This window comes from Vipera berus (assembly GCF_964194415.1).
Source record: "Vipera berus genome assembly, chromosome: 3".
In the NCBI taxonomy this organism is placed as follows: domain Eukaryota; kingdom Metazoa; phylum Chordata; class Lepidosauria; order Squamata; family Viperidae; genus Vipera; species Vipera berus.
In genome coordinates, this window is record NC_138204.1 from 41,193,187 (window position 1) to 41,251,903 (window position 58,717).

At 37.9% G+C, this 58,717-nt stretch overlaps 1 protein-coding gene across 1 annotated transcript; it reads left to right on the plus strand.

Annotated features, from left to right (window-relative positions):
• Positions 1 to 1,100: 1,100 nt before the first annotated feature.
• Positions 1,101 to 56,942, plus strand: LAMB3 (laminin subunit beta 3; the record flags this gene model as incomplete). The annotated part of the gene is made up of 23 exons (XM_081325446.1): positions 1,101 to 1,190; positions 2,712 to 2,764; positions 4,455 to 4,609; positions 24,238 to 24,352; positions 24,598 to 24,671; positions 24,886 to 25,077; positions 27,619 to 27,682; positions 28,886 to 29,073; positions 31,001 to 31,121; positions 33,141 to 33,329; positions 34,747 to 34,902; positions 37,900 to 38,096; positions 39,831 to 39,942; positions 41,467 to 41,839; positions 42,883 to 43,043; positions 45,060 to 45,268; positions 46,741 to 46,944; positions 48,013 to 48,157; positions 50,443 to 50,650; positions 51,993 to 52,134; positions 52,354 to 52,530; positions 54,060 to 54,213; positions 56,803 to 56,942. Exons 2-23 carry the CDS (start codon positions 2,743 to 2,745, stop codon positions 56,940 to 56,942), a joined length of 3,498 nt encoding a protein of 1,165 aa, XP_081181572.1. The 5' UTR covers positions 1,101 to 1,190; positions 2,712 to 2,742.
• Positions 56,943 to 58,717: the final 1,775 nt, after the last annotated feature.

A 58,717-nucleotide genomic window follows, 5' to 3' on the forward strand; every position in this document is an offset into this window, starting at 1 on the left:
AATCCAATTGTTCTAGTTCTATAATCAGCAGCATAGTAGGAGTTTCAAGGCAAGCAAGAAAATGCTCATGGCATTGCCATTGGTGCCTCACTTCTGGGAATCCAAACTACATTCCATCACAAACCACATCCCTTTTGGACTCACCATTTTGAAGCTAATGCTCATTATGATGTTCATAATAGACATTAGCTGATTAGTCCAGTTCTGCAACTTGATGCTCTTAAAAATTGTTGATTTCTACTTCCCTAATTGATTGCTATTTGGACCAATTCCCATAAAACTCCATGCTGGTTAATGAATGTGGAAGTTAGTTCAAGTTCAGCTGGAAGACATCAAGTTGATTAAGGCTTGTTATTTTTATTTTCTGGAAATAGTGTGCTCATCTCTGCAGTAATTTCTCTTATCAATAGTGATATCTGTAAAAGCCATACATATGCAAACCTCAGTGTGGGAGGTATTGTTTATCCTTATACCTATACGTGTATCTATAGGTATATCTAGTTCCTGTCCTAAAGGATGTGTGTTATTAAGCTATATAATATGCATGAAGTAGCAGTGTAATTGTTGTGTGTTACCCTCCACCCATTTTATTTGATCATATCTGTAGTTCTTTTCCTTGAACACTGGTTATACTGTATGAATTGGAATTCTACCAATATATACATTTACTGTGTATATATGTTTTTATTCCTGGGTATCTGAAAGGTGTCCAGCTTATGAATTGCTTTCCTTGAGTATATCCCTGTATGAAAAGATCCCGTTCTGTTTTGCCATTTCTTTCTGCTTCCCTTGCTTACCCATTTCACTCAGTGAAAAGATTTGTTTTGGCCAATGGCTTTCTCTGCTGTATGCAGTGAAACAAAATCCAAACTTCTCTCATGGAGTGTTTGCAAATTGATAGAAATGTGTATTCTTGAATGTATAATGACAAATATCTCTTCTTTTACTTGCAGTGAGCTAACACAAATTCATAGTCTAGGCTCTATAATGAATTTTACAGTAGATGGGTGTGTCTGTCTGAAAAGGTCCTTGAATCACTCATTATATCATTATTACTACACCCACAGGAATTTACATCCACAGGTAAGATGTGTTTAAAACGGAGAGTGAAAGACTACAGTTAAAGAAGCCAGGCAAGGGATTCCAGTTGACCCCTGCACAAAAGAGAAGGAAAAAGACACAAAGTGCAGGTATGTTTTATGTAGTAGTAAATCATTTATCTTAAAAGACATGCAGCTTTTGGGAAAGATAAAGGAGATATTGTTACCCAGAGTGAAACAGATATTTTTTAAAAGCACTAAAAAGTAGGGATTAAAGTACATGCTCCAGGTAAAGTTTTTAAAAGCTCCCTGCTCGCTTTAGAAAATTACATTTCAGTGTGATGTGCATGATCTTGTTCTTATACCTGGTGCTTCAAAGGTAGAAAGAGTAATCAGATTTCTCAAAGTCAGATAGAGGTTTAGTCCACTTTGCTCATTGGAAAGAATAGGTTAAATCTTGGTTAGTGCTTAGTGCTTTGCAGTTGATTAATGCTTTGAAAATGGTGAATACTTTGAAAGAAAGTGCTATGTTTGTAAGATTCCCCCCCCCCACCCGCTCCCTGAGAGATTTGAAATAAATGTGCAAAAGGTTAACGGAGAAAAAAATGGTAAGAGATAGAGGACATAAATGAAAATAATGTTCTGGGATTGTTTTTTTCTCTTTGACCAGGAAGACTGAAAGGTTATTATTTTTTATGCTTTTGTGGTAGTGTTGATTCCTGGCAACTGCCTGGACTAGACTGTGTGTATTTCTGGCATGGTTTTGCATGGGATGCACATAAAAATAACACCCAGTATAGCATGTGATTTTTTTACTGGGCCATGGATCAGTCAAGCACTAGTTTACATCAAAATGCAATGGATTATAAGACATTTATGCCTAGTTGTATACTTATCTTTCTCTTGATATCTGTGCTATTAGCAAAAAATCATTCCAGGGTTGATGAAAGTTTTCAGTGTCACTGTTAAACCAATGATATTTGGGTCTATTATTCTTGATGAGAATTCATGGCTAACCATGATAGAATGCCTCAGGACAGTAGTGTTTCATCTTCTCTTTTTCATCACTTCAAGAAAATGAACAAGACAGAGTATATTGTGTCTCCACCTGCTTATTTTTCCCATTTTTATTTCTTCCCATTTATTTCTAACAGGGCTCCCAGATTGTTCTTCTGCTTACACTCTTGGGAGTCTTCACCAATGATCAGCTGTCTTTGCATTTGTTTATTGATCTTATAATGAATCATATAACTGTTCATAGAACCTGGAAAGCAGGATTGATAGTGGTGACCATGGCTTTATTGTGTATGCTTGTTTTTTTCATGCTTAGATTTTGTAGTAGTCTCTTGGCAGTTCATCTCTATTGCTGTGGTTGCTGAATGCTCAACCTGAAAGTCACCTGATCCCAGATTGTGGGAGGTGGGGAAACCCGACTGTCAGAACTTTGAATCCGGGTTGTAAGTCCCTTTTCTTGGGTTTGTTGTAACTTTGGCCAGTCGTAAGTTGAGGTCTACCAATAATCTCTTTCATCGACACTTCCTCTTACTTCTTAGGACTGTTTTGCAATTATATAACAACAACATTGCAAAGCAATGTTAAAGAAGGGTTAATAATTTGCCATATCCATGTTATCATCTTTGTCATTGAATATATGTTTTATGTTCATTTAAGGTAACTCTTGAATGTTGTGAAGCTCATCATTATGTGGATATTCCTTCTTCTGGGTAAGTGTTTTCCCTGTATGCATGTGAAAAATATTAGATGGACTGGATAAGGTAGATCCAGACAATAGTTAATATCTCCTGTTAATGCTAGTTAACCTCAAGAGACTTGCCTTGGATCTGTTTATGCTGAATAATTATCCTTTATTCAGCTTTCCCTATGTGGAGAACCTAGTGGGGTAATAAAGAGAACACTGGAAGAAGAAGCAGATTATCTCAAGGTGTGATGGAATGTGTATCTGGAGAAGGAGTGTGTGTGTGTGTGTGTGTGTGTGTGTGAGAGAGAGAGAGAGAGAGAGAGAGAGAGAGAGAGAGAGAGAGAGAGAGAGAGAGAGAGAGAGAGAGAGAGAGAGAGAGAGAGAGAGAGAGAGAGAGAGAGAGAGAGAGAGAGAGAGAGAGAGAGAGAGATAGATCCTGGCTGTGAGCACCATGGTTTCCCAGAGAGGAAATAGTGCATTCCAAAGAGAAGCTCAAATTAAGAGACTTCATAGTCCTGGGCTGGTTGGAGGAAAGGAAGGAAGAGATTCAGGATAACCACACCCTAGAATCTCTTAGGGTATATCTAGTAGGTTAGAAGGTTACAGTTTAGTTTGGCAAGATCTGTTCATTAGGTATAAGCAATTTTTTTTTTAAAAATGACTCAGTTGGATTTCACTCTGCTGTTTTGGGGTATGGGCCCGAAACAAGGTTTGTAGATGTGTCCTTATTAAATAACTGTGGGCTAACAACAACTGAACAAATAACAAAAGATCAAAAATGATAATAATAAAAATCTTTCAAACCACCAAGAACAATCCATCACAGGGCTTCCCTTCCCTTCTGGCACAGTACCTGAGGGAAAGCCAGGTTTTCAGGGCCTTCCAGACTGTAAGGAGTGTAACGGTCCTCCTCCTCATATCAGGAAGAAGCTATTGTAGAAGGTAGATGCAGTTACAGAAATGGTTGCCTTTCTAGGTCCCACCAGATGACAACATTTAAAAGCAGGGACCTGGAGTGAGTCCACTCTATCTAATATAGTGGGACCGGTATATGTCTTAAGGGAGCTGGTTGCATGTTATATTTGTTTTTAGCAAATATGTATACTGTCACAGTAAAGAACATTTTATTAAAGAATAGTTCTGGTTCACAGATACAAATGATTTATGTTGTGTTTTCTAGGTCCATGTGTCTTTTGCACTATTTTCTAAGAAGGGCATTTTTGAATTAATGAAATAACATTGCATATTGCTATGTCTGTGATAGGAGAAAATTAAGTCATTTATTGGATGGGTGAATAATATTTAGCACGTCTTTACTGCTTTTACAACTGTTGCATTGTTTAGCATACATGGTCTGTCTAATCTTTATGACAGTGCTATAAGGTAAAGCCATAGAATTATCCACACATTGCAACTTAGCAAGTAAAGGCTAACAATAGGAAGCTCCACAGAGTTCTTACTTCTAGTTTGATATACACAGAGGGTTACAGTTTGAATGACTTTTGTATGGCTATTTAATAGCTAGCTAATTGCAGAAGCAAAATTCAAAGTAGCAGTTCCTTAATTCTGTAGACAGTCACTTAACCTGAGTAGCTATTATGTTATTTTGCATTACTTCTTTGAAGCTGCTCAATATAGAAAAAAGGGGCAACATTTCTATTCTGTTTTCTCTTAATGAATACTGTTGTTAAAGTTGATTCTGGATTTCTTTCTAGCCTCTCCATACCTCCTGGTTGCACAAAGAACCTGTCTGCATGGGGCCTGCTACCCACATGCGCAGGATCTTCTTATAGGAAGAATCCATTATTTGAAGGCCTCTTCCACATGTGGACTTACTCAACCTGAAACTTCCTGTACTCCATATGGAGAAGTATGTATGACCCAAATATTATTATTCATTCAGGAAGGACAAGACTTTCATAACTTAGTGGCATTGGTTTTGTGGTTGTCATTAAACAGAACAGAGATTAGGTGCTTGACTATGTTTGATTCCTGATGATTGCACAAATAGTCATCTTATCTGTCCATCTCTACAGATAACTTGCTGCTCTTCCAAGGACATTCTTGTAATCTTTTTGATCCCATTCATCTATCTTATCTGTGATTTTCCAATTCTTGTACTATTCTTATATTTGGGTTCACAGGTTATGATACAGTTTTCGATTTGTCTTGGTTGTGCAAACTCAGCTGTTGTGGTATATAAACCATGGTTTATGACTTTAATATGTAATGGAGTTTTAAAGAAATAATGCTTAATCAAACCATAGTTAGCACAATATGTGAACTTTCAGTATGATTTTGGGCACTGGATATTTGTAAAGATTTGAGTCTACATGATTGCTATGGTGAGTTAAGAACATAAGGTTTCTTCACCCTTCATGAATAAGATATGCCCAAAGCCAGAATTTTAAAGTAGAGTTATTATGTTCACTATGTTTCAATGCAGGAAATAAATTTGGAGCCCACCTCACTTCCATGGAGTTTAATTCTATGTTTTGGGTGTCCCAACAGAGGTTATTCTCTTTGCCCTCAACACAGCCTGTACAAGAGTGACTTCTTTGGATAAGCAGTGATGTTCTTTTTCTTTTAAGTCAACTCTTACAGGCCTCAGTAACTAGAGAAGAAATGGATTTTATGCCAACTATTTTCATAACTTTTTCATATTGCCCTTATAGAATAAATAATTTCTTGTTTATTAATTTTTATTTTCAAAGTTTCTCCCAAATCAAGAGGTGTCTGGTAGCATGTTTTCAGATTAAGAAATAAATTAAAGCTTATGTTTTTAAAATAAATTTTGCTATTTTGAAAAGATGCCACATGACCCTTCTTGATTTTTGACCACCACAAACTAACATGGCCCTTCCAGAAGGATGATTTCCTTTTCTTACACATGTTTTAAGAAAAAGAAGGAGGTCAAGCTTTTCTTCCTCCACTGCTATCCCATTTTAAAATCTCAGGTTAAGGCATTTCCTGTCTCTGGCAAATTTTAGATTATATCCTCTTCACATACAACACTTTGAATAAATGCTGATCTAGCAGAGACCTGTTGGGACTGTCATTGGCAGGTAGCTCTACCCTGTGTAGGTATAAAACTTTAAGATCCAGAGCAACTTTCATAAGCACATAATGTTTCACATAATGTGAAAGAAAGAAGCAGAAGCAGACACTTCTGAGCACAGAGAACAATAGTTCAGAACCCGGGTAGTAGCTCTTAAAGCACAGAAGCTGTGTGCCAACCTCCAGCTTGAGTATCCAAATAAAGTCCAGGATCCAAATAAAGTCCAAGAGTGAAAACCTGGCAGCTACATGCCTTATTGTTTTCATCTTGTCACTGTGTTTGGGGGGAAAAAGCAAATAAAAATATCCCCTCCTTTCCAATTTTATCAATCTCTGTACAGCAATTCAGAAGTGATTCCCCCCCCCGCCGTAAAATGAATCCAAACTTTTGATGTATTTAAGTTTTAGAGCAACTAGTTCCCATTCATTTTCCAATAAACAGATGTTAAGTGGGTTGCATATATAGGTCTGAATAGGTAGAGGGGAAATGTGACATAGGAATATACTTTGAGTTTGTATAAATTCCTCTACTATGCACAAAACATTAAATGAGTTTTCAGAAGTATTTATGAACCAAGATTACCTGCAGAATCTGTTCTAATATGTACATTTTTATTATCATTGGATCACAGGAAAAGCAGAAATTAACAATGATCTTTCTGTAAACCTCCCCATTTCTCATTAAATAGTAGGGTGAGGAAAGTGAGAAGTCCTGCGTTTGCACAGCATGGAAATCCATGGAATGTATGGTATTGGTAAAGGCCCTTCATATTGTGCTCATATGCTACACTTCTTTTCACCACAAGCAATTTTTTTGGGGGGGAAACTCAGAGCCATAAATTTTGTCCAGCAAAAAATCTACTTATTCAAGGCCATTTCTGTCTTTTGCACTGTTCCCTGTTAACCAAATATTCATAACATTGATTTCATTGAAAGGGAACAGGTTCTGATTCAATCACTATATAAATTAGTTAGCCACTGGACAGACATTGTGGCTGGTAATGCTGTCTGTTTCTAGGTCCTGACTCATGAGAGCTAAACTGAAAGCCAATAAAAAGTGGAAGGTAGGGTCACAGCATGTTTCAAGCAAGATTTAAGTCAAATAAGATTTTGTTGGCCATTTCTAGGTGTCTTTATGTATAGGAAATCTTTTATGAAGCAGAACCCATGTGGCTTTCAAGGAGCATTATTAAAGGAGATGGTATGTTACTTAAAATTGTCTTTGAGAAAGGATTTTGGGAATAGCATACATATCAGTGTTCCACGTTCATTGTATCAACATACAGCTCACTTAAAAATATGTCAAATTGGATTCTCTGAATGTCCATAAAGATATTTCAGAAAGTTGGACAAGTACTCCTTCCCTTCATCTTTAATTGCCCTGACCAGCAATAAGTAGGTTAAAGGGAACTTAATTTCTGCTACTGTTTCTGTAGCTCATCATTATACTGGTATTTACTGCTGAGACTGACTCATATTTCATGGTATGAGTAGTACTGATTAAAGGGTTTATTGATAGACATTGTAAGGTTTTCCTGTCCTCCTTGAAGCATATGAATTTTAAATGGATTAGTACCATTCAACATAATGATTTGCACTTCAGAGAATACTACTCAAAACGTGTTGTTAGACCAGCTAACACAGTTCCATTTTAAGACTGTTTAATGTGCTAAGGTTTCATGACAATCTGTGTGCTGCCACCACGTGGCTGTTCTTCGGAAATTATAATATGCTAATTGGGTCTGCCAGTACCTTCCCCCTTTGTGATGTATTTCCTATCCTGCTCATGATGCTGTACTGGGATCCACCCCTTCTGGGTTGGACTTCCTCCTTCTCCTTGTTCTCTTGTGTTCCATCCTCCATTGTAACATCTGAACACAAGCCATGCGGACAGTAATCCTGTTACTGTCTTTCGACCTTAAAGCTCCGTCCAGATTCACCTGACCACACCTTCTCTGCTGTAACCACCTTCTACATGCAAAATAAAGGTATTTCAGATGAACCAGGTGCTTTATGAGTTCACTGTCTGGAAAGGGCCATTGAATGTGACTAAATTCGCTTAAACAGACCAATAAGTGTCTTAACAAGGAATTATATTCGCAATACAACTGCCTGTATCAGAACAGTCGAAAGACAGTAACAGGATTACTGTCCGCATGGCTTGTGTTCAGATGTTACAATGGAGGATGGAACACAAGGGAACAAGGAGAAGGAGGAAGTCCAACCCAGAAGGGGTGGATCCCAGTACAGCATCATGAGCAGGATAAGAAATACATCACAAAAAAGGTACTGGCAGACCCAATTAGCATATTATAATTTCCCAAGAACAGCCACGTGGTGGCAGCACAATCCGTACTCATAAAAGTAATAGTATAATAATATACTATAAGAGTAGAATAAGATAATTGGTTTCAATCAAATTATAGGAATTTATTTTCATGGAGAACCACAAATATATTCATTGCTCTTTGGCTTTGATTGTTATGATTGTCAAGTGAAAATATCACAGTGGGCCAGAAGCTATAGTTCTTGTGCCCCTCTTTTATATTATCTAGGTCCCCAAAAGTACAAATAAAAAGGTTGTTCTAAAACAGAAGCACATATGTTTCTAGTAGTCTTTGGTTCAATGCAATCCCAGTAGAAGGGACTTTTGCGAGAGCACATGCATATTCAGATAACATTTAAATGTTAAAAACAAAAGCAAACAAAAGTCTCACCACTCAAGAGAAAGAAATCTGAACATACCTACTGTGCTTCCAGTGATCAATTGGCATGAATAAATCTAGTTTATTTATGTATTAATACTGTAAGATACAAAAATACAAAAGAAAATAATAGGAAAAATAGGGGAGGAAAACCAGAAATAGGAATTTATATAGAACTTTACCTTGCCCCCCACCTCTGTGTATGTGTGCTTATGCTTTCAAATCATTCTTACTGCCTAGACAAGTCCTTACAGTTTTCTTAGCAACATTTTTGGAAGTGGCTGCCTTCCTTATAAAGCTGAAAGTCTCACCTAAAGTCATCCCAACTGCCTCATGCCTGAGAACCTACAGTCTCCTAGCTTCTAGCTTGGTGCTTTTCACCACTGTACAAAACTGGCTCTCTTACTACAAATATAACCAGTTATTGTTATATTGAAGTTAAAAGGAATCATTTCTAAAAAGGTGCAGTGAATGGATGAATTTAATATTGGGCATTGTTTTCTAAGTGAAGTTTGTATTCCTTGTTTATTTGCTATGTATACGGATAACATTTCAATATTTAAAATGTGACCTGGACACTGCTTCCCCCTAAAATGTGCATATACTTTAAAGAAGGTGCAGAAATTTCTGACATGTCAGATGCTAATGAAATACAGCTACCCGAAGCCATAACCTGTGCAATAAAAAATGCTGGCAACTGTATGGGCAAAAGACCACCAGTTACAAGCTTTTGCTTTACATCATGGGTAGAAAGGCAATCTACAAGCCATGGGCAGTATGAGCCCAGTAATCTGATTCACCTCTTCCAAATGAGCTTGACTACTTTCAGCAAAGGACAGTAAAAATGTATGAGTTGCATAATTTAGGTATTTTTCCATTGCTCCTCACTGAAATTTTGCAATGGAAAACAGGAGCTGATACAGAGTAATTGCAAATAAATTGCATAATACTTTGAATATAATTCTGGACTCAGCCCCCTGGTGTCCATTTCCACTCTTTATCCTACTTTGCCTGTTCTCTTTTATTGCTGAGTAGCTTATTGAGCCAATACTATAAGTTTAATGTGAGACTTGTTTTATATTCTTTCATTTCTACCCAATTTTCCTCTCTGCTGCAAAGTAAAGTTCTATTTAAATTCCTATTTCTGGTATCAAAAGTAAAAAAAAAAAACTCTTTGTTTGGTTGCTGTTTTTTTTTTTTTGCAACCTCTGCACAGGGTATGAGCGGAGGGGCCATGCTTGCTTGCTTGCTTTCCTTCCATTTTGCCCTGTTGGCCAGCTTGTGCTGTCTAACTCTAGTGCCAATCCAAGAAGTGTCCCAAAGTGTATGTTTGCGTCCTAGAATATTTTGCAATACTGGTAAGTTTCCTGTTGATGGAAACACTCCAGAATTCTGCCTTGGATTTGGCTTCAATTCCTTCTAAACTTTATACTTTGTACCCCCACAGTGGAAGCTTGTTGGACAGGTCTAAAGCATCTTATCTATCCTGTGTAACACAGTATATATTAATTTGATGATTTATTGGGAAATGCTTTATTAAATCCTTGCCTGTTGGAAAATAAAGCCTGGTTTCACTAAAGGATTATTACACCTACCTATGTTGAATAAATTGATATAAAATGGGGAATGTGAGTTTTTAGTTGTTTTTTTAAGGGGCAGATTACCTAAATTTAGGTGCTTTAACATAGCCAGGAATTCAACAAAGGTCTTTAAAAGAACACAATAATCTCCAAGCAGCCAGGAACTGCAGTCTTCCACTGAACAAGTTTATTCATTTTTATTTCATTTATAGAAGTATTTACTCAGCTTTTCACCTGAGTTTTCCAAATTGCTAAAAAAAGTGATTAAATCACTCTATTCTATTAAAACAGAGACCTGAAGATAATACACAATGCAGTAAAAGAGAAGAAACAAATTGATTGTGTTCATAAGGATAAAATCATTTGTGCTGAAGCAAATATTCTTGGAGAGAGCACTATACGATTCTGCATAGATTCTGAGCAAATGAAGGTCCCATCAAGTCCAAATTTCTGTTTCCATGATAGTGCCGAGTGTAATTATACCTTATCACAGTGTTTAGATGCTGTATATTCTACTCCCAGGATTAGTAGTAATATAGAGTTATCAAATTGGGTAGTCACTGGTAATAATATCTCCTGTCAGTTTGTCTGCACCCTTTTTAAAGTTTGTACGTTTGGTCTGATAATGTGCTTAATTGGGCTTATAGTTTGCACAAAATTCTGTGTTCTTTAGTTGGGGACAGTGGACAGGATAGAAACATCCTTACTTTCTCTATGTTCCATATAATTTTATGCACCCTTATTTAATACTTTTTAAACTAAAAGATCCCGTTGGTCAATCCTTCTTCATAGTAGAGTTCTAGCTCTCATGGTTGACCTTTTTGTCTGCTTTCTGTTTTATATGAATTATAATGTAATATGATTTTTTGACCAAAACTATACAGCACATAGAATGTTCTTGTACCATCATTAGTGTCAGACTTCTCACTCCCAATGTAATGTTGCCTTTTTCATGGGTGATGCATTGTGCATATTTTTTTTCCATCAGTGAAAAAAATAAAGAATACAAGTCTTTTCTGATTGATCAGTGCAAACTCTGATACCATCCATCAATATACCTTCCCCATTCTCTAATTTAGGTTCAGCTATGGAATATAACTTTTCTTGGGATTGTTACCTGTCTAATTCCTTGCAGCAGAGTAACCCAAATAAGGTATGCCAAGGCGAGTCTGAATCCATTGGCAAGTGTGTATATTACAAGTACTAGAGGATGCTTCAGAGTAGATAAAATCTGGAGTAAGTATATTACACATGGTCCATATTGTTTATTCAATGATCTCAGTGCAGTCCCCTCAGCACTGTTTTATTTTCAGAATAATCATTTTAGATTAAGATATAGAGATGGCATTAAGACTTATGTTATATAATATTATCATGATTTTTGAGGCACAGACCAGAGGCAAAGAAGATCTACTTGGAAAAAAGTTGCAACTCTAGGAACAAGTATCAGCCTAGCCTGTACCAAATTAACATCTACTTCTAGTGCCTCATATCCCATGCTATAACAATGTCTCTCTGTTTAAATATAATAGGGTGCCATATTTCCTGTGATTAGAAGAGTGGTAAAGGAGTACACTATTAGATATGGTGGCTTTTTTTGGACCTTTTCAGGTTTCTTGAAAAGAAGGTTTAGGTGAACTAAAAATACTCTGTTTTCATCTTGATGTGAAGTATTTCTCAGCGTTCTACTGATGAAGTAGATAATTTTGGAGACTTACTAATAAACTTAGTACCATAACTTTCTCAGTGTTTATGGAGTGAAAGACCTTGAATATTAAGACATTGTTTGCCTTAGGTCAAGGCTATTGGCTCACCTGATTATCTTGCCTAAAGATCATTTAGCACATGATAATTTCAAAAGGTGAGAAGATGTTTTTATCATCTGAGATAAGATACACGGGCACACTAATGAAAAGGTTTCAGATAGTATGTTGATATACCTTAGCTATTACTCAAATGACCTTTCCCCCTACTGAGTTAAATTTCTGACTTCCCATCCTCAGCTGGCAGAAAATTGTTTGTACAAAATTTGTTTTCCCCATTGCTAATCCCTACCCTGCTTCTCTTGCATGTGTCCTGAATGATCTTGCTCTGTGTCCTCCCTATAAGCAATGTGATTGATTTACTCCTTTACTCTCTTGGCATTGCTACTGTCTCCAGCCAGCCAGGGAACACCCACTAATAAGGGCACTATAGCAGGAATGGAGCCTACCTCATTTCATGCTTCTGCCTGTTTTTTGTACCTTGGCTTGTTTTTCCTCTCATTCCATAACCACTCAGTTTAAAATAATGGGATATGAAGAAACATACAGGAAGATCCTCAAGGAGAATAGCCCCAAGAAAAGAGAGAGGAAGGGAAGGAGGAAGGGGACCTGCCATGCCTGGGCAACTATCTGGGTCCTGCATAGTGAGAGAACTCAAACTGAGTAGCTACTTCACAGGGAGACTAGGATAGATAGGAAGTGACTGAAAGCGAGTGGTAATTATGGGGAAAGGTAACAAGCACAACTGTAATTGAGATCAATTGAGGTTACATGACCAGTGTGAAAGAAATTCAGGAAATAAAGTGCTAACGGAGTGGACAAAGGTTAGAACAGAGGTGTCAAACTGCCTGCCCACAGGCCAGATGCATCATAGCGAAACTGCACACATGATGTTGCGAGTTTGACACTCCTGGGTTAGAAGATAAAATGACTGAGGTGGAGGCTGGCTAATTAACAGAGAGGAGAAGTATCTTAAGCCTGTCTTACTCATGGTAGGGGGCCAAGACAAAGACAATATTTTTTGGGGGGCAAGACAGTCATTTGTGCAGTCAGGACTATTCTGAGAATGTAGAGGAACATACATATTTAGAAGTATAAGAGCAAGGTTATAATCAATCATGAAATGTGGAGATTTTCAAGGCAGGTAGGAGTATGTTTTAATTATGAAGCAATTTACCGTGTTTGTACTTTCTTAGAAAGGCAGTGTGATGCACTGGTAATTTATCAGTCAACGTCTAGAAGGATTCAATTTTCACTTGTAGTGATTTCATGAGTTGACCCATGCACTTTTCTTGGCAGTAATTCAGAAGTGGCTTCCCATTGCCTTGAACTGGGATTTTTACTTCCCACTCCAGTGTAAATTCTTGAGATTCCCCGGTGATCTCCTATCAGAATACTGACTAATTCTGGAAGAAGGATAGTTTGCCTACTATAGAAGAATGGGTGTTTAAAGTTTCGAATCTTGCAGAAATGTCTAAGATTGCTGCTTATTTGAAGGATCATTCACAAGAAAGATATATTTCAGTTTGGAGGAGATGGATAGATTATATTCAGATCTATGTTAAAGGGGAGTTAAAGCACATTATGAATTTGGTTAATTTTATATTTGGATAATTTTTAGTTAGAATATGATTATTATAACTATAACCCTGTATTTAGTTCTGGGAAGTGGGGGGAAGGGGGGTGGTTTGGGGTGGGTGGGTTTTGGGGATGTATTGTAAAATCTTTTTTTTGTAAAACTCTTTAATAAAAAAAAAAGAATACTAATTCCAACCCTGCTTAATAGTTTTCAAGCCTGATTAAGGTCAGTGTAAAGCTGCTATCTATTTAAACATAAATTTAAATCCTTGCATAGTTATAAATCTACTGTAACTGATTGGAGAACATCTCCATGATGTTATTGCTGATGTATGAAGAATCATATACAGAAGCAAATCAGCAGGGGAAAGTGGAATCCAGAGTCACTGAATAAAATTAACATTTAAACGTGGCAGAATAAAGTGATTTACCTTGGGTAGTTAATTTGATGTGATAGTTTTTAATCCTAACATGCTTGAATGCTCACATTTAAAAACAACAGCAACAGATGACCATTTTTCAAACAAAAGGTACAGTATGACTGTGTAACTACTGAACCTTCTGTTGGAAAAAAGAACCATATCCATGTATCAGAAATCTCTAATAACTTGTTTATTAATATGTATTTTTCTACTGTAAATGATATAGTTTTGGACTGAGTAAAGAATTCTGAAATATTAACCACTTTATCACAAACCAACGTCACAATGATCCTGATTTGTAAATAATAATAATAATAATAATAATAATAATAATAATAATAATAATTATAATAATAATAATAATAATAATAATAATGAGATCTGTTCAGAGCATTTTTCCTAGTGCCACCAAACATGTCTTCGGAGAAGGGCGGGATATAAATGGGATTAATATAGAAAATGATGCCAATTGCTGTACTTAGAACACAGAATTACATTCCCATATTGCCCTTGCAGCTGGGCATTTCTAGTCTGTATAGCTTTTGAAAAACACATGTTAAAACAGCACAGCTCCAGTTCTTTACTTTCTGGTTACTTCATCTGTTGAGATTATTATCTCCTACAGAAAGAAGTATATAATCTTCAAGTATATGTCATTGGGTTGGAAAAATTTCTTGCTACTCTGTATTATACTATAATGTATAATTTTTGAGTATTGTGGTTTCTATATCCTCTTGATAAACAGTTTTTTTTATCAGATTTTTTTTAGGCAGCAAAAATGTTATGTGAATGCACCTTAAAGACAAGCACTGACATGTTTATAAAGGAGAGGTATGAAAATTGTTGCTTTATCAAATTCAAGTGGCACCACTGATGCTGTACATTCTCAGTTCTTCAAATATTTATTTTTTATGTAAAAGCAAACACATGGACTTCCTTGAAGAAACGATGATTAATAAGTGCTATAGTGTTAATCAAGTTGTAGAAAGAGGGATGGAAACAAATAGATCTTAAGCAATCAGAATAGCTGTACAAAGGAAATGATGTCAGGAACAATGAACATTTTTGTAAAATATTATTCCCCAGCTGGCTTCGTTGGAATATCTTCATGTGATGGAATACTGTTTTCAGAATTCATTTGGACTGGGCTGTTCTTACAACCAGAAAGCAGAAAACATGCATCTTAGCATAGTAATTTTCAAAATTCATCTGGACTGGTCCTATCATTCAGTAGAATGACATATTAGGGGATAGCTGGGAAAGCGTTAGCAATTCAGATTGCTGCTTTCAAGTGTAGCAGAGACTTTCCTTGTTAATATTGTCAGTCAATTTTTTAAATGAAAAGTGAGAGGGCATTTCCTTGTACTCTTCCTCAAACACAAAAATATCTAGAATTGCCCCAGAAGTTCATGTTACTATGCTTGATGTTATTATGTGTAATGTGAATCAAACTGCTTAGAATGGCACACTAATTTGTCTTTTATGTACATTTTGTATTTGCTCTTAATAGTATTCTGCTGTTGTCAACTGTTCCTTTCAAATTAGTGTTTCATTCTAGGCATGTGCTATTAACTTTATTATGAGATCAAAGTGTAAATATGTGTTTTAAGAAAGAAAAACAATACACTGACAGGTATCACACTGAGTTAAATAGCAAAGTCCATTGCTCTTTCCTCTCTTTAAAATGCTGGCCTGTACATCAGATAATTAATATGAACCTTGATGGAATTAATTCTTGCTGCAGGTTCTATCATTGTGACTGTTGCTTATTGGCAGTTATTAATCCACTTATCAACTGCAAAATTAAGTGTTCCTTATTTATTAATATTGTGTTATTTGCTAATTCTGAAAAGTCAGTTAAATGGCTCTACAGAATGTAAACTACTGTTGGTGAATGTTATTTTCAGGTATCGTCCATTTCCCAACTTTCTATAATTTTTTACTTGTGTTTTTTTGCCATATCAGGATTTAATGAGACCTCAAGGGTTTTCTTCCCACTATTATCTGTTTCAGAATATTACAGAAATTCTTTTCAGACAATGATAAACTCATCAACTAAATCTGCTCCTCCTCCTGGGGCTTTTACAAGAATATGATATACAGAAATTTGTTATGCTTTTCATAGCTCTGAACTAAATATCACTTGTTAATTGCTGCTGATCAAAGGGACAATTTGAACATTATTTCAAAATCTGAGAAAACTCACATCCCCCCCCCCACTCCCCAAAACTAATATGAATAAGAATCCCAGATGCTCCAGTGACATTTTCATATTGGTAAAAAGATCAAACTATTTTCTATAAACATCTGTCATGCCAGGTTCCTTGTTGACCAAATTTATAGAAACAACTATCATCTTAACGACATATTCCTGAAATGAAACACTGCATATATGAAAGATTATTTAAAACATTGCTGAGTATAAAGTGGTTTTAGGATTAGAGAACTTATGATGCAATTTGACCTCAGTAGAGAAAAGTAAAGTCTTACACAAAGGCAAGAAAAACCAAAAGTACACATATAGATTGGGTGAAACTGGGCTTAATAGCTGTAACTGTGAGAGAGATCTTGGAGTCTTAGTGGACAATCAATTAAATATGAGGCAACAGTGTGGGGCGGCAGCCAAAAAAAAAAAGCAAATGCAATCTTAAATTGCATTAACAGAGGGATTCAATCAAGATCATGTGGTACTAATGAGGTACTATTACAACTCTATAAAGCCTTAGTAAGACCACATCTAGAATACTGCAACCAATTTTGGTCTCCACACTATAAAAAAAGATGTTGAGACTCTAGAAAATGTGTAGAGAAGAGCACCAAAGATGATTAGGGGACTGGAGGCTAAAACATATGAAGAACGGTTACAGGAACTGGGCATGGCTAGTCTAATGAAGAGAAGGACCAGGGGAGACATGATAGTAGTGTTCCAATATTTGAGGGGCTGTCACAGAGAGGAGGGGGGTGAACCTATTTTCCAAAGCACCTGAAGGCTAGACAAAGAATAACAGATGGAAACTGATCAAGGAGAGATTCAATCTGGAAATAAGGAGAAATTTCCTGACAGTGAGAACAATCAGCCAATGGAACAGATTGCCTTCAGATATTGTTGGTGCTTCATTACTGGAGGCTTTCAGAAAGAGACTGGACTGCCATCTGTCAGAAATGTTGTAGGGACTCCTGCACCTACAAGGTCCCTTCCAACTCTTGTTTTTCTATTCTGTTCTGTTCGCAAAAATGCTAATTCAACAATATTTAAAAGCTTACATTTCAAAATGACATTGTACTCGTAAATCAAGCACAATTTATTTTCATGAAAATACATTACATGAGACTATAAAATGAAATTAGACCCAGATTTTGTACTCGTCCCTTACAGACAGCATTCTTTTAAAGTGGATTCAAAGACCCCATCCATAAAGGCCCCATCCATCCCTGCCCTATAGTGGTCAGTTGTATACTGCCAGAAAAGAAACTCATAACTGAAACAAATAAAAGGAGATGGAGATTTTCATGTATAAACCTAAAATTAGGCAGGCAGACAACAATTTGCTGTGGGGTTTTTTTGTGTAAATTATGATGGTATAAGTTATTTGCAGTTAAAAGCATGCACCGAAAGGATGGTGCTAAAGCATCCTATGATTTTTATCTGCATATTCTAGTTTTTCTTTCTTGTTTCTTTCACCCAGGCATAAGTTCTTCTTTCTATTTCTGATGAAAATATGGGTGTAGGAGGAAAAGTAGTTCACAGGAAGTGCGGGATGATAGGAAATGTTACTCAATTAATGGCACTCTGATATTTTAGAGCATGTCATGAAAATGTTTACAAAACGGTTGCTATAAGGATAAGACACAACATACATATTATTTAGAAGTTTAACTAGCTCCCACCCACAGGATGTTTGTTACTGCATAGAGGGAAATTAATGTGACCCAAAGGCATTTCTGTAACTTTATATGAAATAGAAATTGGTCATTTTCTTCCTAAGGAGATACTGTACCTCTTGCTTACTCTTGTCATAGTTGAGACCCGGATAAAGTTGAACAAATAATTGGAAGGAAAATATGCAATCAATAGAAAGAAAATTTAACTGTGTAAGTTGGTGTATTCCATGAAAACATTCTACTTTTCTTGATTGCTCTCTTATCTTAGTATTGAGGACCAAGTCTTTGCTTACAAGAAGACCAAGTAAGATATATGTATTGCTCCTAATTAGGGACCTCTTTGGACCTCCATTTATACAGGGTCAATTCAACTGCTACAAGGAGACAACTCTTGGCTGATTGCATAATTTGAATGTTGTTTTTTTGTCATTGGCTGAATAACCTCCCTTCCTTTAGTGTAGATTCTGTTTCAGTGATCTGTAGTATCAGTGGGATACATACTTTCATGCATGTACCTGCCTCCTTGATCACAGAAATTGTGTTGTGTCCTTATTCCCAGGAAACAGCAAAGGATACAGAGAAGGATCTGAACATTTCTCCCTAAAGCCAGAGTCTAGATGAGAATGTATCCAACATTCTTGTTAGGAAGAACACTGGAGAGAGTTCTCCAAAGCAGCATGAGCTTGTCGAGAGCCAAAATAAAAGCTGGTCAGAAATATTGTCTGACCCAGGGAACTTTGAGACATGCACCTCCTCTGGCAAACTTTAGTTTGGAGCATGGACAATTTTTTCTCTTAAGCAATAAAATGTTACACAACTTATTCAGTACAGCAGTCAACCCCTTACATTTTCATCCAGTGTTAATTTTAGGTTTCCCAAATATTGAAAGAGCAGCAGGATTTCAACACTGGGTGCACTGTCTTGTGAAATGTTTGTTTCAAATGTCCATGTGGGTCAGGTCCAAACTCTGGGGAGACCAAGCTCAGCAGACAGACCATTTGTGAAGTCATGGCCATATGAGACAATGAGATTTCCTTTTGGAAATATACTGTAGAAAAGCTTTTACACAATGTGTTGTGCTGAAATGGATAGAAAAAGCTTCTTCTCTTCCCTGAGCCATTTTTATTACCATGTGACAAAAATGCAGTCCACTCTATGCTACTGTAATGTATCTGAAGTTATGCTCATTTTACTATCTAATAAGATATTTTATGCTCCAGTGTATGGAGGTGGTAATGACAACCTTTTCAGAATTTAACCTGTGCACCTTATGGATTTTCATCTGAATTTAATAACATATTAAATTAATGTCATGTGTCTGCCAAATCTGTTTGTCTATCCAATGTTTCAGTTTCTCTCTATCCAGACTCAGACTGGCAACATGATTTTTTTCCACCATGCAACTATTTTTAATCATGTGATTGCTAATAATGGTATAATTGTATTTATCAGTGTATACTAATACTCTAAGCCAGGGGTGTCAAACTTGCAATGTCACGTAACGTGTCACGACGTATCATGACTTTTTTTCCATTGCCAGCAATGGGATGGGCACGGTTTCACCATTACGCATCCAGCCAGCGGGCTGGCAGTTTGACACCCCTGTTCTAAGCACTCTTGTTCTGATGGCATTTGGTTCATTTTACACCATTTCTTTCAACGTGCCTTTGTCAGAATCAATGGAATTAACATAAAAGCCAGGATTTAGCTTAATCTGTCATCTTTTAGTATTTGTTTGTCATGTTTGGGCTGAAGTCTCTTTAAGCCTTTTGTGCACAAACCTTTTGAGATAGCCCAGTCTGACTTGCTCCTTGAATTACTCACTCAAGCTAAAGAGGTTTGACTTTTCACCTATTAACCTTTCACTCAGTAAAGCCACTTGTCTTCTGATGCTTTCTGAATTTAGGAAGTTGAGATGGATTTAGGCTCAATCTATTTTGAGATTTAAATAAATGCAATTTTGTTCACCCCTTCATGGATTACTGCCTTGTCATGGCAAAGGGGCTTGCGTAATTCAATGAAGCTATGAGCTATGCTGTGCAGGGCCACCCAAGACGGACAGGTCATAGCCAAGAGTTCTGACAAAACGTGATCCACTGGAGAAGGAAATGGCAACCCACTCCAGTATCTTTGCCATGAAAACCCTATGGACAGTACCAAAAGGCAAAACGATATGATGCTGGAAGATGAGCCCCTCAGGTCGGAAGGCGTCCAATATGCTACTGGGGAAGAGCAGAGGGCTAGTACTAGTAGCGCCAGAAAGAATGAAGCAACTGGGCCAAAGCCGAAAGGACGCTCAGCTGTGGATGTGTCTGGTGGTGAAAAGAAAGTCCGATGCTGTAAAGATTTTTTCTCCATAGGAACCTGGAATGTAAGATCCATGAATCAAGGAAAGCTGGACGTGGTCAAACAGGAGATGACAAGACTGAACATTGACATCTTAGGTATCAGCGAACTAAAATGGACAGGAATGGGTGAATTTAATTCAGATGACCATCAGGTATACTACTGCGGGCAAGAATCCCTCAGAAGAAATGGAGTAGCCTTCATAGTCAATAAAAGAGTAGGAAAAGCAATACTGGGATACAATCCTCAAAATGACAGAATGATCTCAGTTCGAATCCAAGGCAAACCATTCAATATCACAGTAGTCCAAGTCTATGCCCCAACCAGCAGTGCTGAAGAGGATGAAATTGACCAGTTCTATGAAGCCCTACATGACCTTATAGAACTAACACCAAAAAATGATGTCCTTATCATCATGGGGGATTGGAATACTAAAGTAGGAAGCCAAAAGATAACTGGAATAACAAGCAAGTTTGGCCTTGGAGTACAAAATGAAGCAGGGCACAGGTTGATAGAATTTTGTCAAGAGAATACGATGGTCATAGCAAACACTCTTTTCCAACAACCCAAGAGACGGCTCTACACATGGACATCACCAGACGGTCAACACAGAAATCAGATTGACTATATGCTCTGCAGCCAAAGATGGAGAAGCTCTATACAGTCAGTAAAAACAAGACCAGGAGCTGACTGTGGCTCAGACCATGAGCTTCTCCTTGCAAAGTTTAGGCTTAAACTGAAGAAAGTAGGGAAAAGCACTAGGCCACTCAGGTATGAATTAAATCATATCCCTGTTGAATATACAGTAGAGGTGACAAATAGATTTAAGGAATTAGATCTGATAAACAGAGTGCCTGAAGAACTATGGACAGAGGTTCGCGACATTGTACAACAGGTAGCAACCAAAACCATCCCAAAGAAAAAGAAATGCAAGAAAGCAAAATGGCTCCATGAGGAAGCTTTGCAAATAGCTGACGAAAGGAGGGAAGCGAAAGGCAAGGGAGAAAAACATAGATATGCCCAATTGAATGCAGAATTCCAGAGAATAGCTAGAAGAGATAAGAATGCCTTCTTAAATGAACAGTGCAAAGAAATAGAAGAAAACAATAGAATAGGGAGGACCAGAGATCTTTTCAAGAAAATTGGAGAGATGAAGGGAACATTTAATGCAAAAATGGGCATGATAAAGGACCAAAATGGCAGGGACCTAACAGAGGCAGAAGAGATTAAGAAGAGGTGGCAAAATTACACAGAAGAACTATACAAGAATGAGCTTAACGTCCCAGATAATCACAATGAGGTGGTCACTGACCTCGAGCCAGACATCCTAGAATGTGAAGTGAAGTGGGCCTTAGAAAAGCTGAGCAACAACAAAGCTAGTGGAGGTGACAGTATTCCAGCTGAGCTATTCAAAATCTTAAAAGACAATGCAGTAAAAGTGCTACACTCAATTTGCCAGCAAATTTGGAAAACTCAACAGTGGCCACAGGATTGGAAAAGATCAGTTTACATTCCAATTCCAAAGAAAGGCAGTGCCAAAGAATGTTCAAACTATTGCACCATTGCACTCATTTCTCATGCTAGTAAAGTCATGCTTAAAATCCTACAAGCTAGACTTCAGCAGTATGTGGATCGAGAACTACCAGAAGTACAGGCAGGATTTCGAAGAGGCAGAGGATCTAGAGATCAAATTGCCAACACACGCTGGATCATGGAGAAAGCTAGGGAGTTCCAGAAAAACATCTACTTCTGCTTCATTGACTATGCTAAAGCCTTTGATTGTGTGGATCATAACAAACTGTGGCAAGTTCTTAAAGAGATGGCAGTACCAGACCATCTTATTTGTCTCTTGAGAAACCTATATGCGGGTCAAGAAGCAACAGTGAGAACTGGACACGCAACCACTGATTGGTTCAAAATTGGGAATGGCGTCCAGCAAGGCTGTATACTGTCGCCCTGCCTATTTAACTTATATGCAGAGCACATCATGAGAAAGGCAGGGCTAGATGAATCAAAAGTTGGAATTAAGATTGCCGGAAGAAATATCAACAACCTAAAATACGCAGATGATACCACTCTAATGGCAGAAAGTGAAGAAGAACTAAAAAGCCTCTTGTTGCGGGTAAAGAAGGAGAGTGCAAAACTTGGGTTGAAACTTAACATTAAGAAAACCAAGATCATGGCATCTGGCCCTCTCAATTCCTGGCAAATAGATGGGGAAGAAATGGAGGTAGTGACAGATTTTATTTTCCTGGGCTCCAAGATCACTGCAGATGGCGACTGTAGCCAAGAAATTAAAAGACGCTTGCTCCTCGGGAGGAAAGCCATGGCAAATCTAGACAGCACACTAAAAAGCAGAGACATCACCCTGTGAAGAAAAGTGCGTATAGTCAAGGCCATGGTCTTCCCAGTTGCAATGTATGGCAGTGAAAGTTGGACCATAAGAAAGGCTGAGCGCCAAAGAATTGAGGCCTTTGAACTATGGTGCTGGAGAAGACTCCTACGAGTCCCTTGGACTGCAAGGCGATCAAACCAGTCAGTCCTAGAGGAGATCAATCCTGACTGTTCTTTAGAAGGCCAGATCCTGAAGCTAAAACTCAAATACTTTAGCCACCTAATGAGAAGGAAGGACTCACTGGAGAATAGCCTAATGCTGGGAAAGATCGAGGGCAATAGAAGAAGGGGACAACAGAGAATGAGGTGGCTGGATGGAGTCACTGAAGCAGTAGGCGTGAGCTTAAATGGACTCCAGAAGATGGTAGAGGACAGGAAGGCCTGGAGGAATGTTGTCCATAGGGTCGCGATGGGTCGGACATGACTTCGCAGCTAACAACAACAACAACAACAATTTTGTTCAGCTAAAATCTGGCAAAACTCTGTAATTTTTGTTTTCATGCATGGCAAATATTGTCAGGCTCAACATTTGGGTTTACTTGCATGTAATAAGTTGAAGGTACAGTATTTATTTAAAGTTATAATAAAATAGAAGAGACAACATAGTAAGCTTGCCAGAATGTATTAATTCTCCCTGGGTGCTTTAGTCAAGTGTTAGTTGATGTAGATTTGAATAAACAAAAATTGTTCCTCTGTGAAATGGAAGACAAACAATTTCCAGGCTTCTTGTTTTAGGCTTTAAAAAAGGAATTATACCAAGTCTATTCATTTTGCTCTGGCATGAACGTAACACAGAGAAGAAAAAAACACACCACAGCATGTAACCCAAAATATAATGTTTGCCCCTTTGAAGGGGAAATAAAAAGCTGGAGCGAAATTTGGAGAGCTTGGTTTCCAGTAAAAACTGACAAGGTAATTTGTCACCTAAATTAATTTAATTTTTCCAACTTTTAAATTGTGTATAGCTTTCAAAGTGTCCATATCTCCTTGGGGAGATGAGATTTAAAATAGCCATAGCCTCACCAGTTTTAAGGTAGTGAGCAGTTCTTACAAAGTAAACATTTGCCAAAGAAGAATTGGAAGAAGGTGCTTGGAAATAACAGCGATAAGGCTCTTAAATCATTAAACCTGGCCTTGTGTTCCGATAAAAATGATAGCTTTTGTTTGGGCCAAGGGAAGAAAAGGAAAGGAGATTAATATAAGTATTTTGAAATATATTAATATAAGTATTGAGAAAGCCATTTTTTTCCAAAGTATGTCATTGTTGGGGCCAGACTAATCCTGGGTGTGGGGCAAGTGTTTCAAAATGAGGCATGACAAAGAGAAGGTACAACTCCATGGTTCCATGAGTTGACATTGTTTAATCGATGGAAACCAGAGCATGTCCATCCTGTTGATTTTATGGGACAGACAAAGCGGTTGGGAAAAGTCTCCTTGTGAATAACCAGGAAAGAGAGAAGTGGAAAAATACAAGATTCCCTGCACTTACTGTATATCTCCATATAGTTTTACACATATGGAAGGGTATATTAGAAGCCTAGTTTGAACATACACTATGCTTATTTATCCAATTGACTAAAATTCAAGCTTTCAATCAAATAATCCTCTCTCTAAGGAAAAAAAATCATTAAACAGAATGCTGGTTTCTAAAAGATGGAAGTAACATTTAATACTATTTTGCATTATTATATCATTTGTAAAATTTTAATTTTGCAAAACACCGTGCCACTGAGATCATAAATCTAATGGCCATATTTTATTCCTGTTTCAGTGGCAAATGAAATGTTGCCGATGTGATTCCAGAATCCCGCACGCGTTCAACAGTCACCGGGTGGAAAATGTTCTCTCTTCTACAGGACACAAGCGGTGGTGGCAATCTCAGAATGGTAAGTCCCTGATTTAGAGGAGGGGGAAAAAAGGAAAGAGGCTGATGTGGACGTGCTGTAAAGTAGTTTTATGGTCAGAACAATGATTTCAGAGGGACAAGGGTTGTGTGGATTTAGTAAATAGAGCTTGAGTTTTAATAGATTAACCGCAGAGAGGAAATGAATGATCTAGCTTTTAGAAATAGCCTTAGTTTCATAATGTTCATGGCCCACTGTTCTGATAATTGCTTTTTTTGTCTCCTCAGATGTGAAACATGTTTCTCTCCAACTGGATTTAAACAATAAATTTCAGTTTGCTAATCTCCTGCTGGACTTCAGGGTATGTGCATAGCTCTCCTGTTTCTTCTTGGGGAAATAAATTTTGATTCAAATGACCTTTGTAAACCAGTGAGAGTTTTGGTCTCTACTGTTAGCTTATCTGGGTTCTGGATCAATCACACTGATTAACTCCCCTCTTTCTCCTTTTTCTTGCTAAGGGTAGAGAGCAAGACTATTGAATTCTAGTTATCTCTTCTTTCCTCTGTCTCTTTAAGAGTCCTTTGCCAGGTGGCATGGTGATTGAGCGTTCTACTGATTTTGGTACCACATGGAAGATCTATCAGTACTTGTCCACAGACTGTTCTACTACTTTTCCGTGGATCCCCAAGAGCTTGCCTCAGAAATGGGATGATGTCCGTTGCCAGGACGTACAGAGTCAACATAGACAACCTCAGAATGGGGGAAAGGTATTGTAAATGCAGTACTCTTTGGGCTAAGATTACTTGGGATTTATTGAGCTCAAAGTTACAGTATCGTATGTATGCATACACACACACACACAAACACACACACACACACACACACAAACACACACACACACACACACACACACACACAGACACACACACACACATATATATATATATATATATATATATATGGATCTTTGGTCATTCGGGTTTTTCCCGCGTAGAGTTGAAGGTGTAGGAGCAACGTCAGGCTGGTGGCTTCAGTTTCCTTCTTCTGGGAGAAGCATGTGGTAGTGGCTGTTTGTTCCTCTTTTTTAAACTGACAGAGGGGGTGTGTTCTGTGGGTGGAGGTGTGCTCTGATTGAAGCCACCAGCCTGAGGATGACGGAATGGGATTCCGTCGAAACGTTGCTCCTACACCTTCAACTCTACGCAGGAAAAAACCCGAATGACCAAAGATCCACATACAAACACCTGCGAAAACCTCAGAAAACACACACACACACACACACACACACACACACACACACACACACACACACACACACACACACATATATATATATATATATATATATATATATATATATATATATATATATATATATATATATATATATATATATATGTATGTATATATAAAGGTAAAGGTAAAGGTTCCCCCGCACATGTGTGCTAGTCGTTTCCGACTCTAGGGGCCGGTGCTCATCTCCGTTTCAAAGCCGAAGAGCCAGCGCTTGTCCGAGGACATCTCCGTGGTCATGTGGCCGGCATGACTAGACGCCAAAGGCGCACGGAACGCTGTTACCTTCCCACCATAGTGGTCCCTATTTTTCTACTTGCATTTTTACGTGCTTTCGAACTGCTAGGTTGGCAGAAGCTGGGACGAGTAACAGGCGCTCACTCTGTTACGCGGCACTCGGGATTCGACCCGCCAAACTGCCGACCTTCTGATCGACAAGCTCAGCGTCCTAACCCACTGAGCCACCGCGTCCCCTTATGTATATATATATATATATATGTATATATGTATATATATATATATGTATATATATATATATGTACAGTATATATATATATATATGTATATATATGTATATATATATATATATATATATATATATATATATATATATATATATATATATATGTATATATATGTATATGTATATGTATATGTATATGTATATGTATATGTATATGTATATGTATATGTATATGTATATGTATATGTATAAAATTCCAGGTAGTTGACAAGAACCATGCAATATAAACAAAGTAATCATAAAAAACACCACCAAACCACAAGTAATAATTAGTTCACAATCTTGGGGTAACCATCCAGAAGTGTTGCCTCTAGGTTTTCAGTTAATTTATTAATTTTGAAAACAGCCATCAGGCAGATCTTGGCCTATGAAAGAAATTGTAGTTTTGTTATTCTAACCAGAGTGAGAAACAATCTAGAACTAAGGAGACATTTTCTAACAGTGAGAGCAATAAACCTATGGAATAGCTTGCCTCAAGAAGTTGTGGGTGCTCCATCACTGGAGGTTTTTAAAAAGAGGCTGGACAGCTACTTGTCTGGAATGATACAGGGTCTCCTGTTCAGGCAGAGGGTTGGTCTGCAAGACCTCCAAAGCTCCTTCCAACTCTATTATTCTATGTTATGAGTCTTGTGACTGTTTGGAAGCTGCTTTCTGCAAATTGCTTGTGCCATTCATTCTATAAGTCATGCGATTTGCAGAATGAGGGTTCTGAAGATTATGAGCATCAAATGCTGGCCTAGAGAACAATGTGGGATGGCTTGGAGAATGGTGCTTGTTCCTGAGAGGTGGCAGAAAATTGCTGAATGTGAATAGGATGCAGTAACTTTGCACTGTGCTGGTGGGCTGGGTAGGCAGCTAAGGAGTCCCAAGCGATGGCATTTTGTGCCACGCTGGTGGTCTGGATGAGGTTTCCAGGGGTGGCTTTTGCTTTGTAGCAGCACCCCAACTTGCAGATTGTCTGTGCTGGGTTTCCCAGCACTTCACTCACTCCTGTGAAGCACCCTAATATTCTTGACCTAGGATTCCATCCATTTTACGATGTGCAATTCTTGCTCAATGACAACAACTGAGAGCATCAGGATTGTGGCATTCAGCAAAGTGGTTACATAACATCTCACTTAATGACTGCTCATTCAGCAACCAAGATTCCAGCGCCAATTGTGGCCATAAGTCAAGGACTACCTGTGTGTCCAAACTGAGATCAATTGCTTGTTGCTCTCTTAAGAAGCCAGGACCAGAAACAAGGGTTTGTAAAGCTAAAATAATAATTAAGTAAAATCTTCTTAATTTGTTTAATGGTAGGAGAGATCAAATAGGGTTGATTGAATAGCTTACACCGGCATATGTGACCAATTGCAATAAGTTGCCATTGCTTAGAATTAGACTTTAACATAACTTGGAGCCATCTCATTGATGCCTTTTATAAAAGCAGGATAGAGAAACTCCTCCTGTGATTTTAATAATTTCTCTATATTTTTTTTTTGGTTATCAGATTAAGTTCAACCCTATAGACCTTCTATCAGGTCTTATGACATCTCAAAGCCAACGGATTAACAGTGAGTTTGTTTTTTTATGTTAGTTCGGTTTCATTGCAAAAGGTGGATTTGAGAGTTATCGGAATGTTACAAGCAACACTATGTTGCTGTGTTGAAATTGCTTATGCCTTGACTGTAGGGTGGGATCACAGCTAGGTGGTAAGCCATCACTTAATATGCACTGAAATAAAAATTACATATAATGTTATTGTTTAAAATAAGGGAAGTGCTGTCAAAGACATGAGATTAGCAACTAGTATGGAGTCACATTGCTGTTGACTGTGTATCAATCTGCTGTTGGTGTCAGTGGAGGCACAGCAATGATGGATGAAAAAAAAACCCTTCAAATTACTTTTGACTCCTGGTGATTGTTCTTGGCAGCATTTTTCAGAAGTGACTTGCCAGCTCCTTCTTCCTAAAGCTGAGAATAGTGGCTGGCCTAATATCACTCAGTTGACTTTGTGACTAAAGCAGGACTAGAAGTCTTAATCCCTACTCTAAAGTTTTAGCAATGAATGAGGGTGATGTTAAAAATGATCCACAGCTAGATACACCACCGTTGTGATTAATTTCCAAACAGACAGTGGAATAGGAACCTGAGCAATGGAATTCAGTCTTCAAGTTGTAAATTATAGTTGTAAACTAGATTGTGAGAACCATAAAAATGCTGCTTGATGTCTTAATGAAAGAGAAAAATGCATCAATATGTGGTTTGCATTGTGTTTTGCATTACATTCTGTAAACACACAAAAACATCCATGGTATGCACCACCAGCTATTTCCTGAACAGCTGCATGCATGGATTGGGCCTATTTAAGATAAGGAATGTTGGGCACATGCAGTATTAGGTACTATGATAAATATGCCAAATGCTATTTTTAACTCACATTAATACCCTTGAAAAAGCTTTTCTCCAAAGCAATATTGCACTGGAGCTGTGGGCATTGTAGCTATTTGCTTGGACATACATGCATATGTACAGTATTTATTTATGTGTGAGAGATATATATGTATTCCACAATTGCATATACATGCGTACATGGCTTTGGGACTCAATAATGATCCCATTCTTTTTCCCAAGAATTGTTCCACCAATAATATTACATCTGACTGTCCCTGTTCATATGTCATGGACATAGAGACGATAAAGCTAAATAACTTACGTTTTATTTTGCTGCTTCTCCCAGAATTTTATATATTTCTCCCTTTTTTCATCTGAAATAGATCTGGCTGAATTCACGAATCTGAGAATCAACTTCACACAGTTGACTCGCTTTCCACATCAGGGGTACCGCTTACCCAGTGCTTTCTATGCCTTAAATGAGATGCAGGTGCAAGGGAGCTGTTTTTGTCATGGGCATGCAGACCGCTGTGTTGCTCCTGATGCCTCTTCTGGAGAGCCTAGGGCTATGGTGAGAGACAGAGAGAATGTTTTGTTTTTTAAAATAATTTTATTAAACTTAACAAAGTAAAAAATACAAATGAATATGAAAATAGTGGAAAAATGGGGGAAGGAAAAGGGGAAAGAGAGAAGTGTAGGGTGAAAGAGAAAAAAAGAAACGAAAACATTGCCTTCTAACTTTTTTAGTGCAGTACTATAAAATAATATTGACTCAACTTTTTACTTTTACATACTTAGGTATTAGCCATTTCTATAACAACAAATTTAACTAATCAGCAAAACCCAAAGTCAAAATTTCATTCCCCCCCATCTAAAGCACAAAATCCAGAAGTGGTTTCCAAGCAATCATTTTTCCCCCCAACCATTCATCCATTGTGGGAAAGCAATGTTGCTTTGTATAACTTTCTAGGTTCTCATTTCAGTTTAGTGAGACTGCACTGCAATCCGATCTCTCAGTGACAGATATGTTTCTACAGGTGTGCACTAATGTGGTAGAACTACTTTGTGTTTTTGAAAAGTGGAGAGAATTTCCTGCATTATGCAGTGTCTAATTGTCAGAGGCAGGGCTTTTTTTTCCTCATAGAACGCTCAGAACGGAGTTCCGGCACCTTTTTTGGATGGAACCTTATAGGGTAGGCATGGCGGGTTGTATGACATGTGTGAGTTCCAGCACCTTTTTCTTTTACAACAAAAAGCACTGGTCAGAGGGGATGAGTTTCTGTTAAGACCGAGTTTCAAAAACAGTTTGGCCCAATGCAGGAGTTCGTCTGATTCAGAATGCATTTCTGACCATCTTAAAGCTTCGTGGCCACTGACTTTCCTGCTGCCAGGGTTTAAGCAAAAGATCAAGTGCTTGTTTAATATTTAACTTATACAGTTGAACATGGACAACTAGAAAGGACAGGGAATCAGAAATTGGTACCTGCAGGGAAGAGACTTAGCTGCCTTCTTTACCCTTCAGTTTCTTATACTCAGTGATTATGGTTTGATTATGGTTTGGGGCAGAAGAGATGGAAAGAATTCAATTTCCAATCAAGTCAGAAATGCTGCAAAGAACATGCAGGTTAAGGATGGGTAAATTTTAAGCTTACCAATGTTCGTTAATACTGTAAGGAAAAATTAAAGGGTGATTTTGAGACACACACACACCCACACACACACCCACACACCCACACACACACACACACCCCGATCTGCCCCTTGTCTTACTAGTTTGCAGCTGCTGCTGACATTCTGACTTTTACACTGACAAAAATCTGTATTCTTTAGTCTTGCAACGAACTGGTAAAGGTCAGTAGCAGAAAAGAAAGTTGGAAGGGATCTGAGTCAGTTGTAGATATCCGTGCAGGCTCACCCACTAAAAGGTCTCTAAATAATTAGTGGTTATCTTGCCCATATGTTCCTTTTTCTTTCTTTGCACCATTTCACACAATGGTCAGGAGGACAGAAGGAACGTTGGCTAGACAAGATGGTGGGCTTCTTAAGGAAAGAACCTCAAAAATTCCCTTCATTTAGTAGCTCTTTGAATCTGCACTACTGAGGGAGTGCATGTCTATGGAGATTCTCAGTCATCCAGGTATGGTGGTCCCAAAGGTGCTTTTTTCAGGAGGAAAAAGTGCATATTTTTTGTTTTCCTGGTCAGGTATGGACTAGGGCCTAGGCTTTGTAACAATGTCTTCTAGGGCTAAATAGTTTGGCATTCAGAGTTAAATAGGAACTGTGAGAAACAGCATCTGACCTGCACAAAAAGCTTTGTATTAGCATAGACTGAGCTGGAAAGTAATCTTGCAAAAAAGCCAAAATGGAACTTGTTCTCTTCCAAATTAGGCTGAAAGAGACACGATGTAAGGAGCAAATGAGTGTGAGAAGCAGCTACAGGGCAACAGCAGCAGGAGAAGCTACCATGCTATTAAAACTAAGTTTTGTTTATATTCTAGGTTCATGGGCATTGTGTATGCCAACACAATACTGCTGGGCCAAACTGTGATCGCTGTGCGTCTTTTTACAATGACCAGCCATGGAGACCTGCAGAAGATGATAATCCTAATGAATGTCGTAGTATGTATGATTTCCCAAGAAAATGTTTATTTAATAAAGCTTTCGAAAAATATAGGTAGTATTCCTAAATATATTGCTGTATGTTATAATTACAGAAAACTTTGCAAGTAACTGAACATAGACATAACCAACATTTAAACCTTTCAGAATGCTGAGATATGTTAGAAGAGGCAATTTTTTTATATACACATCTTGAACTTTGTTATTTTTCACATTGATGGATGTTTTATTTTCTCCTTTAAATGTTACTGTTGATTTTTATTATTTTACTGCCATGTTTTTTAAACAGGAAAATATGTATGTTTGCATGTCTGTATGTTTTGAACAAATGCTGTATTGTATTTTAAACTTGGCAGCTTTAATTGCTGTGGACTTCAGTACTCAGCATGAACATCACTTTGCTATTCAGTAAGCATTTTCTGCCATCTTTTTCTAGCCATCTAGAAAAATAAAGGTGATGTTACTTTAAAGATCTAGGATTGGTGCTTAAGGTTCCAGACTAGAAGCAGGAGACTGTAAGTTCTATCCCACTTGAAGCATGAAAGCTGGTTGGGTAACTTTGGGCTCAACGTACCTCACAGAGTTGTGGGAAAATAGGAGGATGAAGGCATATTGTCTTATTTATAAAAACAAAGGCAGGGAATAAACTTTTAAGGAGAGAACTCCTCAAAATATGGCACTTGTAGAAGTTCTTGTAGAAGCCTGAAAAAATATCAATCAATGTGAGCGGAGTGATACTGTGTTCATGCTATCATTATGTCTGAAGCACTTCTGAATTACTTTCAAAACATGCACAGCAAACCCTAGTTTTCCTCTGAGAAACCAAGTTGTTGTTGTTGTTAGCTGCGAAGTCGTGTCCGACCCATCGCGACCCCATGGACAATGTTCCTCCAGGCCTTCCTGTCCTCTACCATCTTCTAGAGTCCATTTAGGCTCACGCCTACTGCTTCAGTGACTCCATCCAGCCACCTCATTCTCTGTCGTCCCCTTCTTCTCTTGCCCTCAACCTTTCCCAGCATTAGGCTCTTCTCCAGTGAGTCCTTCCTTCTCATTAGATGGCCAAAGTATTTGAGTTTCAACTTCAGGATCTGGCCTTCTAAAGAGCAGTCAGGGTTGATCTCCTCTAGGACTGACCAGTTTGATCGCCTTGCAGTCCAAGGCAATATGCCAAACTAACTGTAGCTTTCCACAACATTCTATAATGTTTACCAAACTGGCTTATGCTGACATCACCATCAAACATTTTTTGCAGATCTTTGTGGAAGCCAAGGGTTGGTAATATGATATTGCCATGTAATCTTAGTTCTCCACCAAGATGATGTCTAGAATTCAGATTAAATATATTTAATTTACGTTTTTTAAAAAAACAATTGAGGTTAGCTAGTTTGCAAATCTTATGAGAATAACCAAAGATTTGGTGATCTTCTGAGAATGTAATCATTTAAAAATATTTTCTGTTTTTATTTTATCATGTGTATTATAGTTCTCATAGGTCTGGGGAATCATAGGGTAGAACAATATGTTACCGTACATTAATTAAAATATATATTTCCTCGGTGATTATGGAAAACGAAGCCCATTGATTAGTGAAAGATAGAAATCAACAAAATGCACATGTTAATTGTGTATAAACACAAATCCAAGTTGTATGCTTTAAAAATCACCAAAAATTGGTAACATGGATTAAGACTGTATGTATGTGAATGTATGTAAAGGTACAGATATTTCTATTAAATGTATTTATTGTAGGGTTATTATATTTGGGTTGTAACATTCTAGATGAGCATAAAATGGCAACAGAGATTTCTGTGTCTGGGCTTCAATCTTCGGTGATCCAGATATTTGCAGCCCAAATCTAATAACCTGATACATAGATTTTCCACTGATAAGGGGTTTTTTTTTGTACTTCTAAGATTGCTAAGGGATCAAAGTGCCAGTGCCATCTAGTGGTGAAACTGAAAAGTTAAGAACACCATTCTTTTTATTGAGCATCACATGTCACTTTCTTTTCTCTTTTAGGGTGCAATTGTAATGGACATTCTCACAAATGTCATTTTGACCTAACTATATACCAAGCAAATGGGGGAAAGAATGGGGGTGTATGTGAAGATTGCCAGCACAACACAGCAGGGAGGAACTGTGAATTTTGCAAAATAAACTTTTTTCGTAACCGACGGTTTGATCTTGGCCATCCAGAGGTCTGTCTCCGTAAGTGGTGTTTAAGCCTTCTCTCAATTTCATAACATATTTTCCCAGAATCTGTTTTATTAAAACTTCAGAAAAACACGCTTTCTCTTTGTTTTAAAAGTTCTTATTTAATTTATTCAAAGCAAGCAAGCACAGGAAAGGCAAAAGAAGTAGAAATATAAAATTCCAGGAAGCTGTTGGCAAAGGGATTTTCTCTCTCTCTCAAGTAACAAACTCTGAAGGTTCCTGATGATACATTGAATTTCTGATGGGAACCCCAAGTTGCCTCTTTCTGAAGGCGGTTCTCAGATTTTCCTAGGAAATGAAGATGATTTGATCTGACTGAAGTCTGAAAAATAAATACACTCAAGATTCCTTGTACATATTCCTGTTCCTCTTTCACCTCTCTTCTTTAGAACCAATTTTAGGATAGTTTAATTATTGATGTATGTACATTGTATTGCTGTTTTATTTTTCACTTGTAGTATCCCACTTTGGTGGCTGCATTATAGAAAAATATTATTTTCCTTTTGCCCCAATTCAGCTCACTGCTCAAAAAAATAATAATTCTACTGCAAAACAAAACGAAGCATTCAAAAATACCCTGGCCTAATTTGAGAGATGTGGTACACCAATTACAATAAAGGAGAGAGGAAACCAAATTTAGTTACCTGCCACTGATTAACTTATGAATGCCATTTATTTATTCATATGCTTTTTTCACGCCAGCCAGTATGAGCCAGTTTTAAATCACTATCAGATCACTAGTGGCAGCTCTTAACAGTAACCAAGAAGAGATGCAGAATGAAGTGGAAACACAGCAGGCAGGCAGGGTGTGAATCATCAGTATTCCTGCTAATTTTGGCTAATTCTCCAAAAATGGTAAATGCGTAACAAAATGTCTTTTCTGTTGCCAGAAAAGTGGTTTTTTCCGGTGGGTCTAGATTTTCCTGTAGATATAGATGAGCACAGGATCAGAATTCATTTTGCCATTGCCAACCTGCCTACTTTGCTTCCTTTATTAATTTAGTAAGATTAGAAGATACATGATGGAGAACATTACTGCACACAGCAATGTTCTGCACACCCCCACACCCCCCCACACAGAGCATTGCAGCATACTATAACATCACCAAGTCTTTATCACTGCTAAGTGAAGCATCTTTTATTCTATTTCAGTTCACTGATGTCGAAGTTTTGGCCTGCCAAACGTGGACATTAGTCCATGTCTCATACTAGACTTTTAAAAAAATACAAGAATATACAGTCATATTTACAGCTTAGAAGAGCAAGTAAAAGAAGTAAAGGGGGAAATAAAGAGAAATTAACAATATTTAATTCCCATATAAAATCCCAAATTGTTCTTTAGTTTGATGTTGTTTTGATGATAGGTTCTGCAACTTTTAAAAAGTTACAGTTTTAACTTCTTTCTTTTCAGCTTGTGAGTGTGATCCAGATGGCACTGTTCCTGATTCTAGCTGTGACCGCATGAACGGTCATTGCGTCTGTAAGGAAAATGTGCAAGGAGATCGTTGTCATCTTTGCAAACCTGGCTTTACTCAGTTGACCAACTCTAACCCCCAAGGTTGCCGTGGTAGGTTGAAACCTGAAATAAATCAAGAGGATCTATTGCAATGTAAATGAATTGAACCATTTCCTGAAGTGAGCTATATTGGCATTAGAACACCATGACAAATCAATATACCCTCATTGTGACAAGATGCTGGCCTTATCCTCTGCATGTGATATAAGCAGTCTAATACTGATCTTTTGTGTACTACAAATCAACCAATATTATTTCCTTAAAATATACAATGTTTGGAGTAAGCTTTAAGACGTCTAAATCTCTTCATTAGGAACAGAAGGAAAAGAAGTTTGCATGGTTCAAATTTTAAGATGTAGTACACTAGGTTATATCAGGAGATATGTAGGGTTTAGGTTATCCTATGAATTATTGAGAAAAGGAAATGGTTGAGTCTTCTATTTATTAATATTAAAATCTAGTGTCACCTGGATTTGTTTCTAGCATTAGATAAAACACATATACATTTCTTATAAAATGTTATGTATATTTATTTTAAAAAACAATTTTTCATTGGGTAAAAATAGATCATTTTCATTTTTCTTTCCTATATTTTCAGTTATTTTTAGCTCATTGGCCAGTTTAGAAAGTTAAAATGTGTGATATTAGAAAATTAAGTTTTGCTTATGAGATTGTGCGTACTCCCTTAATGAGTTTGGAATTATATGATAAATATAGAATGTGCTATGGCTACTGAAGCCCAAGATCACTTTAGTACAAAAAAGGTGACCCCTTTTTTTTCACATAGCCTGTCCCAGTGATTAATTTGGAACTTTACACTAAATCTATGTGCTTAATGAAAAGAAAAAAAAATGGGGGGAAAAGCCACAGGCAGTTGATATCGGTTAATAACTACAATTGTATCTTAGAAGGTTTTTTTTTACTTGAGGAAAGCAGGCAAACAAATAACAGTCATCCAAAAAGAGGGGAACCCACCTTCTAGTCACTTTTGGAGTGGCTGGGAGGACTGTAAATAGCTGCCCCAAAGAAGAGGGAGTCAAGCTATTCTCCAAAGCACCTGAAAGCAGGACAAGAGGCAACGGATGGAAACTAGTCAAGGAGAGAAGCAACCTAGAACTAAGGAGAAACTTCCTGACAGTTAGAACAATTGACCAGTGGAACAACCTGCCTCCAGAAGTGGTGAATGCTCCAACACTGGAGGTTTTTAAGAAGAGACTGGACAGCCATTTGCCTGAAATGGTATAGGGTTTCCTGCCTGAGCAGGGGGTTGGACTAGATGACCTCCAAGGTCCCTTCCAACTACTTCTTCTTCTTCTTCTTCTTCTTCTTCTTTTTCTTCTTCTTCTTCTTCTTCTTCTTCTTCTTCTTCTTCTTCTTCTTCTTCTTCTTCTTCTTCTTCTTCTTCTTCTTCTTCTTCTTCTTATTATTATTATTATTATTATTATTATTATTATTATTATTATTATTATTATCTGGAGGATGTCAGATCAACATCTCCAGTAGAGTCTGCCAATGCATAGAGTTGAGATAAATAGGCAGAAGGGGAGATGCCTTGCTCAGTTGTGGCCAATAGAAACTCCTTGATTGTAAATAATATCCCAAAGGTGCTTTTCAAATGGCAGCTGGATTTTCTTGGTTTTTTTTTCCTTGAAAACATTTAGCTTGTCATCCAAGAAGCTTCTTCAGTTTTGACTGAAGCTCCTTGGATTAGAAGCAAAATGTTTTCAAGGGAAAAAAAACAAGAAAGTCCAGTTGCCTTTTGAAAAGCACCTTTGGGACCGACATGACCTGTATGATTGAGAATTTCCATAGACGTTTGTAAATAATGGTTTGCAGCTTTCTATGCTATATAAACTCAGACAATTACAACTTATTTAATAAATAACTCATGAAGAAATGTGTGAATCAGGCCATAGCTTCACCATCTTAGATTTGTGATAGACATTAAATCTAGGCTCAAAGTGGTTTTTGTCTTTTAAAATTTCAAAATTGTCAATTCTACTTGCATTCATATGTGCAGATCCAGATGTTTTTCTGGCCAGGTCTCTATAGTGAAAACTTGGGTATGTGTTTTAAGATGAGCCTCAGCTTGCTAAACTAACGTCACTTCTTGCATGTAAATTTTAGAATGACTCTCATTCAGCAGCATCAATCTCTTGTGCAAATGTTTTGATCTAAACTGCGGTAGCCATATATGAGCAATAATGCCATCCTTCAGTTACTCCCCAAGAGATGGCAGTAACTGCAAAACAATAACATCAAATCCCAGCAATTTTTTTCCTCCTAAAAGCCTGTCTTCCTTATTCATCTAAGGAAAAGGGGAAAAAATCGAATTTATACCACTTTTCAGTCTAAATACCTTAATAAGTAACTGGTTAGTAGAGCATGCACACAAACATCCTTCCTGCTCTCAGTTTGAAACTATACTCCAAAATTTATAATTCCTGGATTGGAGATTTCAGTATTTGTGTTTCATAATGGTCAGTTTCAGTCTGCAGTGCAGATTGAAACTCTAGAAGTAGATGTAAATATCCTGGTTAGTTTCTTCTGCTCAACTCCATATTTTATAGGAAGGCTAAAGTAAGAAATAGTGTAACTGGAGAAATGGGGTCCCTGGATTTAATGTTCCATATTTATTTCCTGGAAGAACTAAACAGCGTTTCATTCCTCCATGAAACTGTTCTAAATCCCTTTCCAAAAGTCATCTAAACTCATAGTAAGAACTACGGTGTGGCAATGAATTTTACAAATTCATGCATGGAGCAAGAGGGGTAGGCAACCTTGGCTCTTTTATGACTCGTGGACTTCAATACCCAGAATTCCTGAGTCAACTATGCTGGGAGTTGAAGTCCACGAGTCATAAAAGAGCCAAGGTTGCCTACCCCTGGGGCAGCCTGAAAACTGGCTTTTTTGTCACCTTTGACTAGTGTTCTCTAGAATTGTGTCTCTTCAGTCTGATTACTGTTTTGTGTTACAAAAAGCCTCGATACTTCCTCCTCTTCCTTCCAGCAGTTCTGACAAGGCAACTGGCTCTGTTTTGTTTTTCAGAGTGTGCCTGCAACATCCTGGGCAGTCGCAGAAATATGCCCTGTGATGATGAAACGGGACGCTGTTTCTGCCTTCCTAATGTGGTGGGTGAGAAGTGTGATGAGTGTGCTGCGAATCACTGGAAAATCGCAAGCGGGGAGGGCTGCTGGCCTTGCAACTGCCACCCTCAGAATTCACTCAGCCTTCAGTGCAACCAGGTATCAACTGCAAAGAAAAAAAAGAGAGCAACGGCTTTCAATTTGTGAGAGCGGGAAGGCAGAGGGAAACATGAAGCCATCGCAATTCCCAGCTCCATAAGCTGGGCTCTCTGCTGCTGAGAGGAAGAAACTTTTGTTCTTCTGCTGCAGAAGCTTTTAGATGAGGCTGAATCTTCCAGTCTCCTCCGTGTAAAATTGACAGGAAGAAATTGTTAAAGGAGCGCTCCCGTGAGGTTTTCCCATGCCATCTCCCATTCTTTTTCCTTTAGCACAGACATTCTGTTGAGGGGTGGAAGATAGGAGAGCTGCCCAACTAGAAGCCTGGCATCTAAAAACATCATAGTTTATACACTCAGGGAAATTAAGGGGCAATGCTTTTTTAAAGACTTTTATTGTTTAAGAGAGGGCAATGGAATGTGTTCTGTACCAGCCTGCTACCGGCCCTGCAGAAAAAGCAGGGACAACCCCTTTACAAACGGCAAGAGGCTGGAATAAAGCCTGCTAAATTTATTAACATAAAACAGAGCAAAACAAGACACCAACCATGAAACAGGAGCTATGAAACAGGAACTATTCAAGCGGTTGCCTTCAGCAAACCAGCCCTCTCACACATTCCCCTTTTATACAGTTCAGGGCGTGGCTTCTCTCTGCCTCCTTCCGAGGTGCCCCATTGCCTTCCTCTGTTTACTCCTGATTGACTGCCTCCTGTGTCGGGCGTCCTTGAACAGGGCCAGCTGTGGGTCATCTTCATCCACGCTGTCAGGCTCACACAGCTGGGTCTCCGTCGTGACCAGGTGGGAGGGGCCTGGCTGAGGGCTCTGCGGAGCCTCAAGGCCATCATCAGCAAGCTCTTCAACACCCCCCTCCTCCTCCTCTGAGTCGTCCGACCCAACTGCTGAACCCACAGGCTGACCCTGAATCACAACAGAATGTCTAACATAAAGAAAGGAGGAAGGTATTACACAGAAGAGTGGGGAAATATGAGAAAGAGCCAAAGAATGCTAGATATATTGTAAGCAGATCTGGAGAATTGCTTTGACAGACTTTCAAGATTCTGTTATGTTGCCTTACGAGAATAAAGACCATTCCAGAATTCAAAGTGATTCTTATTTCCTGAGTCTGCCAGCCTCAGAGGCTTGATAGTTTCCTAGAGCATTCAAACAAAACTGCTTCTGCTCCCCCCCTTCCCCCCTTGAGAACAAACATGGAAGAACTGCTGGTGCCATCTGCAGCTCTGTACCTCAGATGGCAGCTTTGACTTAGATTATGTTACCAAACTTCCTAGCTGGAAAAAAATGTGTCTAAATAGGCTTTGTACAAAGCACATGGAACCTGGGAGTCATTTAAAGCTTAGGAGCTATTTAACATTTAAACTGCTTCTACTGCTTTTCTAGTGTAGTGGAATTGTAACTCTTAGGATTCCTGCTAATTCTTAAAGCAGCAATCCTACTTCCATATCTGGTTGAGAAAATCTGGGTTAATCTGAAAGACATAGAACGTGGTGATGGCTGAACTTCAAAACCAAGCAAGGATTCAGGTGCAAATGCCTCTTGTTCCAAATCTAACACTAGGCTTGGAATAAGACTTTACCCCCCAGAAGACCCTACTTTCTTCTGTAGCACAGCTTGAGCTTTACCCTCCAAGCTCCCTGTGGCATGTTCTGTTCTCCAGATTATTGGGCAAAGCTTTGTGTTGGTGTCTTTTCCACAGTGAGCTTTCTGTTTTTCTTTGTAGTTTACAGGGCAATGTCCATGCAGGGAAGGCTATGGTGGACTGACATGCTCTACTCTTGAAGTCCAGGAATGTCCACACCAAACATTTGGAAATGTTAGGACTGGATGTAGAGGTATGGAAAGTTGGACATATCTGCTTGGAAACGTCTGCGTTGTTCATTGCCAACTATCTGTCCTCTTCATCAGCATTGTTTCTGATGACATGTTTCTTCTCTAATTCCTAACAGAGATTTGTAACCATTTTCTTTCCTTTTGACTTCCTCCTACTTGTTTAGCCTATTTCATTATTTTCTTAGTATTCCATAGATGGAAATTTAGCAAACATTCAATAATTAATTATCTGTTCTAGTTTAGCTGTGAAATGAGAAAACACCCTTAAAAAACATCATAGGGGAATGTTATTACATATTTTTATCCAGTCAGTCATGTTTCTTTAAACTGTAGGCTGCCCAGAGGGTTTTCTTTTTGAAGTTGGTCAACCTTGAAAACCAATACATACATACATACATACATACATACATACATACATACATACATGCGTGCAAACCCCCAAGTAGGGTTTTTGCCTTCTGCTTCCTTTCTGTTTAGAAGGATTTCCTTCTCTGTGATGTTAATTTAACACTTAGAAATGTGGATACATTACATATCTTACAGATAATACATTTTAGCCTATAGTCCCTTTTTCTGCATAATCCCTATTTTTGTAATAGACAATATAATACTTATAGGTATGAAGTGTGCCTGTAGTTATTTCCTTTATTGCAGGGGTGTCAAACTCGCAATATCATGTGATGTGTTGCGATGTGTTGTGACTTTTTTTTCCATTGCCAGCAATGGGGTGGGCATGGTTTCACTGTGATGCATCTGGCCCACAGGCCGGCAATTTGACACTCCTGCTTTATTGGGTTCTAGTTCTCTATCCCACCTTAATTTCTTACATCTTTAATTAAAGTAATGTAATACTATAAATAAGTGTATTATATGATACTTCCCTCCAGTGTCATTTTAATTTCTAGTAAAGTTTCTTGCTTCACATGGGCCCCCTAGCCATTCTGAGGGGGGAGGGAAATGAGGGTTCAGTTTAAACATTTTACACAGTGTTCAAAAAGTACTCTTTGCAAAAAATGAAAATAAAAAAAATGAGCCATTTTGGATCTGCAGGGTTGGTAGATATATCCCAGTAAAGTAGACTAGAAACCGATTAGAATTCTATTTTATTAAGATATGCTATAGCAACAAAATCTGGCAAGTGATTGTGGTCTTCCTTCCCTCCCTCATATATCCTAGGGAGTTAGGAAGGAATAACCTGAGTCTCTTCTCAACAATATTTCTCTTTCCAGAGCTTAAAGAATGCTTCCCCCCACTTTTGTTTATGTTTCTGAATATTTGCTTGGCTGAATATTTCCATGGCTCTCTAAGATAATAACATCATCACTTTGCCTCCTGTTTGCCTCCTGACAAAAGTATGTTTTTGTGACTAGCTCGCTCTCAGGTTGCTTCCACAAAATGCTTTCAGATATTAAATGACCTGGCCAGCCTAGATGGTGATGATGATCATGATGATGAATCTACTGAAGGTTGAAGGCAGTATAGGAGTACAAACCTCTAAGTGTTGTTGGTTTTTTTGCTCTTTATAGCTTGTGACTGCAATTTCCAAGGCACAGAGGTAATGGGCTGTAACAAACTGACTGGCAGCTGCCTTTGCCGCTCTGGGTTCACAGGACCCCAGTGTAATCAGTGCCAACGGGGCTACTGCGGCAGCTATCACCACTGTGAGGCATGCCATCCTTGTTTCCAAGCCTATGATGATGACATTCAAAGGTTTGGCTTACGTCAGGTCGCCTTGAAAAATTCAACACAGCACTTGCAAATAGGGACAATAACCTCTGGCTTCAATAGCCGCCTTTTAGAAGTGGAAAGAAAAAATCAGCACATTCAACAGATGTTGGACAATCCCCTTATTACTGAGCAGGAACTGGAACAGGTGGCCAATACCATTGCTACAATAAGGTAAGCTTGCTTTTTCTTTACATTTACCAGCAACAAAGGAGTGCCCCCCCTCCCAAATATACAGAAAATAATTTTTCAACATTTGGTTGCTAAAAGGAGTTTACTTGACTTCATTCAAACTCAGATCCACAAGCACTGTCTATGTTATGATTAGGGAAATTGTGTTGTGGTCCTCAGATGAAAAATGAAAATACAAATCACATACACTCATTTGTTTCAGAGTTTATGAACTATAAAACACTTTGCTTATAAATGAGCTTCCTATGTCTCTCTCTAAATGAGCCTAAGTCTGAACAAAATGCTTCTTTATTTTCTGTCAACTTCAGCCTTTGTCTATTTACATGGAAAAGCTTTTGAACAGCAGTTTTGTTATTTCTTATGTTTTCATCTTTCCCCAGTTTTAATACAAGAAAGATATGTTCTATCTAATCTGGCAGAACAATCAAGAATTCCAAGAATGTGTAATAGGTCCCTCCTCATGTTGCTTAGCAACTGCCTTTGGCATTGGAGATAATATATGACTATTATGACTGATAAACAATGATAGTCATATCCTTTCTGGATTTATCTACTCCTACTACCTGAATTGATATCTCTTACTCTAGCTTGTGGGAATGAGTTTCAGCTACAGATTCTATGACAAAATGATTCTTTTTATTTGTCCCTGTTATTCTAGGCCAAGCATGTCAAACTTGCGACGTCATGTGATGTCGCGCGATGTATCGTGACTTTTTTGCCATTGCCGGCAATGGGGTGGGCGCAGTTTCAGAGTGACGCATCTGGCCTGTGGGCCAGCAGTTTGACATGCCTGTTCTAGGCTATCAGAGTAGTATATTTACTCCACCTTCCCTTAAGCCCCCAGAGCAGAGGGATAAAGATGTTACATGGTATCCTGTCCTCATAAATGGTATTTTACATGACTTTCAGAAAGATAGTGCTGTCTTTGCTGTGATAAGATTGTCCTAATATTTGCAATCAGAAGGGAAAGGTACTAATACAGAAAAATGTGTATATAAATATTATATATCTTTTATTAATTCCAGGCAGACCATTGAAGATTTAAGCTCTGAAATACTTTTTGAGGATGAAGTTTCTTCCCTGTCCATAGAAATGAATGCTCTTGATAAAAGCTTGCATCTAATCACTGAACAATATAAAAATAAGAAGGCCCAGTTTGAAGCCAGCCGCAGCATAGATCTCTCAGGTATAACCCTCAAGTTTCAACTGCCAGTGACTTAGCTATCTTGTTAGCTATCTTTCCTATTGCAAATGCAGAGGACATCTAGTTAAGAATGTCTCCCTTCAGATTGTTGTTGGCTTGCCAGAAAGAGTGTGAGAAGTCTCAGAAATTAGTATTCCAGTATTAAAATATCACAAGTTGCTTGTTTTTTCTGCAGTGAAAGTAAATCTCAACAATTAAAGGCCTAAGAATTAATAACTTACAGCTAAAAAAAGCTAAACCTTTTATTGCCTACCTGTGAACTGGTTAAAGAAGGAAGATGCAGAATTTCCCTAGTCTGGAAGCACAATGGCAATAGAAGGCAGCAACTAGTAATGGTAGGCAATAGGAAATTCCAGCCACAATTCACAGCTGTCAATTGAAGTGAAGGCATTTATCTATCATAATATAAAGCACAAGTGAACTTCACAGCATCACTTAACCCAGCATAAGTTGAAGAAACTACTTTTGATGCATTGAAATCAATGACATATGGAGGTTGCCTTCCCAGTAAGCTGGTGGTGGGTAGACAACAATATTGTGTTTCCCTGCCCTCAAGAAACATATAGTAGTGGATACATGCTATGTTAATTGTGCCATCTTCACTTTTTTTGAAAACTGCTGGCTAGACCCTAGAATACTTTAAAGAAAACTAATGTATGAAACAGCATAGTTTGCTTATCCCCTTCCACTCCCTGTAATCTGAAAGTCAGAATCCTGCTGGCTTAAATGCACATTTGAATTCACTTATGACATGACAGAAGCTCAGAGGTGCCTTTAGGATCACACATGAACACACTGTATGATACTAGGGAAGCAGAAATAATTCATTTGAATTCTATATGCCTTGTTGCTATGGTTTTCCCTGCAGTGTTTGTGGGATGAGAAAAACAGTGCTATCATACATGCCTTTTTATGGATATTTTGACATTGTGACTCAACAGCGATAGAAAAACTTTATTATAAAGACAATTTATTTTGAGTTTTTGTTTCTACTACTGTTTTTTCTGCTCAGCAGTCTTAAGCTGCTCGACACATGTTCATAAACAACCAGCAATGAATCTGGCTTAAGGAATCGTTTTCTAGATATCAGGCCCTTTCCACGCTGGGCTGAGTTTATCACAACTTAATATTTATTCTGTAGTTGGTAGGAAGATGCACAATTGGTGTCCTAGCAGTTATACAGCACTATTCATTTTCAAACTGATAAAAAGGTAGTGCATTCTTTCTTTCTTTTTTACTGATCCACCAGTGGATGCATCACATAGGAAGGGCTTAAATGTGAATGGAATTGATACATAAGGTCTATCCATGCAAACTACATGTCTTCAAAGAGCCAGTCATGGAAAGGAAAGCAGTTGGAGCTTGTTTTCTTAGCATAGATGGAAGGGATAAAGAGGAAGGGGGATTTACCAATCAGGAAGAACTTTGTTCTTGTAAAGCATTTCAGTTTTCAGGAGATTTTACCCTTCAGAAGTTGTTGAATGAATACTTTTACGATTATCTTGTCTTACATATTAGAAGAGGAAAAAACAATCCTAAATTCAGAAGGCTAATTCCTGTTAAATCTCTCTTTCTAGTTTATGGGAGAAGTATTTGCTTGGCTATCATGTGAGGGACAAGCCCTTGTTTTCATCTAGGTAATCAATATTTCAAAGTTTGTATAGTTCTGTTCTAAAAAGGACTTGGGGCTGTGCTTCTGTTTCTGTTTCTTTTTGTGAAGGCTGCTAATGTTTTCTTTGGCTTGGAAAAGATATAATGAAGAAAATATCCTCTTGGATTTTTATAGCTCTGTTGTTGAAAAGATGGGTGGTAATTCTTCTTTAGAATACTTGTCAAGAGCAAGATTATTCAATTAGGTAACTGGTCAATTCAGGTGTATGAAGCTGTTTGCTTCCTTTATTCTGTAATGTGACTTTGAATAATAAAATTCCGTACTCAAAAGTTTGAAGAAAAAAAATTAACTATCAATTCACACTACATTCCTCTTTATTCCCACAGGGGCATTCAAGACTATCAGTTCTGCACATCTCACATCCTCCAATGCTAGTATACGCATAGCTGGTTCTTCTGGACTGCTTGCTCAGTCTCTGGAAAACAGGAGAAATGCTGAGGGGCTTGAAAGTGGTCTTATAGACCCTGATTCAGGATTTGAAGTACTGCAGAATAAAATGGCTGCCACACCCAACTTGACTCCAGTAATTAATAAGGTAAAACTATTGCTCTAGAGCAGACCTATTTGTATAAATGACAAAAACTGAGGCTGAATGATAGATTTTGTTTAAACGTATTTACCTATATTTATATGTAGATATAGATGTTATTGATGTTAAGGTTCTTTGGAATTGGATAGAAGGAGTGCTAGTGTAGAAAAAGAAAGATTCATGAATTGCTAGTTTAGATTTTTTTTTCTCAGACACCGTGGAAGTATTTGTACAGTTAAACCACGGCCTGTATTTTGAAAAATAAAGAGGTTTTTGTTCTCCAAGGACACTTGTTCCTCAAGAACTATGCAACCTGTAATTACTTTATACATACAGGGGAAGGTCCAAAGCATAATAAATAAGGGATATTAACCCCAGGAACAGTAGAAATCAGGTTTAGATTTTCAGATTCCCTCTTTCTACCTCTTTGCCTCTCCCTCTCCTTCACATATACAAACCCGATACAGATGACTTTGTAATTAAAGGAATATGAATGTACATACAACGAAACCCATGTGGCAATATTATATTTTCCTGTAGGACAAATACAAACTTGCATCATAAATACTGGTTATGAATGAAGAATCAGAATAACATGTTGATGTTCTTATCATCTGCTCTAAGACTCCTTATTGCTTTGAATTTGTTCTCCACTGGTAATCCGTGGAGATAAACATTACTTAGATTCTGTATCCCATCATGCATTTAAAATGTTTTGCAGAACATTCAAGCCATTTACTATCATGGGAAGACTACATTTTATTTGCAGCTTAGTCACACTCCTTCAACAGAGAGCAGTAATAGGGGATTTTATTTGTTCCTCCCAACCCCTGTCATGATTCTGCTGGAGAGGATGAAATGTAAATTACATACATAGTCCTCAGAAACAATTCAATTCTGAATGGATTGTGAAGCATCTTTAGGCCAGAATTGAACCTCTTAGTGGCCATGGCCTTGGCAGGTACTGAGCATAAATATTTGTGCCTTCAAGCCAGGTTTTGACTCCTGATGATCATCTGGAGAGGTTTCTGCAGTCTCTGCAGTTTTCTTGGCAAGATTTTTGAGAAGTGGTTTGCCATTGCTTCCTTCCTAGAGCTGAGAGACTAGTATGACTAGTCAAAGGTCATCTAACTGTCATTGGTCTAAAGTCACAATCCACAGTCTCCCAGTTTCTGACCTGATGCTTTAATCATTATACCAAACAGGCTTTGAGCTCACACATGTCATACAACCCGCCTTGCCTACCCTACAAGGTTCCATCCAAAAAAGGTGCTGGAACTCCGTTCTGAGCATTCTATGACAAAAAAAGCCCTGGTTTTACCTGAAAGTGGCAAAGTTAAATTTGGAAGCTATCTAAAGATAGGCAGGTTAGAAACACTACACATAAGAAACAAATAAAATAAGCTGTCTGAATCTTATTACAAATATTTGTACTGTAATTGGCAAAGCTTCTTTGATCCTGTGACTTTTTCTGTTAGGTTTGCAGCGTTGTGAGATCAGAAGTTTGCACTCCTAGTGAATGTATCGGGTATCTGTGTCCTCATCAAAATGCAAATGAATGTGGCTCAGGTCTGAGCTGCCGAGGGATCCTTGCACTTTCCGGGAGTTCCATCCAAACTGCTAGGAAAACCGCCCAGGAATTCCGCAATTTCAATAGTCAACTTCAGGGGACTGAACAAATGGTATGTATTTAGAATGGAGAAAGCAAAAGGGAAGGGATGGAATTTTTATTTCAAAGGATGAGCTTCTTTTATAGGCCTGATTAAATTAATGTCTGGGTATTTTCACTTTATGTTTGTGTTGTTGTTGTTGTTGTTCTTGCTCTTGTTGTTGCTTCCCCCCCCCGAGCTTGTGAATGATTATCAGCACATGCAACTTGCAAAAAAATATTTTAAACTGTAGTTCTATTCTTGTGACTTTTCAGTTGAAATAACCTAGCTAGACAATGTTTCCTATGTCCTTGTGAAAAGGAATACATTTAGGTCTCAAAGTACAACTGTTCATTTAGCAACTGTTCAAAGTTACAACAACACTGAGAAAAGTGACTTACAGTAGGTTCTTACACTTGACAACCATTGCATCATCTCCACAGTCCCATAAATTCAGGCACCTGGCCACGAGCATGTCATTACAAAGCTTGTGGTGTCCTTGGGGTCATTTGTGATTGTCATTTGTGATCTTGTCCAGCCGGTTTTCAAAAACAAAGGCAATGGGGAAAGCTGGATTTGCTTTACGACCACATCTGTCATTTGACAGCTGCAGTAATTCACTTAACACCTGTGGCAAAAAAATAGATCATAAAACCCGGTGTGACTCACTTAAAAAATCACCTTGCTTAGCAATGGAAGTTCTGATCCCAGCAGTGGCCATAAGTCAAGGACTATCTACCTTTAAAGTCTTTTAAAGTTTTAAAGCTACTTTTTATACGTTATTTTTATTGCTTTTAAAATAATAGCAGAAAAATATAAGAAGCAAGAAGAACAAGTCAGGAAAATTGCATGCATTATAAAGAGCATAACAAGTGCTTAAAAATATTCTATTTGTTTTCTATTTGAATATGCAAATTTTCTATGTATTGTTTTTAACCAGAAAATTTTATCTGAAATACTAGAAAAGAATGGGGGTAATTAATACCCAGAGGAATGAATACTACTGCTTGTGAACCCACCTGGGACAGTGTTAAAACTTGAAGCTTTTAGGAGCTGTATTAAATACCATATAGAAACTGAATCTGCCTTGCCTATTAATAGATTAGAGCTGCTGAAATAACTTCCAGCAAGATTCAGACTAATGCCCAAAACCTGAGAAATCAAATGAGCATCATCAGGACACAGATAGAGGCAGAAATCCAGCGCACTCAGCAGTCCATCCGCCAAGTTCGCAACTTCCTAACAGGTAAAATCAGAAGTTCCAACATTCTCGCAATCCATACCTTGTCACTAGTCAATCTCTTTGCTGTATGTAATTTAGCGTTCTCGTAGCACCTGCTGTTACTCAGAAGCCAAATTCAATAACTTCTTTCCCACAAGGGTCTTTCATGCAGAATCTCTTCCAGTTAATAGAGAATGTATTCTCATCTGCCTGCTGCCAAACCCTTGGAACTCTAAGGGGGACTTCCTCTCCCAATTGTTTCTCAGCTGCTCCTCATAGTGAACTGTCCAACTCTTTTCCCCATACTGATTCAGCTCCAATTGTGACTTGCACCTTTTCTTTTTCACTGCTTGCTCGTGGATAGCCTTTTTTATTACTTTCAAGTTGGACTCTTAAATATATTTTTGAGCCAGCCCTCTTTCTTCCCCCTTTCAAATTAGCTTTTTTTCCGAACATTTAGTCACCTATCCCTTTTCAATGACCTTTTGGTTCTGGAGCTGGAGACTACCACCCCGGGATGTCTTTTGACTGTCTGCATCTGCCATGACCTTTAGGAGACAGATGGGGACAGGGAGTTAATTGATACAGAACATTTCTGTCCCCAGGAATTTAAAACTAATAGGGTTGTCAGTGTTTCTAACATAGATGTTTATGCGGTTAAGAATATTAAGGTTGCAGTTAGAAAAAAAATCAAGCTTTTGATAGTGTGTGCCATACCTTGTGTACTAATCAAACTGGTGGTAAGGATGAAGGGGAACTCAGACACAAAACAGGTTATATAGAAAACAAACACAGGCTCAGTCAAAAAGGACTGAAATACCTATATACCAGTGCACAAAATATAAGGAATAAACAGGGTGAAGTAGAAATCCAAGTACATGAGGGCAGATATAATATTGTTGCCATTACAGTGGGATAATGGTGGGATAAAACCCATGAATGGAATATACAACTAGAGAGATTTAAATTGTTTAAAAGAAACAGGTCAAATAAAAGAGGAAGTGGATTTGTGCTATATATAAGAAATAATTATATATCTACAGAAATACAGCAAAACTATGATGAAAACCATCTGGCATGCATTCGAGTCAATACAAAAGGAAAAAAGAATGACTTTGCCATAGGTGTATACTAAAGGCCACCCAACCAGAGGAAATAGATGAATTTTTTGCTAGTCAGTCAACTAAGGTATGTAGGATGTATAGTACAATAGTCAGGGCTTTTTTTCTCATAGAACGCTCAGAACGGAGTTCCGGCACCTTTTTTGGATGGAACCTTGTAGGGTAGGCAAGGCGGGTTGTATGACGTGTGAGTTCCGGCACCTTTTTCTTTTACAAAAAAAGCACTGACAATAGTAATAGAGGATTTGGAGAGCTGATTTCAATAAATTTATAGAGAGCTTGAGAAGGATTCCATGGATAAGAATCCTCAAGGGGAAAACCACCCAAGAAGCTTTGGAAACTGAAAAGTGAGATTATCAAAAGCCTAGTCTGGCATAATTCCAGTGAAAAAGAAAAAGAAACCAGCATGGCTACAGAAAGAATGCTTTGATAAACTGAAAGATAAAAAGGGACAATGATAAAAAGTGGAAGGAGGGGCACATACAAAAAGCAGAATATAAGCAAATAGCCTGAACCTGCAAAGATGAAGTCAAGAAAGCTAAGGCTCAAAATGAACTAAGGCTTGCAACACAAGTAAAAAAAAAGCTGCTTTCAACATGTAAAAAACAAAAAAAGTCAAGGAAATGATTAATCCATTAATGGGAGAAAATGGCAAGAAAGTGATGAGCAATATTCCAATATTTGAGGGACTGTTACAAAGAAGAGGAGGTCAGGCTATTCTGCTGACTGGATTTTGGAAGCCCTTTGTTACTTGGATTTTGACATGTTTTTGTAATATTTGTGTCTAGCTATCAAAATTTGTTCTGTTTAATTGGAACAGCTGCTAACTTCACTATTCCTCATGATATAATAATTGTTTTATTTGGCTTGTGTTAAAAGCCTAATTTTCTTTATAACCTAAAAACTCTGTTATGGCACTGCAAAGGCTTGTTGATCTATCACAGGGGTGTCAAACTGCCGGCCTCTGGGCCGGATACGTCATGCCGAAACCACGCCCACCCCAGCTCCAGCAATGGAGAAAAAGTCATGATACGTCGTGACACATCATGTGACATGGCGAGTTTGACACCCCGATCTATCATGTATTTAAATATCCATGCTGTGGATCTAGGCATATCACAAATATTTTATAGACTGAATTTGAGGTGCACTTTATCTTGGTTAGATTATTTGCTGTATTTTTTTCAGATCCTGATGTTGATGCTACCACAATTCAGCTAGTGAGCAATTACATCCTGTCCCTTAATCTTCCAATTGACACTGGCACAATTCTCAGTAAAATCACTGAGATTCAGAATTTGATTGCTAAGCTGCAATGTCCTGACAGCATCATTGCCCAAACTGCTGGAGACATAGCTAAGGCCAAACAGCTTCAGCGGGAGGCTGAAGAAGCCAGGTAATATTCATTTATTTTTCTCTTAAATTTTTATCCTGCTTTACATTCAGGAGATTAAATTAGTATACATAATATTTCATTCTGCAATTTGGGACCAAGAGTTTGATAACTTTGGAGTGAGAGGAAAATTGATCCATTGTTAAAGTAATATCTGACATACTGTAAGTTTATTTATTATATCATTTAGTAGACGTTCTTTCGGAATATGTATATAATTTTAAACTTTCTGAATTCTGATGTACAAAAATGTCTTCGGGAACTTTCATTAAGAAATTGTTCTTGTGTATTTCAGGAGATAGTTTACTATAAAAGTTCCTTTAACTGGATCACCTATCCTTATTGATTATGTATTATACTAATTGAATTGAAACATATAGTATGTATGGAAGCATATAATAACATGAAGTGTGCTATGAGAAGCTATCTAATATTCTTAGTGGTAAACCTTACTTTCAGATTATATCTTCTCCATTAATAACAGTAATTTGGATAGCATTTTGCCTGAGTATTCAAAGCATTCACATACATTATTTCAGTTCAGAAAAAAAATCAGTAGGCCAATGTTATTGTTTCAGCATATGACAAATGAGATGAATAAAGAATATTATGCATCCTAAAATCAGGCAAAGAAGCTTTATAGCCTAGTTCACACAATTCCAATATTGTAACCACCACAATATTTATACTATTGGCTGTCACAAAAGAGTAGGATCTCTTAATAGCCAGTTTTTTCCCTGACTGATCCCTAGGTACTGTACATTGCAGAATTTATCTATTAATACTATTTCACTGGTGCCAAAACGTTTATCTCTACTTTTTGTGAAGCTGTAATATTATACTGCTTTTTTATTGTATGTGTTCATATTCTGTTCAACAGGTCATCTGTCATGGTTCCGACAAATGAAACTCTTCAAAGAACTTCAAGGCATTGTTTACCTTAAAGAATCTTTAATAGAAAAGCATAGCTTTGACAGATACATGGTTGAAGCCAAAATCTGAATTCCCCTCCCCTAAACCCATAGTATCAAGCACAATTCACTCCCCTAATTAACAGTCATAAATCACATTCTCCAATTAGTTTGAAATGCAAGCTTTCTCTCCTGTTTACAACCCGCCATTTCTTATCACCTCTTCATTTCAAAAGCTCCAGAATTGTTATGTCTAATTAACTCCCATCACATTCTAAGAGGAAAGCATAGAAAGAAAAAGGCTGCATCTCCCCATGTTGTCAAAGCAAAAACATCCGATGTTAGCAGCATTGACATCATCATTATATACTGCCTATAGAATGCCTTCTTTTTGAAAAGAAAGCAACATTTCTTTAACAGTAATATTTTCTTAGGAACCAGGCCAGTACTATTGAGGGCAATGTGGATGATGTGCTGCAAAAACTGAAACAAGGAGAAATAGCACTTCAAGAAGCTGAACTTACTATTCATGACTCTACTTTTCCCCTCCAGCGTATCCAAACTCGCCTTGATGAAGTAAGTGATTTGTGCTTAGATTGATCATCTCTCCAAGTTGTTCATTCTAAACCAGCCTGCTCTCCTTTCATATTGATAGACCTCCATTGTTTCCTAGAATAGTGGTGTTCATAACTGATTACTTTATTACCTTCATAAAATATTCCTTCTTTATGTAACCAGTATTTTTTCAGGGATATTTATAAAATTTCTGAAATTTTTCATTTTTGGAATGTTCAGATCCAGACTATCCTCACTCCAACTCAGGTGAATGTGCGGGATATCACCAATCAACTGGATAGTTTCACTGAGACACTTGTCCAGTTACAGCACAAGGCAAGCCAGAATCAGTTGTTGGCTGCAGATGCTCAGCAACAAGCAACAGAAGCCCATAAACAAGCAAAAAGCACTCAGCAGGTATGTGTCAGATCTGCCCCAATCTGATCTGTAGGAACAGAAGACCCATTTGGTTGAAGTGAAAGGTTCTTTTACTAAAAAGATGTTGGCTGCAGTAAAGTCAGGCTGGTTCTGGGTTTTCCATGCTCAAATAATACAGAAAGGTTTCCTCTCATCCCAACCATCCCCCCCCCACCAGTCTGTCTTCAGCCAATTGGAACTTGCCAAACTGTTTTGAGAACACTGAGATGTTTTTGAGTAATCATCATTCTTTCTCTGGGTGCTTGGCCTTGGATTCCAGTACAAACTAGCTCCTAGCTTCTCTGATCTTTATCATCTGTCATTCCCCCCACACTTCCCATCACATATATACACAGCCTTATTGCCCATATATCCTTCCCCCACCCTCTCCCTTGTAGCCTTTAATGGCAGGATGCCTGTGAGGGTTCAAGCTGAGCCTGGCAGACCTGGCATTATGGAAATAGGAAATTACTTTAGTGGGTTGCATGCTTTAAGCTACAGTATTGGTCAGGCAGCCTTTGGGAAAAATACCTGGTAAATATTCTGATCTCCTCTTCTCAGTTCAGCCATTAGACCTGTCAATAAAATTGGCTATTCACTCTAATGGAAAAGTCCCCAACCATTTTAGGCCAGCAGTGCCATTCTGCATTTTTAGGACATATCCTGTACATTCTGAGAGAATGGCCATCACAGAGTCACATGACCAGCCATTACATACTCATTCAGCAAAAGACAAACTGAACTTGCTTTTTACTAACTCTCTTACTCCTTGTTTTATTTGTTCTTCAGTACAAGGACAATCTGCCTTGCCAAACTTTGTTTAATTATAGACTTAGACAATTGATATTGAAGAACAAACAGAACTTGTTCATTATAATTTAACCTGATTCTCCAACATGACACCCTGGGATAACAATGTGCCACCAAGTCTTTTAATTATAAAAGAAAGAAAGATAGCATGCTGCAAAAGAAATTAAGAGCCTTTGGCTTCTCATTATTTCCAGTCATACCCAGAGGAATATCGTAGGTCTCATAGGAATACTTTGCAAATAAAAATGGTTAATGACATGGATATTTGCCTTATCAAGCTTTGTTTGGTTATATTCAATAAAACAAGTGACTATTGCAGAACAAACAAAATTTGTTCAATGTAGTTATCTTCTTTATATAAAAAGATGCATGAATTTGGCTTGGGAATGGGAGGGAAAAAGAAAACTCTTCAAAGTGGACAAACTGGAATATATCAAAGTGGAAAGAAGGTGTGTTCTGTGCAGCCAGGAGAAATCAGAAAACTGATGTGAAAAAGAATTACCACTTTTTAAAGAAGAAAAGGAATAGGCAAGAGTGAAAAGTGATGTTTAATAATCTGATACACTTATAAATTGAACACTGATTAAGTAGAAGACCATCTAACATCATATGATCTCAGGTTTGGAGATTTGGAGATGAAAATTCTGATGTTATCTACACAATATATCCATTGGAAGTATGACTAGCTCTCATTTACCTCTCTGCTCCCCTCCCCCCAGGTATTTGAACAATTGAATGGCAAATACATGGACCTGAAGAGGCGAATGGGACAAGGGTCAAATTTAGGCGTCCAAGGTGACCGAATTCAAACTGCCCACACAGAGGCCAACACATTGTTGAATGAAGCCTTGAATATGATGGCCAAAATGGCTGGTAAGGATTACCTGCATGACAACTCTCAAAATCAGAAATGACTTCACAATTCTTATCGTCATTGCCTTGGCACTTCATACAGGATTGCCAATTTTAAAAATAATATCAAACACAAAGGTCCTTTCTGAATTTTAGTAATTTTATATATAATATTGCAGAGTTTCATGCATAATAATTTCATTTAATCTAATGTTTTCATACCAAGTATACGTTAAACAAAACGTGGATGTACTTTTCACATTTAAATCTGAATACATCATTGCTGGTCTAAGTAAGCCACAGGATTTTATAGAGAGACAGAGATGAAAAGCTACTATAGTGAATCCTGTGAGGCATTTCAGCTTGTCCTTTTAATGGAATGGACACTCAGGAAGAATATAAATACTCTGTTATACAGCCAATCACAGATTTGTTCCATAATAATGGCTTGCCAAGCCATTTTTTTAATGCTCTATTTGGACCCTTCAGTTTAAAGCTTTCAGATCTAATAACTTTGCTCAATATGTTTTGGGAAGCAGCCAGTGTGTAGACAAAATGCTCTGACTTCTGTGGCAGGTGCAATATGAATAACTAAGTGGCTGAAAGCCAGAGATATTATTTTTTAAAGGAGTGTTATTGTTTTCATTGATGAAACTGTACCTCTAATGAATGACTTTCATTGAAGGTGCCTCCCAAAAGCCAGAGATTTAGCAGCTGGCTGATGAGAGGCAGTTACTCTTGCTCAAGCTGGCTGAATGCAGTGAGGAATGTTGATATTATTAAATAGGCTACCAGACAATTTCTCATGCAAAACATGATGAGCATACATTTACCAGTGCTGGCTGACGTCAATGTCCACGTTCATTTGGCCCTACCAGACGGAGGCAAGGCTTTTTCAGACAGAAAGACAAAACTGATTTTGGATGCTATGTGGCAGACAGCAGTTCCTTAATGTTGGGTCAAGTTCTGCCAATCATTTAGGGAAGCGGAATGCATTTCTTTCTAGTTACTATTGTGGGTAAGAAAAATATAGCATGTAAGATGGAAATGGAGCTAGGGATAATTATTTTCCTTCATAAAACAACAGATACTGCTATGTAGGGAATTTACTATGTAAATATAATAAATTGGTTGAGTAAACTGAGTTTATCTAGATGTTAACAGCAAGATTAACACTAGACCAACAATCAAGAAGTAAACAACACCCCAATCAAGGAATTATCAACTGAGACAAGTAAGCTAACCATAAACAACAGCCTAATCAAGGAACTACCAAGAACACTCCCAACACTGACAGGCAAGCCACTAGTATATAAAGAGAGCAAACCCCACTCCTTTCTTGCACTGATGACATTACCTAATTTGGTAATGAAATGTCTACAAGAGAACAACCAAGCTCAAAGAACGCCAAGGACCCCACAGTTCAACTCTGAGTTACAAATATTCTGTTCTGGGATGTTCTTCTTTTGCTCATTTGAGTTTGAGCAAAATTCTGCAAAATCAGAAAACTAAGCAGGGTAGCCTATTCATAGAATTTCACTATCTTTCAAACAAATATTTTCATTTAACATTCAATACAGGTTAGTTAGGGACTGAGGTGGTAGAACAGATAATAATAAACCTTTTATTGTCAAAGTACAACATGTGTACATTGAGATTAGCTGAGCCTCTCCCCGTGCTCCCTCCCCCCAACACACAGTGACAACAAACCCTCCATCCTACCACACCATGTGAACCAACTACGCCACACACCGGCCTCCCAAGTCAATTTTGCATACGTTCGCAGAGATTATATCCCATTCAAAAGCCTAACAGCCCATGGATAAAAGCTGTTTTTCAGCCTGTTGGTACGGCTGGCTATACTCCTATATCTCCTACCCGATGGTAGGAAAGTAAACAGATACCGTACAGGGTGTGAGTCATCCCTGAGAATTTTCCTCTATCTTCCAAGGCAACGAGCCGTGGTGATGTCATCCAGTGGTGTCAGGGGACAGCCCACAATGTCTTGTGCTGTGCTCACTACCCTCTGTAATACTTTCCTGTCCGCGGCTGTCAGACCAGCATACCAAACCACAATACCATACGAGAGGACGCTATCTATAGTAGACCGGTAAAAGAGGGTCAATAGCTGTTGTTCTACCCTGTTCTTCTGCAAGACCCTAAGAAAGTGAAGTGAAGCCTGTTTGCTGTGGTCTGGTACCAGTCCATGACCTATTGGCCATCGGTTCGTGGGAATGGCTGGCAAGTGTGTGCACATATGCGCGCACTCTCCCCACTTGTGCTAGTGTCACTGCATGGGTGCTAGCGGCCCTGTTTGTGCATGCACAGGGGCGGTAGCGCCACTGCCAGTGTCACATGGGCACTAGCGGCCTGTTTGTGCATGCACGTGTGTGTGCACATGCACACGTGTGTACATTTCCCTGCTCCACCAACCTGGAAACGTTGGGGAGTTCTGCCCTATTGGACAGAACAGGCATTCCATGAAAACAATACGTTAAAAGATGTTAGAAAAACAGAACAGGTTTGAACGGTCACCTATATAATATTATAATGAATTAGAAAGGGAAAAGAGTTTCTTTGCATCTAACCTATTTCTGTTTCATTCCTCAGCTTTAGAAACAGAGCTACAGGAGAGTAACAATGAATTCATCCTCAAGTCAGCCAGGCTGGAAGGCCTGGAAAAGAAAGTGGAAACAATTCGTGATCATATCAGTCAACGAGTTGCATATTATGCCAGTTGCACAGATTAGAACAGTTTCTGTTTTTATTTAAAAAGCTAGCTTTGAAACATTGCTATAGGTCAAGCTTTAGAAAAAAAAAGAAAGAAGTGGGTGTACTAATTTATTTGTTGTAGCGCTCCAAGACTCCCTTTATATTTAAAATTAACCTCTTGTTCTGATAGCATTTTTTTTAAAAAAGGAAGATGTACTTTTGCATAAGTTTTAGCCAAGCAAAATCTGTATTCTAGCAAGATTAAGAAAGCAATATAAATAAATAATGGTGTCTGTTTCTTAGATCTCGTAGCCTATTGTAAGACTTTTTATTTTTTTTTATCCACTACTAGTTCTTTTTAGTAATGTAAAATAGCTGTTTGCAGACAAACTATTGCAAGAAACAAATCTGACACTGAGAGATTGGTGATCTGTATTAGTCTATCAATAAATAACTATCAGGCATATAAGAACCAACAAATTTTATTGAACAATGTATATTACATGTACTATTCCAGAACTGACAAGTAGAAATTAATGAATGAAGCAGAGACGGTGCTCTCTTCCTTCCTGTAGAATCAACTCATGCAAACTGTGCTGGAACAAATGGCAATGTCAACAAGCATTCTTAGCAAATTGCTTCGGTATCATGAGTTAAAGGGCCACAAGCAAGCCAGCATGGGATATTTTCTGCTTCGACCAACTGCTCTAAGGGACTCTATGCAAAAACAACACTGCACACCTTGCAATTGCTCTTTATTCTACTGAACAAGCACAGATGTACAAACATGTATCCCAACCCTCCCGATAAAGGAAAAAGAAACAGTTTGATCATGTTTATGAACCCTTCTTTAAAAATTGTTTTCCAGTTTACATGAAACAATCCTCTTAATATTTCAAGATAGTTCAACCATATGAACTCTCAGAAAATATCGACTGTGGGCATCTAGGAACACAGTTCTCCATGGCGTTGTTCAAGACAGGCCTTCCCTTTCTGCATGGTTGATAATTGACTTGTAAGTTTTCAATAGGAGTATCAAGCAGCCCTTCTGAAAAGAGAGTGAAAAATAGAACTCATTTGATGTGCGTTTTATGGGAGAAAAGTTTTCCAGGAAATCTTGGTGTCTTTTGAAAAAAAGGTTTGTAGAGATTTCTCATTCTTTCCTAACAGATACTGGACTAATTTGGCAAAACCTATATAGTTTTATGCACAATATAATAATTTCCAACTGAAAGTTCAAGCATCTGTCTTCATTTGCTTATTAAACTAAACTGATTAGCAGAGTTGTTGTAGTTATTTATGCTGTTATTAAAATGGTAATTACAAAATCTCATAAAAATCCATTTCTTTTTTAACCTATATTTCATTGGGTCATAGAAGAGCAAACAATAACATCAATAAAAATTACCATTATTTTAGTGAAATCTATAAAATATATCTAAAAGCTAGTGTTGCTAATACAATATGATATTAAAATAGTAAAATCTATATATAAACATTCTTAATATTGAGACTATAGGTGGTGAAAACAATATATAATATAAAATATGATTATATAATGGGGGAAAAACAATTTGTCAGTTCATGGTAGGTATCTGGAATAAAGCACATCCTTGATAATTTTATGGCCTGTGATGGTATGTAGCAAGCTGGATTTCAAGGAAGGAAGGGGTGTATTCCAGTGAAATAAATATTCCAGATATTTTGTGTGAGAGAAAGAGGGTGAAGACAGTAGAGCAGGGGTCCCCAACCTTGGCCACTTTATGACTTGTGGACTTCAACTCCCAGAATTCCTCAGCCAGCATAAAGTGGT